At 47.4% G+C, this 71,734-nt stretch overlaps 1 protein-coding gene across 1 annotated transcript; it reads left to right on the top strand.

Moving 5' to 3' along the window:
• Positions 1-56,465: 56,465 nt before the first annotated feature.
• Positions 56,466-67,673, top strand: LOC106803072 (glutamate receptor ionotropic, NMDA 2A-like). Its single transcript, XM_014793391.2, has 2 exons — positions 56,466-56,954; positions 67,647-67,673. The coding sequence occupies exons 1-2, from the start codon at positions 56,541-56,543 to the stop codon at positions 67,671-67,673; spliced, it is 441 nt and encodes a 146-aa protein (XP_014648877.1). The 5' UTR covers positions 56,466-56,540.
• Positions 67,674-71,734: the final 4,061 nt, after the last annotated feature.

Below are 71,734 nucleotides of genomic sequence, written 5' to 3'. Positions count from 1 at the left end.
TCTTACAATGACTCTATGAAGTCAATGCTTTATTATCCTAACTCGATAGACGAGGAGACAGAGGCAGAGAGAAGTGAAGTGGTCTCCTCAAGGCACCCAGCTGGGAAGGGGCAGAGCCAAGATTGAGAACAACCCCACAGCCCATTGCTTTAACCCAGGGCTTCTCAACGAGGGCAGTTTTGTCCCCAGGGGACAGTTGGCAACACCTGGAAACATTTTTGCTCGTCACTAGTAGAGATGAGGTTGCTATTGGTATCCTAAACGTCCTGCAATGCACAGGAAAGCCCCCACAACAAAGGATTATCAGCCCAAAATGTCATTGGTGCCAAGGTTGAGAAACCCTGCTTTAGCCAACACACCGTGCAGGTTTTAGTTCCGCTTGAGTACCTCATCATTTAGTGGGGAGATGTGACAAATGCACACACTAATTCTAATACAAGCCAGGAGATGTGCTACAGATAGGGTGTAAATCGGCTTTATGGCCCTCATTCAGGCCTTTTTATTTCTTTATAAACTATTACCGCAGACACCTCACCACTAACCCCACTCACTCGGGGCCATTTCCCAGCCGGGAAACTACTCCAGCCATGGCCAGCTTGACCTCTGGGGCCTCCTGGTGGCCTCAGGAGAAACCCCAGCCTCCTCAGAAACCCTGCAAAGTCCTGCCCCATCCGGCCCTCACCTGTCCCAGCCTCAGCTACTTTCCCCTGCACGCCCTGCTCCCCTCCCTTGCGCCTAATACAGTCACTGCTCCCTGTCTGCGATCCTGTGCTTGCTGCAGACCCGGGCCTCTGATGCAGGCTGCCTTGTCTGTCCGAAGCCCTCTCCCTCTTTTGCTTTGCAAACTTGACTCACCCTTTAGGATGTTGCTCAAAGAGCCTCTCCTCGACGCCTTCCTGATTTCTGCAGAAAGAGTGAACTGCAGGGCCATTTGTGCTTTCAGCTCCTTGGACTTAGCTGTGGGATTCATGGTTATAGCTTATTTATTTATATGTCTCCCTGTCCATCTGTCTGTCCAGCTGTCTATCCCGTGACCTGTGGCTTCTAAGCCTGACTACAAAATATCCTGGAGGGTTTGTTAAAAAAATACAGCCTTCACCACTGGATCTTGACACAGTAGATCTAGGATGAAGCTCAGAGCCTTACCGTTCTTTACTGGGGCTTCAATGCCAGGTTAAGGCACAGCTTTGGGAGATGGCTCGGGGGCTTCACAGGGCTTTTGTGAGAGGCAGGGATGATTCATGGTGAGTGTGGGGAATACTAGTGGCAGGTTGGTGTAGAATGGATGCGGGAGAGCTGAAGACTAGCTGTGGGGCCTTTCTGTGAAGAGGCTCCTGCAGCAAGCCGGAAAGGAGGAGACGTGGCTCGAGCTGTCCTGAAGGCTGTGAGCACGGAGCACGGGGGAAGAGGACCATGTGGACATGTGGGCTTATGCAGGTCTGGGCCACTGCCTGGCTGCAGGGAGGGCTGAGGTGAGTGAGTCAGAAACAACCCCCAGTTCCCAGCCGTGGCACTGGAAAGCCGGTGCTACTGCCGGTGTTGGAGAAGGCTGAGGAGGAGCTCCTCTCCCAAGGTAGATGGGGAACCCACAGTGGGACCCACTGAATTTGGGATCCTGGCAGGTCACCTAAGACGAAACACCGTGGACCAAGAGGAAGGTCAAGAGAGGAGAAACCGGAGAATAATCCTCGGACACACATTTATTAAAGGCCTATCATGTGCCATTTCATTAATTCCAGAAATAGTCATCCAGTACCTCCTGTGTGCAAGCTCTATGCCAAGTGTTGGGTATGAAGTGGTGGACCAAACAGATGTGATTCTTGCCCTCATGGAGCATCCCCTGTAGTGGAGAAGACAGAGTGAAGAAATGTACCAAACATTTTATACAGTTAATAACTCAGATAAATGCTCTGAAAGAAACCAAGGTAGAGAATAAGACCCAACTTGTCTTCAGTGGGTTCCCCAGAAGCAGAGTCTGAGATGGGGATTCCTGTGTAAGTGATGTACTAAGGGGATGCTCTCAGGAAAAAGGGCAGAGTGGGAAGCCAGGTGGGCAGCGGAAGGACCTGGGTGCAGATGTTGTTTCAGGAGAAGTCCACCTTCGACCCGAACCCATGGGAGCTCTGGGGTGTGAACTGCATCACAGACACTGTCCTGTCAGGAGGCAAGGGGACTGGGGCTCCCCGCCCCCCATCAGTCAGTCATTGGCCGTGGAAGGACACAAACTGCCAGGCACTTCCAGGTGAGGCAGCTGCCTCAGCCCAGGATAATCCTCTGGAGAAGGGTGGGCGTGTGAGCCACAAGCAGCGACACCCGCAGCAGCTGGGAGGTGAGTCCAGTGGCCTGGTAGCAGGGATCTGGGTGGGACATCAACAGAATTTCCTAGTGGTCAGGGAGGGCCTCTGAGAAGGTGGCATTTAAACTGAGACCTGCAGGGTGCGGGGGTCTGCTGAGAGAAAGCCTGGGGGCATGTGGTGGGAGGGGAGAAGGCAGGCCTCAGCATTCCGAGCTGAGGGAGGAGCACCACGTTAGTGCTGATGTAGGAATGAACTTGTGTGGCTGGAATTTTCTGCACCAAGGAAAGAGTGGCCCAACATAAGGTCAGAGGATCACCAGGGCTGTATAAGCCGTAGTGAGGAGTCTGGATTTTATACTTAGAGCAGCAGGAAGCCTTTGGAGGGATTGCAGGTGAGCCATTGCCAGGACCTAATTTACATTTCAAGATAATTCCGGCTGCTGTGGAGAACATGGATTAGGGTGGGCAACAAGAGAAACCCACTGTGCTAAACACTTCACAGACCTTCATGCAAATCCCACAATTGATCCCAGTATTATGGAGGTGGTAACTGCGGCCCAGAGAGGGTAAGCAAGCTGCCCAAAGACACACAGCTAGCAAGTTGGCAGAGCTGGGATTTGATTCCAGGTGGTGTTGATGCAAAGTCTGAGCTCCTACCAAGTGCGCATACTGTTTCCTAGAGGTCTGCCTCGTTCTTCCTCATGTCCCAGCCGTGTTCCGCATAGGGTAGGAGCTCAATAACGTGCCTTGAGTGGAAGAGTGTAGGACTGAGCGAATCTGAACAGGAAGGAGAAGAGTTGGGAACAGGCTGGGTCAGAGAAGTTGAGGGAGAAGGGAGTTAGAAGATGGTGGTCATCAAAATTCTATGCTCCCAGGAGAGACAGAAGACCCTAGAGAAGCTGCTGGACTTGGCGAGGGGGAGTCACGAGTGACCTGGCTTGGGCAGGTTTGGGCAGCAGAGGGAGGAAGCCAGATTGCAATGGATTAAGGAGCGAGGGGGCGGTGGACTTGCTCTCCTGATTCAGCCGCGGCAACCGGGGCTCTCCACCCACAGGTGCGGGCTTGACGTGCAGCAGGAATGTGTGTGCATGCGCCCACAGGTGCCAAGCACATGCAGGTGGGCAGAGGAGGTGGTGGGGGAGGACAGAGGCCCAGGACGGGCATCGAGCGTGCACCCACTGAAACGGAGAACAGAGCAGTGTGGGCTGCTGCAGGACCCCGTGTGCCAGCATCCACGCCAGCTTGTGTGGTGGGAGTGAACCTTGTGGAGGGGCTCCCCTGGGAGCTGGGATGCTTCTCTTTGGAGACGGCAGTGAGAAAGAGGGAGTGAAGAAGAGCAAAAATGGTTAGCGGGGCAAGAGGGTCAACCGGGTGGGGTTTTCCCCAAAGCTGTAGTAGAAGTAGTAATGGGTAATAGCTAACATTTATTGAGGACCTACTGTGTGCCAAGCACTGTGCAGAGTGTGTTCAATTTTCCTGATAGTCTCAGCCTTAAAAGGAACACATTAATAGTATTACCCTCAGGTTGTAGATGGGGAAACTGAGGCCCAGCTTAAGTCACATGACCAGGTCGGTCCATCGCAGTGCTGAGATGGAACCTGGGATTGGCAGGCTCCATGCTCACGCCCCTAGCCCCTAACCTCTTCTTGGTGCTGCTGCCTTCACCAAAACTTTCTCCTTCCTGGGAGTGGGTCACCTGTGGGATTTGGAGTCAGGCAGACGTGGGTGGCAGACCTGGGTAGCAGTCACTGCCCAGTGACTGTGGGTCCTTCCTACCCGATGAGGCTTCGTTTCCTCTTCTGCAAAGTGGGGATATGGAGAAACTTACTTTGGGAAGGTTGATGTGAGAAACAACCAGATTATGACAATTCGTTCATTCTTTCATTCATTCAATGACAGGTGTTTGTTGAGCATCTTCTATGTGCCAGGTGCTGGTTGCTGGAATATGGTCATGAACTAGACTAAGTCTGTGATCTCATGGAGCTTAAATCCAGTGCAGGGAGATGGATAATGAGAGAGTAAATAAACTAACTAGATAATTTTGGATGGTAACAGGTGTTACAAAGGAAATAACCCGGGATAATGAGAGAGAGAAAGCATGTTGGCTGGAGGCCTTTGCGAGCTGTTATCTGTGGAGCTAAGGGCGGTGGTTATCATGATACTCTGGCTTCTGCCTCAAATGGAAGAACCCCAAAGATGCTGGACCCTAGGGAATCCAATCAAAAGGTGGATATCTGGGGCTAGGGATTTGGGAAAAGATTCCCTGCCTTTCCGTTGGTTAGATTATCCTTAGCATGAAGAAATAGAGGCTTAGAGAGGTTAAGTAGCCAGCCTGAAGTCACAGAGCTAATCAATTATGAGGCCAGGATTTGAACCGGGACACTTGGATTCTGGAATCTTCACTAGTAGGCTTCTGGAGACAGCAGACACTTCTGGTTAAAATGCAAATACTCATCCTGGGAAGACTAATGCATGGGGCTATTCACTGCTGTTGTGTGAATTTCGGATTACGAAGGGCCCTTAGTGATCATTTAGGGTTGTGGAACCCGAGGATGAGCTAAGAGATGTCCCTCCCAAGGTCACACAGCTAGGCGGCCAGGGAGCTGGGTTAGGAGCCTGAGGACAGATGTCTCTAAAGGGTATGACGCTGTCTGTCTCCAGCATGAGGCTCATTTCAGGTGGCGCTTGTCAGCTGATCACCCTGGCTCTGTCAGCCACGCTGGCTATACACAGCAGCCGGGCTTTATGGGCATGGACATTTTTATGCCCTTTATTCAGGCAAAACTCATTCCAGATTTTGAGTAACTTTGCATCTGGGGACACGCTTCACGGAGCCCTGGGCGGCTGAGTTGGCTCTCACTGGGTGTCGATGACTCACTTTTATTGCCCCATCGCTTTTGAGCCTGTGCCCGCTGCAGATAACCTTGCAGGAGGCTGCAGCTGCCCTGGAAGGTAGCTGGTCCCCGATGCTATCCCTCGCCCTGTCTGCAGCAAAGGTGGCATCCAGTATCCCCATGCCATGCGTCCCTCAACCTCCCTCTACCCACCTCTCCCCTCTGGTGTCTGCAATCTGTCCCCTTGGGGAAGGAAACTTGCCACGATTGGGGCCTGGGATGAGTAATTAGTACTTAGAAGGAAAATAAAGATGCCAAACATGTCTACGCATTTGTCTGAGTTATGCCCATGTTCTTTCAGATCCCGATTTCATGTGGCCCAGAGCGTTCCGACTTCAAGCACGATTTTCCACACTCCTTCCTCGGTTGGATATGGCCGGGAGCAGGAGAGACCCAAAGCGGGCCCCTTGGCTTTGAGGCAGCAGCAGCTGATGAAGCTAAGCAGACAGAAGAAAAGGTGACCCCCACGGATGGTGAAGGCACGGCCCAGATGTTGGTAGGCAGCCTTGACTGAGTTACACTGTGACAAGTGCTATGCAGAAGAATAGGAGTACATAAGAACGGGGACCAGACCAGGTTGGGGGGTCTTCAGGGAGTGTATCTCCATCCCAACTCACCACCCAGTTGTGGACTGTTCCGAGCGGCTCCCTGACCCTGCCTCCTTTCCACATGCAGTGGAGGCCGATGGAGATGAGCCCACAGAGAGAAGGCAGCCGTGATGACTCAACCAGTCAGGCCTGCTCCCAGCAGCACTTTGCTGTGGGTTAGCCTGATAAGTGAGCATGTTTTCCCATGCAAAGTCTTGGAACTCTATTCAGGATGTGCTTGGTCCGCAAAGTAGAATGTGAGTTATAAACCGGTGACGGATAGCAGTGCAGTTGTCTGTGTTTTTCTATCTATTTTTCTATCATCTATCTCTTTCTGTCTATCCACCCATCGACCCACCTATTTTATCTACCTCTTCCCTCCACCTACTTAAAAAAAAAATCAAACCTGAATGCTGGTAGACTCTAGGAAGGGTTAGTCACACTTGACACTATCCACATCTTGGGCCAGATGATTCTTTGTTATCCTGGGGGAGCTGTCCTGTGCACTGTAGGGTGTTGAGCAGCATTCCCGGCCTCCACCCACCAGATGCAGCCTCCACCCTCCTCCCCCAGCTGTGACAACCAAAAAATGTCTCCAGACATTGCCAGCTGTCACCTGGCAGGCACAATTGCCCCAGGCTGAGAACCCCTGCTATAGGCCGTTCACACTGCTACTGCCACGCCAGACCACCAGGCTCACACTTGACCTTCTTTCCCGGTGAAGTGAGGAGCATGGCCCCAGCTGCCGTTCCCTTACCTAGTCTCAAATGCGTCTCATTCACCCGAAGACCCTGAGGCTCCAATTGGGTGTTATCTTCCATGGGCTAGGGGCAGAGCCAAGTCTGGTGTCTGGGGACCACTGGTTTGGCCTGACTTATCTACACACACTGCCTCCCGTTCTGGGCCACATCCCTGGGGATGTCCGCCAGGATTCGTGCACCTCTGAGACGTTCTCAGCTGCTGTTCTTCTCAACCCGGTGCCCGTCTTCCAATTGCCCATCTTCTTTGTCATTTCCCCCACCTTCCAGGTAATGTTCTTCAGACACTGACATGGCTCTGGAGGATTTCTCCAACTTTAAAGGGAGTTTATGTGACCACATGGAGTTCTCAGTAGAAAACTAATGGTTCTACTAGAATTACAGAGTCGTAGAGCTTAATGGGACTTAGGGAAGAAACCCGTATGCAGGCGGGGATACCTCTGCTTGGGGCCTCATCCAGCATTTAGCTCAATTCCTTCCAAATCCTTTGGATCATGTCCAAACTTTTCCCCTCCCCACCACACACACAATTATTTACTAAACAAGGTTACCACCTGCTAGGCTCTGCTCTAAGTACTAGGATTCACAGGTATCCTTGCGTTCATGACGCTTAAAGTCTACTGACTATCCACATATTTCATTTCCTTAATTTGAAAATGCTCTTGATTAGAAGATGCATCACTAATTCAAGAGTTGCTTTTTGGTGTAAGGAACTGAAGGAGTGAAGGAAGGGAAAAAGAAAAGAAGATCGTCTGTATTAAATATGTGGACTTGAGGAAAGAAGTTTCAGAAACACGAAGATATGATAAACTTTGATTTGAGGGGGTCTTGAAAAAAATATGCCTATAGCTGCAAAAATGCAACATATTTAGTAACAATATCCCAAAATCCAGTAGACTTTTGGGGCTCCACGACAGTAGGTGTATTCATTTCCTACGGCTGCCATAACAAAGTCTCACAGACTGGGTGGCTTACAACAACAGAAATGTATTGTCTCACAGTCCTGGAGGGTGTAAGTCAGAGATCAAGGTGTCAGCAGAGCCAGGCTCCCTCTGAAATCTGTAGGGAACCTTCTTTGCCTCTTCCTAGCTTCCTGTGGTTTGCTGATGATGTTTGGTGATCCTTCGCAGCTGTCACTCCAGTCTCCGTCCTTGTCATCATATGGACTTCTCCCTGTGTGTGAGTCTGTGTCCAAATTTCCCTCCTCTTATAAGGACACCAGTCGTATTGGAATAGGGGCCCACCCTACTCCAGTGAGACTTCATATTAGCTAATTATGTCTGTGATGACCCTATTTCCAAATAAGGCCACATTCAGAGGTACTGGGGATTAGGACTTCAAAATATCTTTCTCTGGGGGGAGCACAATTCAACTGCCGTAACAGTAGGTATCTATTGTACTCTGTTCTAATTTCTGTTTGTGATGGTATCTCTGTTTCCGTCTCTCCTCTCGCACTGCTTCTTCATTTACATTGCCTCTTGAGTGAATATAATACAGACCTGAAATGTCTTTTTGTTTGTTATTTTGTGAAATACAGTTTTATCTTAAACTAAGAAGCCCATTGTACTTTTTTCCTATGGCTGCTATAACAAATGAGCACAGACTTAGTGGCTTAAAACAACACAAATTTATTACTCTCCAGTTCTGGAGGCCAGAAGTCCAAAATGAGTCTTATGGGGGTTCAAATCAAGGTGTCAGAGGACTGCGTTCTTTCTGGAAGTTCCAGGGAAGAATCTGTCTCCTTGTCTTTTCCAGCTTCTAGAGGCTTCCATCATTCTTTTGCTCAGGACCTCTTCCTCCATCTTCAAAGTGCATCACTCCAACCTCTGCTTCCTTCATCACATCTCCTTTTTCTGACTTTCCCACCTCCCTCCTATAAGGACCCTTTTGATTATATTGAGCCCACCTGGATAATCCAGGAAAATCTCCCCATCTCAAGATCCTTAACTTAATCATATTTGCTAAATCGCTTTTCCATGTAAGGTAGCATATTTACAGGTTCTGTAGAATAGGATGTAAGCATCTTGGGGGGGCATTATTCTGTCATCATGGGGAGCCACACTCATGAATGCAATTTTTTTTTTACACATACTCAAAAGAGCTCTTTCTGGAGAGGTGGTCCTCTCCTACAAAAGATGGGAGCAGGCTGGGAATAAATACCGAACTAGGAGTTGAGATACCTGCCTGTAATTGTTAAAGGGACTGATTCTTCAACCAAGAATCAGGGCATAAGGTCTAACAAGAAAAGAGTGCATTCAAAATGAGAAGGTCCTCAAATGTCTAGGACATCTGGCCACCATTAGCCCCAAATCCAACCAAATCTTGTCAATTCTCCCTCTAGACCTTCCCTAACTTGCCCACTTTTTTCTATCCCCATGGCTGCCAACCTGTCCAAGCCACCATTGTGCCTTACCTGGATGACTCCAGTGGCTTCCTAACTGGTCTCTGCAGCCACCCAGCAGCACAAGGGATCCTTCTTAAACACAAACTGGTCATGTCAACCCCCTGCTGACAGTCTCCAATAAGATTCCATTGCTGTTGGGATAATGTTGAAACACACAAACATGGCCCCCAGAGTCCCACACGGTCTGGCTGTGAACCTAAGTCTTCTCTGCTGCCACTATGCCTCCCAGCAGATGCTCCAGCTGACCCCTATCTCCAGCTCCTCTGTCTTTCCCCAAACTTGCTTTTCCAGAGACTCACAGGCTAAACCCCTCATCAAGGACGCCTTCCTGGACCACTAGAGAGGATCCCCCTATCGCAGCACAGACCCAGCTTTGCTGTCATTGTTCCTTTAAATCTGTCCGCTCTGCCAGATTTTAAGCTCCTTGAGGGCAGGCCTTGTCTCTAGTGCCTAGTGCAGAGCCTGACACACGGTAAACCCTCAACACATAATCATTGAATCCAAGGCCAATGAGTTCTGATTGCATCTGACTGTGTGACTTAGAGCAAGTTTTATTCAACCTCTAGGAGCTTCAGCTGCCTCATCTAGAAAAGTACATGGTGGAAATATGTTTTTACATTCATCACAGGTATTTTCAATTTCCTATCTATCTATCTATCTATCTATCTATCTATCTATCTATCTATCTATCATCTACCTATTAATCATTGAGAGGCACAGGCTAGTGGATTGTGTGAAAGGCAGCTTCAGAAAGAAAGAGTTCAGAAGTCACAGATTCCAAGGCTTGGAATCACGATTTTGCTATTTTCTTCTGTGTGACCTTGGGGAATTTACTTAACCTGTCTGAGCCTCACTTGACTCATCTGTAAAAAAGAGGCACTACTAGTACCAGCAGAGTTAAATGGAACTGTATATGTAAACACAGAGGCAGGACAGAGTGGCTGCTTTAAAAATGATAGCAACTAGTATTGCTGTTACTAAAAACATCTGACATGATCAGGTCCATTACAAATACTTTTCCTTTTTCAGAGACCCATTGTTGGGCGAAGCAATGTGGTTTACTTCCTATTACCCTAAACTCCATCTCTCCATCAGTTCTCTATTCCTCAGCACTTGTTCTGTTCCGGAAACTTGGCAGGTAGCGTGTGCAGTTATTTTCAGAGGAACGAGTGGGTAAAATCGGCAGCATTTCCCCCGGAGTGTCTGTGCCCGGGGAGAATGAGTTTGTGGTGCATCTGCTTTGTGTATAAAAGCCATGTCCTCCCCCAGCACCACCCCCCTCCTCAGAGCAGAGCAACCCAGGCTGCTTCCTGCGCTCCCATTCGCTGCCAGGGGAGGGCTTGCTGGCCAGCCTAAATGTTTGTGGCTGTGCTTCCAGGCATCTGGGTGGGTAGAGGAAGGAGGTCACTGCTGGAGGGTTGGAGGCTCTGAGAGACTTGAGAACAGAATTCAGGGATTCTTCCCCAACCTGCAGCCCAACCTGAGATGATGATGAAAATGATAATGACAATAACAGTAGATACTGGGAGGGTGGCATCCCCTCCCCACTGTCTCAGCTCAGAAACCCAACTGGGGTCACTTTAACTCACCATATATAGGGGTGGGGGGTCTTCCTCACTGCCTGCTTGGTGTCCAGAGAGGTTGTGTTGGGTCTCATGGTTGTCGAGGGGTGGGGAGGTGTGTGCTCTTGGAACGTTGCCACATGGCAGGAATTGAAAACCTTGACCATGGGGCAGATGCCTCTCCTGCATAAGAGGATCAGTTGAGGAGGAGTAGTGAGCAGGAGAGCCTCTGGTCTAGCAGAGGACTGAGGCATCCGAGGGGTCCCTCTCAGTGCTGTCTCTGGGCCTCTCACCAGCATCTCCTGGGCGTTGGTCTCACTTAAAAACCACTCTTGGGTCAAGGCCTCTGGTATTGAATCTCCTTCTCTCTCCCCTCTGGCTTCTCCTTCCTGCCCTCCACACCCCAATCCTGCCTGCCATCTTGTTTCTCACAGTAGCCTTTATGGCAGATCAAGATGATCCTCTATTGCCCATTAACCCAGGAACCCACAGAATGTTAGCCACAGAAAGTTCCTTCCTCTTTCCTTAAGGGGAGGGAGGGTTCAGTCTTCACAAATCCTCTAATTCTAATTTCTGTACTCCAGAGCTAAGTTTTCATAATTAAACAGGTTGAATCATGACCTTAACCTTTATTCTAGTCTATTTCTTCATTTTGCAGGAAAGGAAACCAAGGCTCGGGGGAAATAACTTGCCCAAGTTGGCGTGTGGTTGCTACACAGCCAAGTCAGGATTTGAGCACTGGCAGTCTGCTGCCAAGCCTGTTGGTTTCACCACTGCTTTCCCACCTCCTTTGCGGCCTTGGGCAAATCAGCCTCTCTGAGCCACCGTTTGCCCTACTGTTCTGTGGAGACAACACCTATCTTGCAGGGAGATAATAACAGCAATAGTTGTAGAACTAATGATGATGATGATGGCGAACGCTTACATATTGCTTCTTATTTGCCTCCATCTAAGCATCTTTTGTGTGTTGACACACAGACCTCTGAATGGGTACACTGATTACAGGGTTAAAGATGATGGGCGTAAAGCAATTGTAACAGTGCCTGACACACAGTGGGCTATCGATGGTGGGTCTTATTATTACTACTGTTATTAATAGAGACATGAAATGAAGCTGGTCTTGGGTCTGAGAGGCCTTATGAAAGCACTGCCTTAATCAACCCTAGCTCCCATGTTTTGGAAGCTTTTCTAGCATATTTTCTCCAGTTTGGCTGTTGGATTCTCTTGGCACCTGCCAAAAGATAGGCATTCTCAGACAGTTAGCAGAGAGAAATTATTTTTCTCTTTAAAGCATTCCACTCTCCCCCTTGGCCATCATTTCCCTCCCTGTGTTGGGGAACAGAACCTCTGAGGGCAGCATGAATCTGGGGCAGGCCCAGTGGATCACTGCTTCCCGCATTGAAGGATGCTGGTGCTTCCCAATGGAGGAACCAGAAGAACTTACCCCGAGAGAGAGAGAGCAGCCCGAGCTGTCCAGCTGCCTGCTCTGGGTCCCACAGCCATGAGCACATGAGTGACACGCCTCTTTCCCTCGGAGCTGCTGTCGCCTCCCGAAGTGCAGACCCCCTTCTGCAGGGAGAAATCTGGTGATGGGGAGGCAGCATCCCACTGGTCTCTGAGTGCCAGCTGGCGCACTGGGACCAGCTACAAAACTGAGTTCTGGTTTCCTTAGGATCGGGTGGGAGGGAATGCAGACCTCCAAGGTGATGGGAATAATAATAGTGATGTTGACGAGGACAGCAGAAACAGCAGCAGCTACTGTTTAATGAGTGTCAGACTACTTGTCAGGCACTCTACATTTATTGTCAGATTTAATCCTTAAAAGCACCCCGTGAGATGGGCATCCTTCCCCCATTTTACAGATGGAAAAATAGATGCTTAGATGGCTTAACAGATGGTGTGCTCAAGATCACATGGCCGCCAAGGTGCCAAATGAGGATTCCAACCCAGGTCCAACTGATGACACACCGGGGTTCTCACTGTTAAACTACATGGGTTTAAAGGGTGTGGTGCCTCCCAATATGTGGCAGCTGCTGAGAGCAGGGGCTCTGCATCAGGATGCCTGGGTTTGAATCAGAACTCTCCCACTTTCTGGCTGTGTGCCTGTGGGCAGTTTGCATAACTGAACCTCAGTTTCCCCATTTGGAAAATGGGAGCAATGATGGTAATAACAGTGCTTCACTCATAAATCATCATCATGAGGATTAAATGAGACAATTCTTATCATGCTCATTGTCTGGGAACATAACAGGGTTTCTCAACATCAACACTATTGACTTGGTCTGGGGCTGGATCATTCTTCATTGTAGGGGCTGTCCTGAGCACTGTAGGGTGTTTCGCAGCATCCCTGGACTCTACCCACTGGATGTTAGTAGCACCCCCTCCCGTTGTGACAACCACAAACGTCTCCACACAATGACAAATGTCCACTGTGGGGGGAGAAACTGCCCCCATTTGAGTATCACTGGCATATAGCAAGTGCCTGATACATGTTAGGTGTTTTATGATTATTATTTTGATTGGACCGTAAGCTACCTCAAAGCTGGGCTGGTGGGGAGGTCCTTTTGGGAAGTCCTTAACTACTTTCACAGCCAGGAGAGCAGCCTCTCAAGAAAATTTGGAGCTGCTCCCTGGCAGAGACTGTCTGAAGGGAAAACCATCCCAAAAAGCTGTGCTTTCTCCTTGGTGATAATAAGCAGTTTTTATTCCCAATTCCTTTTGGGAGGGGCATTTAAAAGTGCCTGGTTCTTCTGTAGCACCATGATAACCCTTGGGGACACACTTGGAGTAGTTCAGGCCTCCTATCGTTTTACTAATTCAAGCAGCAATAACAGAGCACCTCTTGTATGCCGAACTCTTGCAACATGAAGAGGAATTACCAACACTTAGTAGGCCATTCAAGTGTGCCAGACACTGTTCTAAGTTTCCTCCAGGTGTCATCTCCACTCATCCTCAAAACATGCCTAGTATTATCCCCATTTTACAGATGAGGAAAATGAGACCCAGACAAGGTAAAGCATCTTGTCTATGCTTTACCTGTTCCACCTGTTCCACTGTTCCACCACAGCCAGCAAGTGGTGGAACAGTGGTTCATCCCCAGGTGGGTCTGGCTCTGAGGCCACGTCAGTCATCTGAATTGGATGAGATGTCCTGTCCTGGGAGAGCTCACAGCCTGGAAAGGAAACCAGACAATGGAGAAAGGGGTGAGGATAGGGACAAACCCAGGATACGGTGGGGCCCTGAGGGTGGAGAGAAGTATCTGAATCAGTAGTTAGGAAAAGCATCCCCAAAAAGGCAGGTTGGAACTCAGTCTTAAAAGACCAGGTGATGAGTGGGACAAAGGCATTCTAGCTGCAGGAACAGAATGTCCAAAAGTCCCCAAGTCCAGAGACACGGAAAAACATGACATACGTGTGGTGAACTACAAATGTATTGAAACCACAAGTGTGAGGCAAGGAGTGTTGGGGATGAGAATCAAGAGATGATCCAGGGCCGGAGGGTGCCGAGCGGAGGGACTAGAAGAATCAAAGAAACCCATTACTCTCTGAAAAATATCCAGGATGAACTGGGTTGGCGGAAACTGGTTGAAGTAGAAGGACAGCAGGTACGTGTCCATTAAATTGAAAGAACGGAAAAAGCCAATGCCTTTAGAAATGTTGACCAGAAAACTTAGCACAGACAGAATTATACTGAGTGCCAGGAGACCCGGGCATGAGTCATCTAGGGCACTGGGTCAGGATTGCTGGATCGCACAACTCTAGGGGGTGCCATCCACATCATAGTCTGTGTCAGTGGTGCCATCTGGAGCAGCACTGTCCACAATCACTTTCTGCAAAGATGGAACTGTGCCATGTCTGCACTGTCCATTATAGTGGCCACTTGTGACTTTGAGCACTTGAAATGTGGCTTGTGTGGCTGAGGAACTGCATTTTTAATTGTATTTAATTTTAATGAAATTTTGTTTAATTTTAATTAATTAAAATTAAAATATCAATAGTAGCCACCATTTGGACAGCACAGCCCTGGAGTCTTGCAGTGTCCAGTCTGTGTGGCTATAAGTTGTGGCTTTGTCTTGCATGTTCCTTGGACAAACCTTTCAGAACACTGTTCTTTTTCTTTGTGTCATCAGCAATGCTACAGTGAAACATGCAGTAGAACAAATGAATGAGCATTTCAAAGATAACTAATGGTTTGAATGATACAAAAAAGCCAAAACCAACCAACCAACAAAACCAAACAACAAACAAACTCAAATGACCAGTTGTCAAGAAACACGGCATGCTTGATATCCACGGAACAAAAAGTATTGGCTGGGTGGTGTTGGTGGAGGTGGGGGAACCTGTCTCTAGCCACATAGGATGACCTGCTAAGACATGGCCTCCCACTCATCTATCAACCAGAGTTGACTACTTGTAAATGGAATTAATGGCCCCAATTCTTCACACATTTTGACATGTGGCTTTACAGCCCTTCCCATTAAAGAGGCAGGATTGCCCCTTTATTTGGGGCTTGGTCACATGATTTACTTTACCCAATGAAATGGCAACATGTGTGATGCCACCAAAGGCTTGAAAAGTGCTTACATGCTGGGGCTTGCCATCTTGCACCCGTCTCATCACCATGAGAAGAGCTTGTATGGGCCCTTGCCCACTGGTCCCAGGGAGTGGATGAGATGCAAGTGGAACAGAGCCACTGCAGCTACCCTGGGCCAGCTCAGTGAGGTCATCTAAACCCAGCCAGCCCAGAGGGAGACCAGCGAGCTCAGCCTGGATCAGCCAACCCCAGCCAACCCCAGCCAACTCACTGACACGTAAGTTAAATGAATGCCTTTTGTCATATGTCACTGAGGTCTTGTTGTTGTTATGTAGCGGAGGTTAACAGATACAAGGCTGTTAATTATTTGATTTGAAATACGCTTATTCTCCTTGAGTACTTGGAATTCCAGTATTTAGGGTTCTATATGACCATCTTTTCCACCCTTTGACACTCTGGTTTCTCTTGATGGAATTTATAAATTAAACATTCTTTCTGGATTTTAAGAGCAATACATACTCATTTCAGGAAATGGTATGAGAAAGAAAGAAAATTTTAAAATTGTGTGTAATACCAATCCCCAGAGGTAACCACTGTTAACATTTTGTGGTATATCCTTGCAGATATGTACAGAGATAGATAGATACATACCTGTACACACACATGCAGACACTCACACAAACACACACACACCTATACATGGATCATATAGAGATCTGTGTTCTGCATTAGTTTATTTAGTTCAACATTTATATCCGTCAGCATTTCCCCACATCCTTAAATATTCTCTGGGAACCTGATTCTTAACAGCTGCATATTAATATTCTGATATGGCTGTACCATATTTTATTTAACCATTCCCTACTTTTGGACTTTTCAATTCTTTGCAATTTTTCACTATTACAAATGATGCAGCAATGTACATCTTTGTACATAAATCTCAGTGTGCTTCTATGATTGTGCCCTTAGGCTGTGTTCCTAGAAGTGAAATTCCTTGGTGAAAGGGTCTGAACAATTTTAATAAGGTATTGCCAAAGTGTCCCCTAAAAGAGCAATTTATAGCCCAACCAGCAGAACAGGAAAGGGGTTGGTGTTTGTAATTTATAAGGGCACGTTGGGGAAATTTCAAAGCAGACAGACTGGGACTGGGATCTCTTGGAATTTGTGGCTTACACAGGACCATCAACCTGGAATCATGCGGAACTCCGTTAAATGTGACATTGAGGGAATCCCAACATTCTTGACCTGCCTGATCACCTCTACCTGTGTGATTTCTGGCCAAGCTTGGGTAGTGTTGTTTAGAAAAGATAGACACGTCTGAATTTTTAAAGTGCGGGGGTGTGCCCAGCCAATGTCTTCTTTGCTGACAGCACCTGCCCCTATGGACCATCCCTGTCCCCTGAAGGCAAACTCCAGCTTCATCACGTTGTAACTTTGAGGCTTTGCCAATCTATTTATTCTGTCAAAGCCCAGGTTTCCTCATCAGTAAAATGAGGGTAAAACTGTGATTTAAATTGGCAAATCGTCGAGCACAGGGCTTGACACTTAGAAGGTACTCTACAAATATTAATTTTGTCCTTTTGTTTCCAAAGAGGACCTGAGCCTGCAGGTGATGTGGGAAGTAGTTACAAATTCAGTCATTTCAAAACGACTTCTTTCACTCTTGTATATCCCAGATGAAGTTTTCACAGGTTTGTGACAAAATGAAAAATAATGTGTAGGCAGTTATTAATAGAGATACATATATCTCTAAAGGCTTTTCCTTTATTATGAGATAATGTACTTTTGATTTATTATTGTTTTTTTAGATCTTAAAATAATTTCTTAAGCGAAATATGGAATTTTGCTCTGATAATGGCCAAGTAAGTGCCAATTGAACTGATTTTCCCATGGATAACAAATATAAACTCTGGAAAAATATAAAAACCTATCTCCCTGGTGGTGGCTAAAACTCCAGTAGAAAACCTGTGCTCTTTCTGGCCTGAAGAGCCAGAGGATGGAGTTGTGGATAACCGCTCTCATAAGAAAGGAGCCAGAGATGGGGAGCCTCAAATCTGTGGATAAATTCCACCCGAATCTCTGCTGACTCCTGAAGCACCCTTGTACGCACAAACCCTATGCAGTCCAGATGAGGCTAAAAGAGGTGAACTGAGAATTGAGCTGCTGCCCAACTCATAGAGTTTGCAGTTTGAGTCCGACTGAGTTCATTGTCTCCTAAAACAAATTAAAAAATCAATGCTCTTTGGGGGAAATAGAACAGAATCCAGAGTCTCCGCAACATAACATTTGAAATATCTAGGATACAATCCAAAATTACTCAAAATGCAAAGAAATAGGAAAAGGTGACTCATTCTCAAAAGAGAAGACAATCCATGGAGGCTGAGTCCAAGATGACCCAGATGTTGGAATTAGCACACAAGGATTTTTAAAGTAACTATTGTAACCATGCTCAGTGATATCAAGGAAAATCTGCTCATGATAAATGAAAAGATAAGAAATTGCGACCAAAAATAGAAGCAACAGGAAAGAAACAAATGGAGATTCCAGATCTAAAATGTACAATATCTGAAATAAAACATTCGCAGCAAAGTGTTAACAGCAGAATAAAGATGACAGAGGAAAGAATCAGTGAATTTGAAAACAAATCAATAGTATTTTGAACTGTTAATTGATGCACTTTCTCTCCATTTTCTTTTCTCTCTCCATGGCCCTTCCACCCAATCTAAACAGATGGCTGGGCTATTTCCTAGAGGGAGGGATAGCATGGTATAAAAAATGTATGGGAGAGTATAAAAAAGAAAGTCGGCAAGTGCCTGACTTCAGTGTTCAAACATCTCAGCCTTTAGGAGAATGAAAAGGATTCAGAAGAATTCCCAAATGGTTGGATTGATTAGAGTTTAAGAAGAGTGAGGCTTCTCCCTAGATTGAGGGGAGGGGAGTGAAGAGGGGAGTTGAGCAGAAATAATGGTGCCTCCTGGAGAAAGACCAAGGTGAAGAGAACTATGGAAGGTCTTGTGCTGTCAGGTAAATACCCCAGTCCAGAAGTGACACACATCACTCTGCTCACAACCCATTGTGTAGAACTAGTCACTTGGCCCTACTCACCGGCAAAGAGCCCAGGAAGCATCATCCCACCGTGAGCCTGGAAGGCGGAAAGCTGGAAACATCTGGTGACAGTGATGATGATCACCACAGCAGACATCTTGGAGACCCAAATCTTCTCCCACTGGGGTTACTACAAATGCTTCTCACAGGATCTCTCTGCCCCAGAATCTCCTGATCTTCAAGCATTCTCCATCCAGATACCTTTCCCCAAAACAGACTGACTACTTTTCAGAAAGCCATTATCACTGGAGAAAACTAGGTGATCAGGTTGACACAGGTTGACCTAAACTTGTTTGGGTGTTGTTTGGATCTCTTCTTCTTAGGTGCACATTTTGCCTGGTCTCACTGGTCCAGACCCATGGTGGCCTGAAATTCATTAGAGTAGGCAGTTCACTCCTTCTATATCTTTTGCCTTCTTGGCATGTGGGAGTTTTCTTCCCTTTGGCAGCCACAAAGATTCTTCTCTTATCTCAGGAGACCTGGAAAAGCAAACCCACTCTTTCCTTCATCACCCAAAGATGCAGGTGCCGACAATAATTGTAGGGACCTGTCTAGTTGGAAGGGAAAACAGGAGTGATGGAAAATTCCATCCAGGCCTCACATCTCCCTGCTTCTCTTACCCTATATCATGTCTTTTCTCCATGTGCACATTATTCTCTTGGCACACTAAATGGGGTGTGACTTCCCAAATGAACCAAGGCTGTCTAAGTTTGCATATGCTCCTAACTCTGCGGAGAATGTCCTTCTCTTCCTTCTTCCATGTGGGCTCCCACTGATTTATTCACTAACAAAGATTTATTGAACATCTACTGTGTGCTAGGCGGCACCCTTGGTGCTGAGGATACAGCAGTGAAGAAGACAGAGTACCTGCCCTCATGGAGTTTATAGTCTAGTGGGAGAGCCAGACATTAAATAGAATTCCCAGAGTAAGTGCTAAGAATGATGAGGAGAAGAAGCCTGGAGAGAGAACAGTAGGGGTGACCTAATTCAGATGGAAGTGGGTCAAGGAAGGAATGCTTGGCGGAGCAAGTGGCGTTTAAGCTGAAACCTGGAGTGTGGGCAGAAATTAGCCAGGTGAAGAGGAGAGGAGCTTCCCAGAGAGAGGGGCCAGCATCTACAAAAGCCCTGAATCAGAACGAGCTCTGTGCTTTTGAGGAAAGATCAGAGCGTCCTGAACAGGACCAAGGCCAGCATGTGAAGGCTCAGCTCAAATATCCTCCCTTCTGGGGAAACTTCTCTGAGCACTGTGGGCTCTCACAGCACTTGGTACATCCTTCCTTTGTGCACTCTTATGTCAACATCACTTGTCTTTGCCATCCAAATGCCAGCTGGGGCTCCCCTGCCCCTCAGAAGCTCATTTTGCCACTCAACAAGTGTTTATTGAGCATCTAATATGTACCAAACTCTGTAGACACATGGGTCAATAAGATGAGATTCTTGCCTTCATAAAGCTTATGTTCTGGGGACAGAGAGATAATAAACAAGTGAATACATGAATCAATATTGCAAGGTCAGATGACAGTAAGTGTTCTGAAGAAACTGGTATAGAAATATGTGGTATAGATTCGTGGTGGTGGGGTGTGCTCAAATACACAGAGTGGTGAGGAAAACCTTGAGTGAGGAGGGGATTGTTGAGCTGAGAACTGAATAATGAGAAAGACTCAGCCTTGGGAAGATCAGGGGCTGGGGGAGTGGTCTAAGCAGTGCAAACAACCAGTGCAAAGGCCCTGGGGTGGTAGCAAGATGGATTTGTTCAAGGCACAGAAAGAGGGATCTTACAGGGTTTTGAAGGCCTGGATAAGAACTCTGGATTTTGCTCTAAATGCAATGAGAAGCCATTGGAGGGTTTTAAACAGAAGGGTGACATGACCTTGATTCAGGGAATTTATAAATTTAGATGTCAAGACCTAGCTGCAGTTGAAAAGCTCACTCTAGCTGCTGGTGGGGAATCCATAGTGTGGGAGGGGGCAGGCACAGAAGCAGGAGACCACTTGGGAAGCTACTGCAGCCTCCTCGTGGGCAGCTTGCGAACTTGCTCAAATGTCCCTGACTCCATGGTCTGAGATGGTCCAAAGCCCTCCCCATGATTTCTCAAAGGCTTAGTTCCTCATGGTCTCCTCCATCTCCAGCCTCCATGTCTGCATGCTGGTGCGTTAACTTGTTGAAGATGAGAGGCCTCACCCCACATCACACTGATATAGGCTCAAGACAAGGTTGACATAAGGGAAGCCGTATTGTATAAAGAAACCACATGGTAACTTTGAATGACCTCTGACTAACTGACCCAGTTGGATATGCACCCTCCAGGAGATCTAACTGCTCTGTAGATTTTATGACCCCTGCTTGGGCATGTACCTCTCAGCGGCGATAAGATGATAACTTTGTTCTTTTGAGTTCCTTAGGAATGTGATGACCCTGGAACAGAGAGTCTATCTGGTGTGGCCACTCCCAGTCTGTAACACCAGAGGGTCGACATTCCTAACCCTCTCCCCTATTTGACTGCTTCAAGATCCTGTGCTCCCCTTAAGATGGTTCTTTAGGACACTAGTCCCCCATCTTCTTATTTGCTAGCTCATTGCTTAATAAAATGCCCTTTCTCTCTGCGACCATCTTGCCTCTTGATGATTGATTTTTGTCTCGTGGTAAGAAGATTGTGCTCTTTGTGCAGTAACAGCACTGCTTCTGGCCTCCCCTCCATGTCCTGGCACTCTTTCATTTTATGCTCTGGGAAACAAACAAATCCCTCTCATAGTCTCCTGCAGACCAATTTCATCCTCTTCTCTTGAAGTCTTGGCACCAGTAGCATTCACACCCATAAAGAATCAGTTTTTCCCCCAGTGAATTGATTAAGATGTCCTTCCAAACAAATGTAACACTTTCCTCAAAAGGTATCCTGGTGAGTCAAGCATTTTCCAGTTTGTGGAATGTCAGCCTCTCCAGTTAGCTGGAGAGCTCCTTGAGGGCCAGGGCTGCATGTGAATAACGTTTGTGTCTCAGGTCAAGTTCTCCCAGAATCAGACCCTGGGACGAGGATTTATGCACACAAGAATTATTAGGAAAGTGCTCCCAGCAGAAACTGACAGCAAGGGAGTGGGAAAGCAGGACAGGGAAGGAGACGTAGTCAAACGAGAATGCGATTTCAGACCAAGTTCACCCATAGCCTGATCCCGCCTGATTCAACATAAATGACATCTTAGAGTCTGTTCCACCTCAAGTCAAGGAGCAGCTGGGCTTGTACGTTCCTGCCCCCATGAGTCATGGGGGACGTCAATTCACAGGCACTTCTACAGTTCTGAGATATGAGTTGCAAGGATCCTGTGGGTCAAAGGCAGGCCCCCTAAGACAGCAGCAGGAGTGAGCTGGGCATGTAGAAGCTGGGAGATGAGCACCGACGGTGTCCACTACAGTACCTTATCTCAGTTCCAGGATAAGTGATGCAAGATGGGTGCTCAGTGACGATGGCTGTTGAATGAATAATTAGTGTCCAGGATTTCAGGCTGGTATGGATCATAGTGGGTACAAGGTGACTAGAAAGGTAGAAAATTCTTAGTGAAGAAAACTCTTCCGAGCTTCAGTAACAGGGTGCAGTGAGACAGGGCTTGGGTTCCCAGTGACAACAGCAGGTGAGGTCACGGATGCCATCGTGATGGTTAGCCATGCCCTATTCTGAGAATGTTCCAGTAGCAATCACAATGTTTGTGCAGTGTTTTGACACTTACAAGTTGCTTTGTCCATTTAATTTTCTCATTTGGCTCTTAACACATGCCTATAAAAAAGATTATTCCCATTTTGGAGATGAGAAAACTGAGGCTCAGAGAAGTTAACTCACTGAGTTTCATGTAGTGGAGGAGTGACAGAGCTGGGATTTGAACTTGTTGCTAAAGGTGGTAGATAATGATTAATTAGATTCCTAATGGTGCTTAAGATGATTATTTAATGAAGTTGCTCTTTGCTTCTGAGGTAGCACGGTGTAAGATAGAGGTTGCAAAACAGTGGCCCACGTGCTAATTCTCAGATGTGTTCTGGCTAGCACAATGCTGTGGTTTGAATGTGTGTATCCCCACTCCCCTCCAATTCATATGTTGAAATCCTAACCTCCAAAGGTGATGGAATTAGGAGGTGGGGACTTCGAGGGGCTTTAAAGTCATGAATGTGATTAGTGCCTTATGAAAGATGCTCTGGAGAGATCCCTCACGCCTCCCACCACGTGAGGACACAGCAAGAAGCCAGCAGTCTGCAACCCAGAAGAGGTCACTCACCAGAACCCAACCATGCTGACACCTTGATTTTGGACTTCCAGCCCCCAGAACTGTGAGAAATAAATTTCTGTGGATTATAAACTACCCAGTCTCTAGTATTTTGTTATAGCAGCCTGAGCACGCAAAGACACACATTTTTTTTTTTTTTGGTGAGGAAGATTGGCCCTGAGCTAACATCTGTTGCCAATCCTCTTTTTGCTGAGGAAGATTGGCCTTGGGCCAAAATCTGTGCTCATCTTCCTCTACTTTATATGTGGGACGCTGCCACAGCATGGCTCTATAAGCAGTGCGTAGGTCCATGCCCGGGATCTGAAACTACAAACCCTGGGCCGCTGAAGTGGAGCGTGGGAACTTAACCGCTACGCCATTGGGCCGGCCCTGACACACAATATTTTTTAAGTTCATGGATGCACTGTTTTAACATTAAAAGATTTCATGTGAAAATCTGGATTTCTGGCTTTTCTTGAAAACCAGAACATGTGGTCCCACGTTCCCTCTTGGTTGGGATTGTGGCAGCTGTCCCTATAGATGGGTTACTGCCCCCTCCAGTTTTTAAACATTCCTCACCACTCCTTACAGCTGCACTATCCAACAAGGTAGCCACTAGCCACATGTGGCTATTGAGCACTTGAAATGTGGCTGGTCCAAGCTGAGATGTCCGCTTGAAAATTTCAAATGACAAATGTGGCTCACATTGGGTGTCTATGGGATGGTGCTGGCCTGTGGTCTCCCATGTCAGGCCAGCTTCTTGCATTTCTGCTGCCTGCCTGACTCTGCAGGCTCACGAATTTGCAATCCCCGCTGAATGAGAAGGAAGTATAACTCAGCGAGGAGATGCGAGTTCACGTCCTGGCTCCGACGCTTGCTGTGTGACCTTGGGAAACTACCTTCCTTCTCTACGCCTGGTTTCCTCATTTCATGGTGAGGACTTTGGACTCAATTTCCAACTTGCGACAACTGAAACTTCCTCTCCCACGCATCTCTGAATTTACCCTTGTGTGGTGGGACGCTGCCTGCCAGCTTTGATCTGAGCTTTCTTGGCTGCAGCCCCTCCTCTTGCTCTGATTCCCAGCCCTCTGGCTGCCTCCGCCTCTTTGGGGAGCCCTGTCTCCATCAGGGGCCTCCCTCCTCACTCCACAGGGGGTTGCATCCTGGATCATTCCGCTTGGCTTGTTGTTTACAAAATGAGAGGTTGACCATGTTTCTCTTTCTTTTTTGGTTAATATCTGCAATTTGCCCTTATTTGATTCACATATATCAGCTACTAGTTTGCTCACCTTCCACAATCATTTTCATGCACCCTTGGGCTCATAAACCATTGTTCCAAGTGGTGTGTTGCCTATTTTAAGAACATAATTTGTTTGTAATGTGCACATCAGCCGCATGATTTGTTTCTTGCTTGTAATTAACTTTTAAGCTGATGCCATTCCCCCGCCAAAAGTGAGACTCGATGTAAAGTTGGTAAGATTAATCATGCTGGCTGCATCCAAATCTTCTGACATCTTCCTCGGACTCAGCAAGTTTGGGGGGAAATGGTATTTTTTTCCCTTCCTCTTCCATCTGTTCCCTGCCGATCTTGGAGCCAGTCCATCCATTAGTGGGCCTGAGTGTCGGAGCTGGAATCGGACACTTTTCAGTGTCTGTACCAAGATAAGCAAACTTTCCCTCCAAACCCTCTTACCCTGCGACTTGAACCCATCTCTTCCTTCCTGAGAGGGTCCCTGGACTCATGGGCACCGATGAGTCATGGAATGGTTGTATAATACCTCCCGGCTTCCCTTTTCACTGTTGCTGATTTCCACGGTCTTTTGCAATGATATAAATCAGCAACGTCTCGGATTCATAATCTGCATTGGTTGGGGGAGTGATTGGGTTGGTCATAGCTAACTTTATTGATCTTCCCATTCAACTCCTATCTGTGGGTCATGGCGGAAATCTAAATTCCAGGCAGCTTTCCTCTGTGGCTAAGCGGATTTAGAAATTAGATTGTTCTAGATCAGTGCTTCTCAAACCTTAATGTTCGTAAGAGTCCCTGGGAGATGTTGCTCCCAAAAGAGCCCAGTGCTGCTGGTCTACGACCACACTTTGAGAGGTGGGCACTAGACTGCATGCTTCACGAAGACTGGAATTATAGCAGTCTGGTTCATCGTTGGCACATGGAAGCTCTCAACTATTTGCAGGTTGAATGAACGAATGAATGAATAAGCTACATCAGGAATATAGATTACTCTCCACCAGATCGATCTTATTGGAGTGAGATGTCTTCCTTCTTATTCCCACACTAGCAAAAAAAAGTAGTAATTTTATATATTTCCTGTTTAGGAAGGGCTAAATGTCATACGCTGATTTATCCCCTCCATATATATGGTATTTATGTGTGTGCACACACATATGTTTGGCTTTTGGAAATGAATTTATAGTAACAGAACTGCTCTTCACCATGCGTCGCTTTCTAACTATAGCCTGCCTGCCTTCATCTGAAAGGGCCCGCTTCCAGAGAGCCCTGCAAACTGAGAAATCCTTGTTCCTGTTTTTAAAATTCTTCTCAGAGCTGCCTGGTTCTCCCTCTAAAGCACTGGCTTTTGCAACGTTCTTCCAGGTCTCCGATGACATCAATGGAGGACCTTCAATTAAGTGCTGACTTTCTGTAATCCTTCTCCTGAACATCCTGAAGCTTCGGTTATCTTTCAGCTACTACGGATGGGTTGTTAATTTTTCACGAGGCCAAGATTGTAAATCCATTAATACACACAAAGACTATATTTTTGAAACAGAGTCAGGACATCGGATCTGAGGAGGGTGCTTCTTTAAAGAGACAGGATGGCAGAATACTTTAAATTGGAGCCATTTCCTAATGCACCTGATTTTATGTTTGGCATTTCATATTTGCTTTCTTCAGGAGGCGCTCTAAATTATTTTGGCTTCAGGGTCCACTTGAACCTCTTCCTCCAAGACAGGCTGTGGGTTCTTCTAGATTCTCCACCAGGCTCCCTGGACTATTGTGGAGTCCTGGAGTTTCCTGGCTCAATCCCTCCTGTGGGATGTGGGAGAAAGCCCAGAGGAGCTCTGAGGTTGTCATTTGCCGAAGGCCTCGTGGCTAAGAGGGGGTGGAGATACTCCACAGACTCAGGCAGTCTGACCCAGAGCCAGCAGTCCTGACTATCATGCTCCACCGTCATGCTTCTCAAACTTACGTGCCAAGGACTCTCATGGGGACCTTGCTAAAATGCAGAGTCTAATTCCACAGGTCTAGGGTGGAGCCTGAGAGTCTATAGTTCTAACAACCTCCCAGGTGATGCTGATGCTGTTGATCTGGGATCCACACTCTGAGAACCACTGATCAAGTTGGTTTCTGCCCTGACTGCATGTTGAGATCACCTGGGAGCTTAAAAAAAAGAGAAAGAAAACTTGCCATCTTGGCACCCCCCCCCCGAAATTCTGCTTTAATTTTTTAGGGTGCAGCAGGCTGAGCATCAAGAGTTTGAAAGCTGCCCGGATGACTCTAGTGTGTAGCAAGGCCTAGAACCACTGTTCTGGTGCCTCTTGTTGAGACTTTATTGTTCCAAGATCCCCACCCATCTGCTCCCCTAGAGAACAGTCCAACCCCCACCTCTAGGCTATGGGGGACCAGACTGGGGTAGACTCAGGCTATCCTCCTCACCCCCTGTTCTGCCTTGGGCTGGTTGGCTGGACCGGAGGTGCTCTGGGTACCACGGTAGTGGGGAGTAGACAGATGTTAGGCTAAATATGGCCATGTACACCACAGGGAGAGGAACAGAGGTCTCCCCTGGGGGCCAGGAGACACTTCCACGCTGCTCTTTGCTGAAATGCTCAGCTGCCGAGCTGAAAATAGCTTCTGCATTGCTGAGGAGGCTACCAGGGATTCCCCTCCTGCCAGAAAGGAGGGCAGTAGGGGCCCTGGAATCCTGGGGAGGTTGGTACCACCAGCCCAGGATGTGTCAACAAGCCCTGGAACCACTGCCTCAGAGGTAGCCGTGTAGGGCAGGCCTAGTGCATCTCAGCCCCGTCATGGATCCACAGTGATGGAGGGCATCTGGTCCAGCTGTTCTTCAGTGATCTAGGACCTTACAGGAGATGCTTCAGGGGATGTATGAGCATCCCATCGCTGCTGTAACAAATGAACACAAACTGAGTGGCTGACAAAAAACCAAGTTTATCTTACAGTTCTGGAGGTCAGAAGTCTGGTGCACGTCTCACTCGGCTAAAATCACGGGGTTCTTTTTGGAGGCTCCAGAGCAGAAGCTGTTTCCTCATCCTTTTCAGCTCCTAGAGGCTGCCTGCATTCCTTGGTTCCTCTACCTCATGGCCCCTGCCTCTGTCTTCAAAGCCAGCAACAGCAGGTTGAGTTCTTCACGTATCTCATCTCTCTGACCTCTCCTAATTAACTGGCTCCACCCGGATAATCCAGACTAATCTCCCTATTTTAAGGCTAGCTGATTAACCACCTTTAATCTGAAACCTCAATTCCCTGTTGCCATGCAACAGAACATAGTCACTGGTTCTGGGGATTAGGATTTGACATCTTTGGGGGGCCATGATTCTGCCTAACAGGAGAATAGGGGTGAGTGTGAGTAGGGGACCCCTGTTTCTGATTCCTTACTTCAACCAGACCAGTTCTGTTAAGTATGTTTCCATGTCAAATTTCCTTTGAAGAGAGTATTCCAGGGCTAAGCAAGTTTCTCAGCCTGTGGTCTAGTCCCTCGTTGCTCCAAACAGGATATCTGGAGCAGCAGCAGGAGCATCACCTGGCAGCTTGTTAGAAATTCAGAATCTCAGGCCCCACCCCAGACCTCCTGAACCAGAATCTACATTATAGCACAGACCTAGGACAATTTGTATGCACACTGAAGTTTGAGAAGGGCTAGGATAGTCCCCTGAGACTGTGGCTGCTCATTGAAACCACCGAGGAAGTTTTAAAAACATACTAATACTGGGGTCCCCTTGATTCATTGGCCTGGGGTGTGGCCTGGGTGTTGGGATTCTTCAAATCTCCCAGGTGATTTTAATGTGCAGCAAAATATGGGCATGGCTGGTTTAGTCTAGTTTCTTCCTTGTGCAGAAGAATACATGTCCCAGAGAGGGAAAGTGACTTGCCCAGGGTCACGCAGAGGGTCACTGGCCGTCCCAGGAGAGGATTCACACTCTTGACTCTCTGGATGAAGGATTTCTGCCGTGAACAAGAAAACAAAATCAGTAGCAACAATATCAATGACAATTTGGGTGAAATGAGGGGAAGAGGAGCCCCCCCCCTTTTTTTTTTGCCTGCCTATAGCCTTCTTTAAAGTTTGAATTGTTTTTAATGTCAAGCATGTTGTAGTTTTCATATATAAAAAATGCTAAAGACTGGATAAGAAACAAACAATAACAAAAACTCAGGCTCTAATAATGCTGACTATTTTTGGAAAACCCACCAGGTACCAGGAACTTTGCACACAGTCTTTCATTCAGTCATCACCGTGTCTTGGAGAGGTGGGAGATCATTGTCCCATTTTGCACATTTTTGGGAAGACCTCCAAAGTTCTGTGGTTTAGGCCCTGGAACCTAGCTGATGGCTGAAAACTTGGGCGACTCACGGTGAGCTCTTGCTTGGCCCCTGTTACAAGGCAGGAGGTGTGGGGGTGCGGCAGCCCCAAAGACCTTGTCCCAATTACCTGTTTCTACCAGCTCACCTGTCGCACGCTGTGCGGGTCACCATTCTTTGACCATCAGCGCAGACCCAGATACAAGTCACTGTGTGTCCCCTGCCCTCTCCTTTTTTCCTTTTCTTCTAGTCTGGGTGGAGGCATCAGAAACTGCCTGCCTTTGCCTTCATTAATATGGTCCCTAAATAGCCTCGTGGCACAACCATGCATTACAGAGGAAACAATTGGAAACCTTAATTATTGTTATTAAGTTTTTGAAGTTCAAACCCAATGCGTAATACTTACCTGCTTTATTGGTTTGGTTGTAAGGATGATAATAACGATAATGAGAAATAGCTAACATTTATTGAGGTTTGCTTCTTGCCAAGTTCTGATCTTTACCTGTTTGAACTCACTTAAATCTCACCAGCCGAGGAGGCAGCACTGTCATAGCCCCATTGTACAGATGAGAAAATCAAGCCTCAGAGATTAAATGGGCTGATGCCTGGAAATGGCCAGTCGGCGGCTGCGGACAAGCGCGCAGTCATGGAGTTCCTCTCGCTCTCTCTCTCCCTGACAGCTCTCTGGTCAAATCCCAGAGCTTCCTCAGAGACACCCTGCAAGGACCCCTCACTGAGGGTCCTTACTCTGGGGGGGCGTCACCCCCTCTGCTTCACCTCAGTTTCCCCTCCTAGGCTCTGCCTTTCTCTCCGAGGAGCTGGGAGGATTCTGTAAATAGTTCCCTCGAGGTGCTGGCAGCACTGGGTGGAGAAACTCACTATAAATACCCGGCATTTATAATTAGTCTTCGTGGCGGCACAGTTCTGCGCGTGGGGGAGGCAAACACCTGCAGGGGTGGAAAGTCAAAACGCGAGGCCCTGGGGGCTCTCCAGAGCTGGCTTCTTGGTGCCACTTGAGCCAGAGAGAACCCACGGGGAGGGAAGCCCCCCAGACAAGAACACAGTGGCGGGGCCCCCTGGTCTTGCTGCAGCCTCAGGCAAGAGCAGTGGGGGCCGCTAGGGGCTCCCAGCTTGGTCTCTCCCAGTCTGCAAGACCTCCTGCAAATTAGTTCACTCCTCTGAGCCTCAGTTTCCACATCTGTAGGATGGGGATAATCATTCTTATTGTGAAGAATTAAAGATAATGTGTATAAAGCTCCCAGTACTGGTGCACGGAGTAGGTGCTTAATACATGTGAGAGTCTTCTTGTTTCCTTTGTGGGCACAGCTCGGCAGAAGCCACCTAACTTTCATATCAGATGGGCCTCTCCTGCTTAAAGACTTTCCGAGACTCCCTACTGGCAGCAGAGGTCCCCCGTGCCTGCATCTTATCCCTGTGCTTGTCCTCTGGGCTGAGACTCGCTCTTGCTCACAGCTGTCCACCTCAAGAGGGTGTCCGGCACCTTCTGCTTTCCGCCCTGGGGCTTTCTGGGACGCTGCAAGAACCTGCTCAACCTGTGCAAAAGTGCCGAGTACAGAGCCCAGGGGCAACCGTCAACCAGTGGGGAAGGGAGCTGGTGGATAATGTGCTACCTTCCCTCCTTCAAGAGGAAATTTCTGGGAGGCTCCCTGCCCGCCTCTCGGAGATCATGGTGGTGTTGAGCCTCTGTTACCCTGGCAGTCATCTTGATGGTGAACATGTATATGGCTTTCCCTTCCAAATCTTTCCACAGCCTCGTTCCTACTTCTTGAAATCATATCCCAAATAAACCACTTGCGCCAAACTCTCGCCTCTGGCTCCGCCTTTGTGGAACCCAATTCATGACATCATCATGCCCGGAATAAGATCAAACTCCTCGCTGTGGCTGCAAGTTCCAGCACAATGCACTTTTGTCATTCCAACCTCATCTCCTACCACTCTGGCCCCTGCCTGCTGCCTTCCAGCCACACTGGCCTCCCGTCATCTTCTTTTAACTTACCAAACATTCCCTCCTCAGGGCCTTTGCACATGCTGTTCCCTTTGACTGGAATGCCCTTCTCTTTGCTCTTCACCTGTGTCAGTCCTTTAGATCTCAGCTTAAATGTCAGTCCTTTAACTGACTTCCTCTTTGCCTCTGATCTCCTGCAGGTTCCAAGCCCCTTTATTCTCTCTCATGACAACCTGTTTCCCTTCCCTTGCATGGATTTGAAGTTGTATATTTATTTGAATGTTTGTTTGTTAATTCTCTCTCTCCTGCTAGACTGTAGACCCCATGTAAAGAGGGATGGCCTCTGCCTAGTCCCATGGACTCTATAGTATCTGGCACAGCTCTTGACACACGGGGCATAGTTAATAAATATTCATTGAACGAAGATGGAATTCAGGTTGGTCAGTTCCCCCTCCATCCCAAGCTTTCTCTCTTCTGCCAGGCTAAGGGATGTTGGCAAAGGTGGGCGGTGGGAGAGGATGCAGGAGTGAGGAGGCAGGAAAATGAGGTCTCTGTCCTCACCTCCCTCACCCCCACTTTGCCAGGATCGGAGGATCAGTGGAGACTGAAAGAGACACTCCAGTCTGGGCTCAGGCTCCAGGAGGATATATCTGAATGCTTCCTCCAAGACCAGGAGATTTCTTGCACACCTGGCACTTTTCTCGTCTGGAGCACGGCTGCATGTGACTTCAGGGTGCCCAGGAAGGCTGATCTTCATTGTTGGCCTCTGTAAAGAGAGGGCCAACTTACAGCTGGTTTGTGTAACTCCGTGCTTATCTCCAGAGATGCTGGATCCATGGACTTGTCCAAGAGGGCATTGGCTGTATTAATCGGTGATTTGTAGTGTGCTCTCTGAAGTCCAAAACTGCCTGGAGGAGCTGTGTACCAACCTGCTACATAGTTTATTGGAAAAACGTAGATGGATGGTCTGCACCCGGTTTCAGTTATTATGCCGGGTTACTCAGCCCAGTTTTGGCCACATGACAAGAGGGAGACAAAATGAACAACTGTCTCATTGAAACTTAGGCCTTGGCATCCCTGAGGCTGAGATCTCCCCCACGCATCTAGGTGGTTCATGGCCCAGAGATCAAGCTGGTCCTGTGCAACCGGGACAGGCCCTGTGTGACTGCTCATGGATGCTGTGGATCTGCCTGAGGTTGCTCCGAGTTTCCTTCCTCATGTTGTTCTGCATCCTCTGCCTGTAACAAAACCTTTCACGACTCTTACTTTGTTGAAGTCTTGTGAGTCCTTTCAATGATCTGACCTAGCATAATTGCTGCAGCCTCTCTTGTATGCTGGGCTTTGGTTCCTGACAGTTTCCTCTTTTGACACTGAAGTTGTAGAATCCTGAGATGTCTTATCTGGGAGGGCTCTCTGGGCTCCTGGGCTCTGGCACCTGTTTCTTATAGATGAGAAGATGGAGCCGTGGACCCAACCTGCATCTCATGGAGAAGAAGATGGAGCTGTGGACCCTACCTGCTTCTCATGGAGGAGAAGATGGAGCCCTGGACCCAACCTGCTTCTCATGGAGGAGAAGATGGAGCCCTGGACCCAACCTGCTTCTCATGGAGGAGAAGATGGAGCAGCAGAGACCCAGTCTGAAAGTATGAATTGCTCATAATCATCAGGCAAGTTAGAGAAAATAAATGTTACCTATAATCCCATTATCAGAGACAACAATGGCTAACATTTTAATACATTACCTTTTGGTCTTTTTATTCCCCTCCACATGTATATTTAGACATAATTGACATATATATGGAATAAATCATTTTATATCCTATGCTTTACCTCAACATTACGTCATGAACATTAGTTGATGATCTTATAAAAGACTCAATTTCTTCATTTGTAAAATGGGAATAACAATAATAAAGATGATGATAATAATACCAGTGCCTATATTACAGGGTTGTTGTGGGGATTAAATGAGATAATGCATGTAAAAGCTTTTAGCCCAGTGTGGTATATACTAAGTGCTCAGCAGAAATTGTTATAATAAAATACTTTAGAATCATGAATGGCTGCAGAGTGGTCTACTGAGTGAATATGTCGTTATTATGTAATTATTCCTTTATTGAACCCACAGGTAATAGTTATGAGTCAGGTAATCAAGTTAACTTTCAACTCGATTTTTTCTGTACAGCTCCATATTACCCTCTAGAAATGCAAAATGTCACTGCAGGGCGGGCATCCCTACGGTTGTTGATAACAGTGATCACAACTGCAACAAAATAAGGGGTTCCCCGAGCCCCCAGACCCTCGGTGACTATCTTGGAGCCAGTGGGGAATGAGGTCCCAAGTGTACCGTGACAGTGGGATGGATGGGGTCCATCACGCACATGTCCATGCAGATGTTGGACAGCAGGAGACGCAGGCTCAAGGCGGCCTGGGGGAGAGGTCAGTGAGGGCATCCTGGAGCCGGTACAGAGGTGATGTCACTATAGGTTTGTGTCCTAGTTCAAGCTCCTCTGAAAGTGGAGCCTGAGACAAGGATGTGGGTGCAGGTGTTTTATTCAGTAGGGGACTCTGGGGGGAGAGTCTCACCTGGAGGCAGGCAAGAGGGAGCAGGGAGATTGGGTCTTGGAAGGGAGGAAGCCAATAAAAGGTGTGTTATTGAACTGTGTGCAACTGGGCCTTGGTGCCTCTGGGACCCTCTGAGGAGCCACTAGAATACAATTCAGAATTGTCCCTCCAGGGCACAGAAGCCTGGGCATCGATCCACCCATGGTTGATGGTTGCTCTGGGGTGTAGAGGCTTCCCTGTGTGTGGAGCCCCAACTGAATGAGCTTCTGTGGTTCTGGAAAAAGCCCTTGAACAGAAACATGGAGGTATGTGGAAGCCTGAGGAGGGACAGTGTCAGGTGCATGGAAACCAAACACATAGCTGTTGGGTTGAGGGACGCTAGAGTGGACGAGGTGTTCTCATCAGAAACGAGGCTGATACGGTGCCATGGCACTCCTGTCCTGCAGTCCTGCGTCTTCCACTGCAGTCAGGAAGTTTTCTCTTATGTCTGTGGTGAATCTCTCTTGCTCCATTTTCTTCCCGTTTCCCTTCCTGGTAGCCTAAAAGGAGATGCAGAGCAGCTGGCCATGGTCAGAAGGAAATGCTGGAAAAGCTACAGATTCTTGGCAGCCTGACCAGTCCACGTTCATTTGGGGCCAGACCAGCGCTCTCTCAGGACCACTCTCTCCTTCCTAATTCTATTTCTTGCCTCCAACCCTCAACCTTTCTTGGTCTACTTACACACGCTATGAGCACTGAATGTGGCCAGATTATTTGCCCTATTGGAGGGCTCAGATGCTAACGTCTCCCATCTCATGATAGCGACAGCTGACACTAATTGAGTGTTTACTGTAAACCAGGCCCTGTGCTAGGTGCTTACCTCGTCTCCATTCTAACTACTGCCCCTGTGCTAGGTTCTGTTGACACCCTCATTCTACAGAGGGGGAGACTGAGACTCAGAGAGGTAGTCATCTTGAAGCATGAGGTGGAACTGGGCTTCAAGCCGTAACCACGTCACCTGCTCCCCTCCCTTCGAGCAGGTGTGCATTCGTCTATTTGTAACATGCTGTGTGCTCAGAAGCTCAAGGGGGCACCTGGAGTTTTCACTAAAAGTTGTTCCCTGGGGGCCCTTTGCTTACCTGCCTGGTCTTGAGTAGGAAACAACTCTTAGCACTTGGGAAAATGATAATCGAAGTAACAGTAATAGTTACCTCTGCACCTGTCCAATCCCCACTGGACAGATGAGGAAACGGAGGCTCTGGGAAGTGGAAATTTACCCAAAGCCACACAGGTGGTAGGTGTGTGGGAACTAGGTTTGGAACTCAGCCTGTTCGACGGCAAAGCCCACAACATTCTCATTAGCATTTACAGGGTGCCTTCTGTAGGGTGGCAATAAAGTCCAGAAACAAAGGTAAGAACGCATAACACAGGATTTATTGATATTAAAATACATGCCCAGGGGCCAGCTCAGTGGTGTAGTGGTTAAGTTTGTGCACTTTGCTTCTGGGCCTGGGGTTCGCAAGTATGGATCCCAGGCGCAGACCTATGCACCGCTTGTCAAGCCATGCTGTGGCAGCGTCCTATATACAAAACAGAGGAGGATGGGCACAGATGTTAGCTTAGGGCCACTCTTCCTCAGCAAAAAGAGGAAGATTGGTAACAGATGTTAGCTCAGGGCCAATCTTCCTCACCAAAAATAAAAAAAATAAAAATACATGCCCAATTAATGGATGGTGTCAGACTTTAGGGCCTCTCGTAGGTGCCTGGTGGGAGGAGGGATTGAGAAATGACTAATGGTTGTAGGTAACATAGCACTGGGTGGTGAAAATGATGAAGAGGGGCAGAGGGAAGTCTGCACCAAAGTGCCAGGCTGGGTCCACGCAGAGAGCCAGGGTGAGGTGGGTGGAGGGTGATGCAAACTTGTTTCCTTTACGAGAAATGTGCCAGTTCGAGAACAATTGGCTCAGAGAACCTCTGAGATGATCTCTCTCCTCTATCACTTTCAGGATGGGGCAATGGAGGCCCCGGTAGAGGAAATGAATCACGTAAGACCCCAGGCTTTTCAGGGGCATGGCACGGCCACACCCACTGAATCCCGGCTCTCTGCGTTGCATGCTCACCACACTGCCTGTGCCCCACCTCCTGGATCAACTGAAGATGCGAGGGGCTTCGTGGTGACCTGTGGTTCATTCCGTTCGTGGCTTCCCTTCCCCATCCTAGAGCTGCAGCCGCTCATTCCTCCTCCTGCTCTCTAACAGAACCTCTGAGGCCCCCCTTCTGCCAACCTCCCACCACCCCCTCTCCTCTGGAGCCCCCGGGCCGTGAGCGGTGGCTCCATGGAGAGGCAGGGCCGTGGGCGGGGTGAGCGGGATAATTATAGTCTTGAAAGGCTTAAATCTCAGGCTGAGAAGCAGGGAGGCAGCTTCCTGCCCGGTTTGGGAGCTGGGTCTGAGTCAGAAACCATCTCCCACAGCCCAGCCTCTTAGAGAGGCTGAGCCCACCTTGCCCTTCCACCCTCGAGCCAATTCGTTCATTCATGCATGCATTCATTTGTGAAATGCTGATTATGTGCTCACTGCTGGCCACGCACTGCATGGAGCCTGGGGACACAGACTGGGAGGGGGGCAGGGGCGATGTGGCACGGTGGTTGATTATGACTGTCAGCCAACTGTGTACTTTGCAATCTTCCTCGCCATTTACTAGCAGTACAATTTTTCATGCATCGGTTAAGCGCCCGGTGCCTTACTTTCCTCATCGAGAAATGGATGTTGTAAATATCTCCCACGTAAGGATTAAAGGAGAGAATACATATAAACCACTAAGCACAGGGCCTGAAGCATGTTAAAAGCATGCAAAATGTCAGTTGTTTCTATTGATATTATTTTTAAAATTTTTATTTAAGGGTTGAATAGTGTACAGTTCCTGCTCTGGAAAAACTCATAGTCTAGAGTAGAGATGGCAAAGAGGCTTTATCTCACATGTCAGCTCTGAAAGATTGATAGAGGCTGCTTGGAGTACTGTACAGTCATGCGCCACATAACAACGTTTTGGTCAATGGTGGACCACATATACAATGGTGATCCCATAAGGTTAGTACCCTATAGCCTAGGTGTGTAGTAGGCTGTACCATCTAGGTTTGTGTAAGTGCATTCTATGTTGTTTGCATAATGATGAAATCGCCTAACGAGGCATTTCTCAGAACACGTCCCCATCATTAAGTGATGCATGACTGTATTAAGAAAGATTCTGAGGATCAGTTCAGACCCATCAGGAAAAACCACATGATTGATTAGCAATGTCTGCAGTGGGTTTTAGATAAGGGAGAGGTGGCCCATATGCCTGGTATCAGCTATCTCTGCTACTGAGTTAGTCCTGGAGGGGAGAAGGGGAAGGAATGGTAGGAGGAGTAAGGAGTTTAGAGGAGTATATGGTTAGACCTTACCAGGTATTCAAAGCAAATGTTGGAGGGGGGGTGTTAGAGCTGCCTAGAAGCTGTTCCTATGCAGATAGTTCTGCTCACGTACAAGAGAGGTGGATTCTCCCTGCTGCAGTGTGCCAAGAGCTTTTTGCCAGAATATACAGATTTGAATCCTGGGTCTGGTACTCGCAGGCTATGGGGCCTTGGGCAATCATCAGACCCAGTCTAGGTCTCAACTTTCCCATCTAGAAAATGAGGAGAATGACCCACCTCTCACCACCATCCCCTGGATTTTGGTGAGGATCAAGTGAGATAATACATGTTAAGAACTTAGAACAGTGCCTGATACATAGTAAACACTCCAAACCTGTTAATTTTAATTATTTATAATTTTAGCCATGAGTATCTTGTCTGCCTTAAAGAACTGGGGCATGGGGAGGAGCTTTCTTTCCTTTGTAATCCATTATCTGTCAAATAGTTCTACTCTGTGTGAGCACTAGAAACAATCAAGGATTAGTTGGAACAATCAACTTTTCAGAAATAGAGGATTAGTAGGAAAAGCTTAACACTTCAAACAACTGGTGAATTGCTCAAATAAATTGTGGTAGGTTATACAACATTATATAAAATGTGATTTGATTTTTATGAAAAAGTATTAATTCTTCTATGACCAGAAAAAGATTTGGAAATCTGAATACCACGGAGTTAACAATGATCATCCCTGAGTAGGTGGATGGTGGGCAGACCCATTAGAGTTCTTAACAGAAGCCAACTTGGGCTAATTAAGCAGAAAAGGAGCTTGTGAAAAGCTTGTTGGGGAGCCCTAGTCCTCAGGTGAACATCTCAGCTTTCAGGAGCATGACCTGAACTCGTCCGGTGGCTTGCCCAGAGCCCTATGTGTACCAGGCACTTGACCCTAAACCATCATGATTCCTGAATATAATTAACTCTGCACCTGAGGGAGGGCCAACCATAACAGTCTTGACCACTGAACAGTCAGTAGCCCAGGAGAATGTACAAAGAAATCTTGCCTTTCAATTCAGTCTCATCTTCCAACCATGGAGTCCACAGATGGGAAGCTCCTCAGTCCAGCTCACTTGGTCCCTGCTCCCTGGTGGGCAGGTTCTTCATGTCACATTCCTGGGGATTTTGCCAAGTCTCTTCATAGTCATTAGGGAAGCAATGTCCCCCTTTTCCTCTTCTTGTTCTTATAGGCTGTCTGTATTTCAGGCCCAACCAGCATCAAGACCATCAGACCCTTCTCCCATCATGCAGCACCTTTCAGTATAAAAGGGTTCTGGGGGAAAGGTTTTGTGGAGGAGTGGTCCATTAGGGGTCAGGATGGATCTAGAAATCCTTGTGGAGGAGGAGACTTCTGAGATTAATGTCAAAGGATAGGATTTTCCTATCCCACCACAGGCGATGGTGGGGTGGAGAAGAGAGAGGGAAGTGCAGGCTAGAAGAGTGAAGCATGTGATTTGGGGAAAAGAGGTTTTGTTGAAAACAACTTGGTTGACACAATCATTGGTCTTGTTCTCTGTTCTATCAATAGTGCCCAAGCAAAGTGCCTGACACTCAGGAGGCACTTAATAAATATTAGGTAAAGGAATGAATGAATGAATAAATGAATGCCCAGTTTGTGTGTGGGGGGTAGGAGAAGATCTAAAGGCCAGCTGGGTGGTCAGTATTTAAATTCCCAAGGTGGGTTGCCATTGACTTGGGGCAACAACATGGTTGTAATTCCACAGTTGAGTTGTAAGTGATGCCAGCTCTTAGCAGTGGGGAGAAGGGAAGGAAGGAGGATACCTTCTCTTGCTCCCCAAGATGGGAGTGAGAGGCCTCCAACCAGCTAGCCCTTGTCTCTTTCACAGCCTCCAGGAGGCTGGGTCCTGATGCACAATGCCCCTGGCAACTGGCTCTTGCCTCCCTCTCCAGGTTTACCTTGCTCTGCTCTTTGCTTTGAACCTTTCTGAAAAAAGAAAAGCAGCCCCTGATGGCTGGGAGATGGCTTTGTGCTCGCAGCTGGGCCTTGGTGTTCCGTTGAGCAGAAACAATGTCACAGATCACCAACATCAGACAAGGCCACTCTGTGACCATGATGGGTCAAGACAAAGCAAGACCACTCTGCAATTATGTCTGAACACAGACAAAACAGGAACCTTGTCCAAGCCACAAACGTGACCAAACAGCCCCTATCCTGGCTCATATGAGTGACTGCTGCCTCTTCATCAATTACAGCTTTAGCTTTACTTCCCTACTTTCTAGATAACATTAAGATGCCCAATTATAGATACCATAGTCTATTGGTTGGAAGCAAGTCACAAACCCTGGTCACACTCAGGAGAGGAGGTTACACAGGGCTCCACACCAGGGGGTGCAGATCATGGGGGACATTTGAGAATTCTGCCTATCGTGGAGGATGATTAAATCTTCATTTTAATGAGCCCCACCCCCTGTCGTGCTCCCGGGGATTTGGATGCCGGTGGAAGGTGAGCACCAACACAGGAGACAGTGTAATGTGGTGGAAAGTATGTACGCTCTGCCTATATGGGTCCAAACCCTCTCATATGGGACTGGGGGCAAGTTAGTTAAACTTTAAAAATTTCAATACCCCCGTTTGAAAAATAGGAGTCATTGCAATAACAGTAATAGCTACCTCTTAGGGCTGTCTTGAAGATTGCATGGGAAAACACGTAAGGACTACCGGGAGCAGAAGAAGCAACCAGTACACGTTAGGTCTCACCCTGTTGTGTAGTCCTTCTCCCGGCTCACACTGGAAGGAAGGTTTTCAAGACCCTTCCCGCCCAGTCCTTCCCGGCTAGATCTGGCTCCTCTTGGGAGTTCTACAGCCCCTTTGCCTTCCACTCTCACACCTCATATCTGTTTATTACATCTTCCCTGTTGGACCCAGAGCATCTTAAGGCAAGAAACTGTGTCAGTTACCATACGCTAGGTTTTGCTGCAGTAACAAATGACCCCAAATCTCAGTGGCATCCAACTGCAAAGGTTTATTTCTTCTTCATGTTGCACGGCCATCATGGGTTAGCAGTGGCTCTGCTCCATGTCACCTTCACTCTGGGACCTGGCAGATGGAAGAAATGTGGAGCATTGCCAGTCTCACGGCAGAGGGAAAAAAAAGAAATAGTGAATAACGTGTTGGCTGTTAAATCTGCTGGGATGTGACGTGTGTCAGTTCCGCCTGCATATGGGTGGCCAAACCAAGTCACATGGCCATTACTGAGTTCAATAGGGTGTGGATATAAAAATCTTCTTATGGGAGGTAATCCAGAATCTTTGGCAAACAGCATTAAAATCCACCATGGAAATATAAAATTAATTCTATGAACAATAACAATACTAATAGTAGCAAAGTACCGGGTGTGTTTCCGAGTGTTTCCAAGTTCTTTACATAAATTAACCCGTTTAATCCTCATAACAACCCTGTGGGAGGGTCTATTACTTTTCCCATTTTACAGATGGGGAAACTGAGGCACTGAGCAGTTAAAGTCCCATTCCCATGGTTGTAGAGCTAAGAGGAAACTCCAGGGCTGGGTGGGGAGGGGCAGTGTAGCTGTGATGGGAATGGAGTGGACCAGGAAGAAACCTTAGGACAGAATTCCCGGATCCAGCTGAGGAGCCATAAGTCTCCTTCCCCCTCTGGCTGCTCCTCAGTGACCTCCCTTTGCACTGGGCTCCATGGGGTCCGACCCCTTCCTGTAGCTCTCACCCAGCTCCCCAGCTGAAAATCCTGTGTTTAGGGCCTGCTGAACACCATAAAAATGTCAATTAAGTTGATTTAAAAATGCTCCCAATATCATTAACAACAAACTGTTAGTGCTCGTGCAGGCAGGCAGGGCTAAGAATGAATAATATGAATATTAAAATGTTTCTGGTACCATTAATTATCAATAATACATTATCCCCCACCCACACCCTTTCTCTGGCTGCCAAGGATCCCTTCTTCCCTGGGCAGGAAGAGTCATTTCTAGAAATCTGAGATTTGCCTTATTCATCTGCTGTGGAGAAGGAATGCGGGTACTGTAGACTCAGGCCCCAGGAATCACCACTCTTGTGACCTCTAGTCTGACGAATTTAGGTTGTCAGCAATCCTGCAGCAGTCTTTACTCACCCAGCTCAGCACTGACGCAGGGCAGGTGTCCTATCAATGTTTGGTGAATGAATACGTGAATGCAATTAAAGGTGGATCTCTGAGTAGGGGCCTGGGCTCTGCCACTTCCTAGCTGTGTGACCCTGAATAAGTCACTGAACTTCTCTGGGTGTCAATTTCTTCTTCCATGGAATGGAGTTAATAATAGTAGCTCCTCCACAGCTTGCAAAGATTAAAAGAGACGATGCATATTAAAGCTCCAGGCACAGAGTAAGTGCTCAGTGAGTATCAGCCATCAGCAGCATCTTCGTCAGCATCGTTTTAATTATAATTGCAACTCCGTGGTGGAGGGACTTAAAGGTTTTCTAGTTCAGCCTCTCAAAGAAATATTCTGCAGCCATTAAAAATGATGTTTGCAAAGACATTTTAATAACAAGGAAAAATGCTTATGTTATGATAAGTTTAAAAAAGCAGACTGGAGAATTTCTTGTGCTTTGTGATTACAATGATGTTGAAACACAGGCAAACACAGGGTGGCGATGCATCCAGACATTATTTGTGATTTTTCTTGATTTTTTATATTTTATTTTCTTCAGTATATTTTCTGTAGCTTTTCGTTTTTTACAATAAGCATGTTTTGTTTGTTATGAAAATTTCCCAACATACGCAAAAATAGAGAGACTGGTTTTATGAACACATGTTATAAACATAAACCCATCACTTGGATGTAATGATTGTTAACATTTTGCCATATTCGCTTCATCTTTTTTGTTTTTTTCTTTTGGGTGAAATATTTTAGAGTTGCTGACATCACGATATTTTATCCCTACATGTTTCAGAATGTCTCTTAAAAAATAAGGATATTTTCATACCTAACCACAATACCACGATCACATCTGACAAAATTAGGAATAACTCCTTAATGTTCTCTAGTACATAGTCTGTATTCAAATTTCCTCAATTGTCCTTGAAAAAAATTTTGTTTTACAACAGGTTTGTTTGAACCAGGGTCCAATTAAGGACCACACAGCACGTTTGATTGTCGTGTCTCAGCTCTCTTTAAATCGAGCACAACATACCTCCGCCTTTTTATCCATCACCTTGACTTGTTGAACAGACCAGCCCAGTTGTTCCGCTGAATGTCCCAACTTCTGCATTTGCTTTTCCTTTGTGGTTGCATTGCTTTTATAAGTTACCCCCTCCGTAGTTCCCAGCCGCTCTCCCAACTGTGAAGCTATAATAACAGCGATGCTTTCCGTGTGCAGACACTGTTCTCAGCCCTTCATTTGTAATATCTTATTTAATTCTCTTATAAGCCCATGGCATAAATGTTCTTATTATCAATCCCATTATATAAATGATAAACATGAGGCATACAAATAAAATAACTTGCCGAGGCTGGATCATTGGGCAGACCAGCTCTCAAGCCAGCACGCTTCCCCGCCATGCCGTATTAAAAGAACTGAAAGAGATGCTGCAAACTAAGAAGGAAGGGAGGGAAACCAACCCTGCCTTCCATTGGGGATGCTAAATGACAACTGGGAAGCAGGTTCCCATGATGCCTGGGGAGAGTTCTGGAGGGAGGCGATGGAACGGCGTCTGCAATGATTTAATCTGTTCTTCTGCCAGAGCCTGGAGCTGCTCTGGGCGTCTCCAGGGTTTCCTTCTGCTTCCTTTTCTTCCATTTTTAGCAGGTTGGAAGGGCCCTAAGAAGCTTGTGCTTTTCCTTCTCTGGGCCTGAGAGTCCCTAGGTCTGCTATTTATAAACAAGGAGACATCAGGCCCAGAAAGCAGACTTCAAGGGAGCCTCCGTAGCTGCCAGGGTAAGGGACACATGGGACTCACCGACTATTCCATTCTTGGGTCTTTATTTAGGAAGGTTCTGGAAAAACCAGGCAAAGTACCCAATGCGTTTTGGGAAATAACACTGGAGGAGGAGTTCAGGCACTTGGATTCTTAGCTAGGTTTGCCTCTGCCGTGGACAGGCTGTGTGTCTTTGGCCACAGCACTCAGCTTCTCTGGGCCCGAGTGTCCTTCTGTATTATATCCAACTTAAAGCTGTCAATTCTGTTTCCATTGTGAGGTGGTTATAAGGATTATATGAGAATAAAAGTGGGAGCATTTTGAAAAGTAACGATGGGTGTACTGCAGTGAGTACAAATTTAGCTGTGGACACTGGCTGGGTAGGTAGCAGCATCTGGTTCCCAGGAGGGCTGCCATCTTCTAACCCCACTCCAAAGCCGTGGTTTGTCGATCAAGGCGTTGGCAACTGACACAGGCTGGGCCAATGAATCATTGCTCTGGGATGTTTGGACTTGAGGGGGAAGGGCATTCTTTCCTGTGTGTTCCAGTCCAAACTGGAAGCAGGGAGCACTGATATGAATGCTCCCTGACTGTAGAGGAAGACAGTCTATCGAGAGAGGGTGAATGCAGTGAGCCAGAGAGGGAGAGACACGTGAGAGCCAGGTCCCAGCTGTTCTTGGGATCTGACTGCATCCCTGAGGTTTGACTGTTCAACCCATTTTTGGCTTCTCTGAGCCAACCATTTCTCCATTTTTTTGGTTTAAGTGGTTTTCAGATTATTTCTGCCATCTATGGCTAAAAGAGTGTCTGATATATTGGGCAACAGGACACTCTCAGCAGTCCAGAGAAGGAGGAAGCTAGAGTCCACCAGGAGCTATGAGATCACCCCCTGGTCTCTCTTCCTCATTTTGCAACCACAGTCCAGCATTGTTAACCTCCTTGCCTCAGGTGGTGAGAATCCAGGTCTCCTGGCTTCCATCTCAGGGCCTCCTTCACCCCTCCAATCTGCCTCTTTTCCATCTGGACAGCATATAACAATGACACACATTAAAAAAAAGTAACTCTATTATACCCTATCTATTGACTATGTACTAAGTTCCTCCCTGTGCTAGGTGATTCTCATGCATTATCTTAACAGCGACCTAAGGAGGAAGCTATTCTTTTTCTCATTTTGCATAGTAGAAAACTGAAGTTCAGAAAGCTAGTAGCCACACAGCTATTAAGTCACAGAACTAGGATTCAAACTCAAGTCTTTGTGTTTCATCGTGTGTTTAATCTGCCTCATTGTTGGCTCCCTGCTCTACTGAGAGTGGCGGTGGCCACATGCACCTTAGAGCCAGTGCCTTGCTGGGTCTGTGAGTGACATTGAGCAGACCCAAGAGATCTCTCATTTCCTGCATTTGTGGCTACTGGCTTGGGAGTACTGTTCTTGGGCTTGTGTTATTTACCCAAGAATTTGCAAGACTGCTTCTTGCTTAGGTAACAAATACCTCTGCAAATATGGACGGAAAGTTGACTTGGCTTATCCGGAAGTGGGGAGAGCTCCAGGCCTTCTTGGGAAAGGTGTTGGTGCAAACATGTGTGTGCAAAAGAGGCCCAGGTTTTGCTCATTAACACCATGGTCGAGGAAGGGATTCTTGAAGTTTCTCTGCTAAGGAGGCTTTGATGTTTATGAACAGAGAGTTTGCGCTGTGGTGGACAGGGATGGTTCACTAGGTGCCTTCCAAGTTCAAAGAGGTGGCAAAGGGCCATCTATCCCAAAGTGTCAACTTCTGATGACCTGTGACAGAACCATCTGGGGGGCTTGTTAAAAAATGCAGTGTATTGGGGCGGGCCTGGTGGCACGGTGGCTAAGTGTGCATGCTCTGCTGCGGCGGCCCAGGGTTCGCAGGTTCGGATCCCAGGTGTGTGCTGACGCACCACTTGTCAAGCCATGCTGTGGTGGCATCCCATATAAAGTAGGGGAAGATGGGCATGGATGTTAGCACAGGGCCAATCTTCCTCAGCAAAAAAGAGGAAGATTGGCATTAAATGTTAGCTCAGGGCTGGTCTTCCTCACAAAAAAGGAAAAAAAATGCAGTGTATCAGTTATCTATTGCTGTGTAACACACTGCCCCAAATCTTAGTGGCTTAAAACAACCAAAATCAGTTTGCTGGTGAACCTGCAACTCAGGCAGGTTGCCATATTTGGCAGTAACAAATTGTTCAGCAGTAACAGCTTGTGTTTGCTGGGGCCACTCACTGGAGGATCCACTTTCCAGACGACTCACTCACATGGCTGGCAGGTTGGTGTGCTTGTTGGTGGAGAATCCTGCCAGGGCTGTGGGCTGTGGACTATGGGCCTTGGCTCCTCTCTATGTGAGGCTCTCTGATGGATTCTTGGGCTTCCTCATAGCATGGTGACTGGGTTCCAAGAGTGAATGTCTCGAGAGAAAAAGGTGGAATTACATTGCGTTTTAGGATCTAGCTTCAAAAGTCACATAACAACACCTCTGCTGTACTTTATCGGCCAAAGAAGTAGAAAAGGCCCACCTCATTTCTAGGGCTCGTACACTGAACCTCTGGATGGGGAAGGGGCCAGAGTGGCTGCCTCCAGGGAGGGCAGCCAGGTGGCTGGGGGCAGGAAAGAAAGGGAGGGGAGAAAGGGGCGGTGGAGAGAGACAGCTGAGAAGAGGATTGTGTCTCACTGTAGGGCTTGGTTTGTTTTTGACACGCACATATGTTGCCTTTTGCTTACAAAATGAATAAAAGCCTGAGATGTCAGAGAGCACTGCGTGGGTGTGTTCACATGTGAGCGTGTGTGTCTGTGTGTTCTCACAGTCTGGGGTAGGCATGGGCAATGCAGTTAAAGCAACAACTCCAGTGGGAAGCAAAAGAGAGGGCGCTCCATGGCCGAGGCAGGGCCTCGGGCTCCAGCATGCCCGTGAGTTTCCAGAAGTACATGCTGCCTGACTGGGTCCATCTCTTCAAATGGGAAGAGATCCAGCTGTCTGCCAGGGCGTGAGGACCCCTGGGGACCGCAGAAACACACCCATAGGCAGAAACCAAAAAAATCCTTCACCCTTCACTAAGAGCAAAACAAACACAACTCCAAACAGACAAAAAAACCTCCCAAACCCCACAAATACCTCACTCAAGAAAGGAGACTGTGAAACAGAATAATATCCCCGTTTGTTAAAGACCCAATATATACCAGAGGCTTTACTTAAGCTAATTGTCACGTGATTTTGCAGACGAGGGAACTGAGGCTCAGGAAGGCAGAATGCCTTGCCCGCACTCGCGCAGCTAGAGGGAAGGCACAGAAGCGTGGTTCCAGCCGGGTCTGCTGGCGCCTGGGTCTGGTTTTCAGATGTCAGTCTTTCCTCCTCTCCTGTAGCCCGGATCCTCGGGCTGCTTTGCCTAATGAAGAGAAATGTTCTGTGTGCAATTTGGAGCTGACCGCTGGACTTGGCGACAATTTATTTTGTGACTTCCCAGTAAAAATGGAGTTCTTTTTTAGGAACAATGACTCTCCTAGGGCAGAGCCAGGAATTTTAATTGGGTGAGAGGCTGCAGCGAGGGGTGGGTGGAGCGAGCACCAAGTGGAGAGTCAGGAAGCACTTCCTCCAGTCCTCACTGGCTGTGTGACCTTAGGCAACAATACTAATGCTCCTAACAATAATAATAGCCTCTACCTATTGATCTCTTCTTATGTACCAGGTGCTGTGCATGCCTGATTTAATTTTCTTAGCAATCCTGCCAGGGAGGGAGGTACAAACATCCCCATTTTGTAGATGGGGAAACTGAGGCTCCAGGCATTGAGCAACCTGCCCAAGGCCACATGAACAGGAAGTGTTACATCCAAGATTTGGGCCTGGGCAGAGGGGCTGCAGGGTCTGTGCTTTTACCATTGTGCTGTAGTATTGATGCAAATATAATACAGCCAAACACTTATGGAACATTTTCCACATGGCATATGCTATTCCAATCACTGTGTCAATATCACTGTATCAATATGTCATTTAATCCCCACAGTGACTCTGTGAAGTCGATGTTATCATCTCCATTTTTCAGAGGAAGAAACTACCTTCTCGTGTGTTTAATGCAAGTTATCTCCTTCCGCTGCATGGTTGTTTTCTAAGAGCTGTCACTCCCAGAGAAAGGGTTAAGGTAGGCATGGACCCAGGTCCTCTGGGGTGGGAGCCGGCTTTAGAGCCTCCCTCTCTCTGTCGGAGAGAAGCTGGTGTGGGGGCGGAGGAGCTCGGGGAAGAGCTGGACAAGTACCTCACCTATACCTTCTCCGGGGGGTGGAGGCACAGGCTGCTCTCCTGGGCTCGCCAAGCCCATCTTCCATCAGTCCTGGCTGGGCAGCCGGCCTCCTTGGCAGAGCGGACGACAGCCCGAGGCTCCTGGGCCCTGTGTGGCTCGGTGAACTGTGCAAGGAAGGGAGGCTCTGCCAATGTGTCACCGGCCAGCTCCCCCCTGGGCGCCATCTGGAACGCACTGAGCTGAGAGCCAGGACTGGCCAATGGCTGCCTCCTCCCCTGTGCGGGCCTCACCTCCCTGAGCACACACCCGGAGCACTCAGCCTTGACGCTCAGGGAACGTGTCAGAGCATCAGGGAGAGAGCCTCCCAGGGGAACCTCTTCTTTAGGCCCCAAAGGGCCCTATCAGATGATAATAAGAATACTAGTAACTGACATTTGTTAAACCCTTATTTTGGCTGGGCGCTCTGCTAAGTGCTTTATATATATTGACTCAATTAATTTACTCCTTGCACACCCCCATATTTAAGTATTATGATTATCCCCCATTTTATAGATGAGGAAACTGAGGCACAGAGAGGCTAAGGGACCTACCCAGGGTCAGGTAAGTTTCAGAGCCAGGGTTCAGATTCTAGTTTTTAAAGTCTAGCTGGCAGTTGTGAGTCCTGGATTCTAATCTTCGCTCAGTCTCTTACTGATGGGTAATTCTATTCAGTCCCCTGCTCTGTGTTCAGTCCCCTCAATCTCTTCTTCTGCAGGGCTTGGCCCACATTTTCAAAATGTGTTCATCAGAGTTGCAGAGTTCTGTCAGGAGCTATGGGGGGGGTGGTGCTGGGGAAGGGACGAGGAGAAGCTGGGGATGAGCGTCAGACCCCCGACCTCTAAACTCTTTTTAACCTGAGATCAAAGCTCCACTTTTCCCTGCTTTCTGTATTAGGGTTATGTGTGAGAGTTGGTTTTACAGGAAGGGTTCTGCTGCTTCCTATAGGTTTGAACACTAGCAATTGCTGATCTGACATTCTTGTACCCTTAAAGAGGGGGAAAATGAGCCTCAGAGAGGGTGAGAGACCCATCTAAAGAGGCCCAGCAAATTAGTGACTTGGGCAGAGGGTGTGTTGGTTCAGAGTGCAGGTTCTGGAGTCAGACATAAATGGGTTCAAGTCTTAGCTCCGCCTAAGAGTAGTGGTGCCCTTGGGCAGGGTCAGTTCTTGGCTGCTACACCATCTTTGTCTTAACTACCACCAAGTGCTCCAAGTGGGAGAGTGGAGGCCCTGAGTTATTTCTCTCGTGGAAGAACTCAGTAATGGGGTCATCTTTCCTTCTCCTCTTCACCCTCAACACCAACTCCCAATGCAGAGGGCACAGGGCACCCAAGTGCCTTTGGACCTACTCGTTCTGATGCAGAAACCAGCGGTACCCAAGGACTGTCCCCCATAAGGAATAATTTACAGGGACTTTCTATCTGTCAACTTCCACTGGCATTCTAATGGAACAGAGTCTTATGGATAAGGAAAGGGCTGTGCTTGTGACAAGAAGACGTGAATAAGAGACTATGTGTGACCCTAAGCAGCTGTGTGGCCTTCAGCACCTTACTTCATGTCCCCAGGCTTGTGTCCTTATCTTTAAAGAGTGGTGTTGGAGGTTTGATGATCCCCACGGGCCTCTGCAGCTTCAAGAGGGCAGGCTTCAGTGATCCTGGGCACCAGGAATTATGACCTCTCTCCTTGGCATCCAGACGTTTTCCCGAGAAGTCTTCTCCCTAAGCACATGCAGACGCATGAATCAGACAGGGTCGGAATTGACCGAGTCTCCCTCTTTATCAGCGGGGTGAATGACGAGACTTTTGAGTACTCCTGGCCTTGGGAAACTGGCCTCAAACGGTCCGGCTACAGGGCTTTCAAAGCGCTGTCCTGAGGCACCGCTCTGACGAGAGCTTTTGGTCAGGCCAGCATTTCTATGCAATGAAGTCTGAGCCTGTAAGGGAAGAGATTTCCTGAAGGAGAAGCCTGGCCTCCTCTGGGCAAGGAAGCTGCCCTGCAGCGGTGAGCGTGAGAAGGAACACCCAAGACGCTTCCTCGGGGTATAGCAGTGTGGCCTGCATGGGTTCCGCAGGAGCTCCTCCTTGTCCTGTCTTGTCGAGGGTGAGCTGCTGATTAGGTTGGTCAGATTCCAGAGCCCCGATGGAGCCGTGTCTCCTAGAGGGCAGGGTGACCGGCTGTCAGGTAGCACATGTGTGTGGCTTCATCCTTTCTGAAGCCCAAGCAGTAGGAGGTTCAGACTCATTTCTCAGCAGAGACCTGGCCTTCTTTCTCCCTCTGTCCCTTCCCTTCAGCCCCACACACTTTGATGCCTTCACTTGATCCGTGCCTTTCTGGTTTGCCAGACACCGTGGTCAGTGCCCCACTCACATCTCCCTACAAGGTCACTTGTAGAAAATTCATGTGCACCCTGATGGCTTCCTACATTTCTCTGTGCACAGGGGAGGCTGGAAGGCTGGGGAGTTAATGCCCCAGGAGGGACTCTCAATCAATGAAGGATGAGAAGATGGATTAAATCCCCCTAATTCCTTGCCACCTAGTGGGATAATTCTGAGATGTGTTCTACACAGTCTCTCAGCTTGTCTTCAGCTGGATTGGGACTTAGTTGCCGCCAGTGGCCACCCTCCCATTGACACATCCTTTATTGGCTTCCTCCCTTCTCACTTCCTCCTGTGCCTCCTGGATGACGTCCAAATAAACCAAGGTTCTCAGATGCTGATCTCAGGGTCTGCTTGTGATATTATGATTTATAATAAGAACTATATATTTGGTCTTCATCCTGTTTCTGGCACAGAGCTCCTAAAACCCCTGGAATTTCCTGATGAGAGCATAAAGGTGTCTTTTGTTATGTTAATGAGGTGACTGTTAGAAAGTACCTAAGGATGGGGGCTGGTTTCCTGCCAGTGGAGCCAACCATGTGATTAGAGGTTTGGAACTTCAGCCCCTCTTTCCCCACCTCTGCGGAGGGGAGAAGGGCTGGGGATTGAGTTCAATCACCAGTGGCCTATGATTTAATCAATCTGCCTATGTAATGAAGTCTCCGTAAAAACCCCAAAGGACAGAGTTTGGAGAGCTTCCAGGATGGTGAACACATGGAGATGCAGGGAGAGTGGTGTGCCTGGAGAGAGCATGGAAACTCCGTGCCCTTTCCCCATACCTTGCCCTGTGCATCTCTCGTCTGGCTGTTGATTTGTATCCTTTAATATCTGTTATAATAAACTGATAATCTAGTCAGTAAACTGGTTTTCTGTGTTCTGTAAGCTACTCTAGAAAATTAATTGAATCCAAGAGGGGGTCGTGGGAACCTCCGATTTATAGCCAGTTGTTCAGAAGCACAGGTAACAAACTGGACTTGCGATTGGCATATGCAGTGGAGCGCAGTCTTGTGGGACTGTGCCCTTAACCTGTGGAGTCAGATGCTGTCTCTGGGTAGATAGTGTCAGAGTTGAGTTGAATTGCAGGACACCCAGCTGGTGTCTGAGAATTGCATTTGGTGTGGGGAACCCTCCCTACCATTGGAATTGGGTGCAGAACCCTAACTGCTCTTGGAGGGACCCACACTAAGACATATCCTCACACACTCTTCACTACAGTGCTGGGGGAGGCAGGGTGATTTTACCCCCATTTTAGTGATGAAGAAACTGAGGCCTGGAGAGGTTAATGAATTTTCCCAAAGTGGTAGAATGTAGGACTCCTGACTCCCAATTCACTACTATTCTTTTCTCAACAGTATGCTTTGGTGCCTCCTAAGCTCCTGTCTGATATAAGGGAAGACATTGGTTTGCATTGGTAAAGACCAATGAGAAAAGAAATCTTTTGCTGCTGTCTTCATTTTAGTTCCCAAGACTAGCAGTGGATTTGTCTAGAAAAAGCCTTGCCCTTTGATTAGAACTATTGATACCTGGATGGGTCACTGGAGCAGGAAGGGATTTTTAAGTCTTTTGGATAAGATATTATGGAAGGGTTAACTAGTACCTTGGTTGATCCCAGGGTCAAGACCTTCAAGAAAAGCCACAGAATCAGAACATTAAACATGGAAGGCAGCTTTGAGGTCATCCTGGCTAGTCTAAACCTTTCTTTTACAAATGGGGAAACTGAGGTCTAAAGAAGAGAAATCCTTAAGGTCATCTGGTAACACGGAAATTATGATCTGAGAGAAAGTAAAGGAAATATAGGCAATCAGAGTCAGGTTTTGCTAAATCAGGAGTCTATGAGAACTTGCTAAGTTGGGAATGGAAAACTGGAGTTAACTCTAACCAATGGATGGGGCTACCTAGAACTGAGCAGGCTTGTGAGGCCCCCTAAACTTTGAGAGAAATGGTTCGAGAATTGATTAGTGATGTCTGCCTCGGTACAGGACAGGTGAGTACTGTTTATCTGCTAACACGTAAAGACAGGCTCAAGAAGGCTGGGACCACGGTTAAGACAGAATAGGAACCCACAGGCTGGAATTTGGAGGGATGGTGAGGGTAGGTCACCAGTGACAAAACAGTGCCTAAAGGGGGTGGCTAGTCTGGTGTACAGGTTACTCAGTGACCCTAAATTACTTTTCTGCTCTATCCTTCTCTCTCAGGATTCTATCATACCGCTTTGGAATCCCAATAACCTTGTAGAATGCAAACACACTTTATTTTACACGGCAGATGCTTAAAGTAAAAATTCTGGACCCTGCTCCAAATTTTGCCTTTAGCCTCTTGTCTCATAGTCCTAAAGTTGATTAGTTCCATTTGGGTCTCACTTTCCCCATATGAAAAATAAAGGTGTTGGACTAGGTAAAGAATTCTTGAAAAGCATTCAAAGAAACAATAGTTCTGCAGGATGGTTGCAGCTATTATGTGGAATAAAATAGGTTTCCATGATCAATTTCATCTGGAATATTTCTGGATTAATAAAAACTTTTTTTTTAACTGCAGGACTTCTCAGATCCTTTAATATAAGAATTTACCTTAAAGTGACTCAGGTAGACAGAGTTCACCAAACTTACTTGAAAACAGAAAATTTATCATACAGGATAGTGTCTAAAGGCCTTTCAGCTTCAAAGAGCTAGAATTCTTTACCGATCTCCTTTGCGGATAGAGATTTAAAGAGAAGCATAATCAACGATTGGCTCATTTTAGTTCTCTCCTAAAGACATGATAAGGTGGTTGGTTTTTAACCACAGCGTTTGCATGGCTCAAAGCAAGTGGCAACCATGGGGGTCATTTCTTCAGCAGAACACTTGAAGATAAATCAATCAAATTGAAAACAACTGAAACAAATTGTTCCTTAAGACCAGACTAGATTATTTCAGTTACTTCCATGATGTGACTGGAGATAAAACCAACTGGCAAAATTGACAGCAGAATAGTGTTGACTAGGGGGCTTTTTTTTTGGGGGGGGCACAGTTTTTGTCAGAATAGCTGCTAGGAGGTTTTCCATCTGAAAGTTTTGCTCAGCAAAATCCTGCTCAGCATTCTACTGTGGGTAGTAGGTTTAGCTTTGCAGCACAGCATGGCTGTCATGATCACATATGCACTGTTACAATCTCCACATGTGCAGGAGAGTTCTAGGTGCCTGACCCTAAATGGTTCTCCACACTGGGGAGGTGTCCAGCCTGGGGCAACTCCAGCTGCCTGTGTCTGTCTTCAGAGACAGACTCTTCCTTTGAATGAAAGGCTATCTTCTTTCTCTATTCATAAGAGGCCACACCTGTTTGATCTACCTTTGTACAAGTCTAGTCATAAATAACTTCAAACTCTCCATACCAATAATTTGCATCAAAGACTATTGCAGGGTCAACATTGATATACAAGAATGGAAAGTACAATGGTTTTTAACCTGAGCATCATCAGGATCATCTATGGAATTTAAACATACTTGGCGCCACCCCTGGAGATTTGGATGGGAAAGATCTAAAGTGGGTGCAGGCATCTGTATTTTAAAAAGCTCCACAGATACAACCCACACGTCCATCAATAGAAGATTGGACACACAAAGTGTGGTTTATTCCTACAATGGAAAGCTATCCAGCAATAAAAAAGAAAAACCTGTTGTTACATGCAGCAACATGGATGAATCTCCCAGACATTAGGTTAAGTGAAAAAAGCCAGTTACCAAAATATATGCAATGTAGAATTCCATTTATATAAAGATCGAGAATAAGCATAGCTAGTATATGGTGATAGAGATCAAAATTGTGGTTTCTACTGGAGGGAAGTGAGATAACAACAGAAGGGCACAGGGGCACTTTCTAGCGGGGGATGAAAATATTCTATATCTGGTTTTAGGTGTTGGTCTACACAGATGCATACAATTTCAAAACTTGAACTGAATCCTTAAGAGATGTGCATTTTATTGTGTATAATTTATACCTCATTTGAATATAACAGTATAACTTCCATATTAGTCCCCAAATTAGGGTCCTGTACCTGTGCCAAAGTTAGAGAAATGACTGTCTCCAAGCTAGGGAAGGGTCTAACCCAGCTCAGCCCAGTTACAGCCTCAAGAAATGGAACACTTCCCTAGTCTCTGCCTTATATCACAAACTCCCATTTTCATTTACCTTCCAGAATGTCTCCCATCCTTTCTCTGACTTTTGGATAATAAAACTTTAGAGAACTCAACATAACAACAAGCTTAATAATAAACCCATAGGTCTTGGGAACTGTGCCCCTGTCCTGTCTCCAGTTCAGTAGCCACCTCTGCATTCCTGGGAATCCCATCCCTCCTAGGCCACCTCGTATGGACTTATGTTTATTGAGCATCTACTGTGTGCTCAATAAAGGAGCCTGTTGGCTCCTTTACCAAGACGATCTCATTTTCTTTTCAAAATAACCCTGAGAAGTAGATATTTTTTACTATCTTCCCCATTTTCCAGATTAGCAATTGATAAGGGAAGATAAATAACAGGCCCAAAGCTAACATCAAGCTGTTAAGTGGAGGATACAGGGTTAGAACAGTGATTGCAAAACCTCTTACAATTTAAGGCCTCTTTCCTTCCAGGGCCTGAGGCGAGAAAAGCAGAGACGGGCGTTGAAAGGAGAGATACAGTGGAATGTAAAGGTCCTCACTTGACTCTGTTTTTATGCCCAGTTGCCAGAATTCAAGCCAGCCAGGCCCCGCACACCCAGGCAGTCCTATGCTCTCTGGCTCACCCCTGCTGGTAGCTTAGAAGTGGCAGCCTCAAGGCGACTTTTGTTTGGTAGAACTTAGAAAACAAAAAGGAAGCAAGTGGGAGATGTAGAGATGTTTTTCCTTTTAGGACTCCTGCTCCCTGAGATCAGAGGAGTGGGTTCCCGTAAGGGGGTGGCTAGGCACAGGGAGACGCACTGGAGCAGATTCTGTGGGGGGTGTGTGTGTGTGTGTGTGTGTCGGCGCGCCGGTGCGTGGAGGGGGGATTGCTGTACCCAGCGCAAGGCACTGGGGGAGGAGGAAGCGGCAGCGGAGATCTGAATAACTGATTCTTCAGCGGTACCAGACGCTCGGGAGCGGGCGGAGAGCGTGGTTCCAGAACCACGGACAGCGGCGCGCCGCCGCCGCAGGCGCCCCCGCTGCCAGCCAGCCACCTATCCTGGCCTTGTCGCCGCCGTGCGCTCCGGGAGCGGGTGGCGGCGCGGAGGGACTACGGGGTTTGCCTCGGCCTGCCTCCGGGGAGGGCGGCTGCGGAAGGGAGCCGCTTTCGCCCGCTGGAGATCCAAGCCTCTAAGGCTTTCGCGGGGGCTGCTGCGTCTCGCCGACTGAGAATAAGTCCCTAACTTGGCGTGGGGGCGCCCCTGCCTTCCTCCTCCTCTTCCTTCGAGGCGACTGCAGCAGAAGCACGTCCCGGGAGCCCGGCTTTGCCAGTGCACCAGGGTGGCCAGGCGCTCTCTGGACTCCCGCCGGGAAGTGGGGAGCTGAACGCCCGGCGCCGAGCTGGCCCCGCAGCGAAGGGCCGGAGGGAGCTGCGTTCCCCCGCCCGCGCCTCTCTCGGCCAGGGACCTCGGGGATCCCCGGCCACACGCGCGCGCACGCTCCCACACTCACTCACACACACACTCGCCCTCACGCACACCGCCCCGGAGCCTGGGCTGCGGAGAGGGCTCTCGGGCGCGCTCAGAGGACCGGGCAGTGGCTGTCCAGAGTGGGGCGGCAAGCCGAGCTCTGGCTCTTGGAGGGAGGCGCCAAGGGTTTAGCCAGAGTATGGGGCCGAGTGAGCGCTGAGAGTCGCGGCCGCAGCCATCAGCCCTGGAGATGACCAGGAGCGGCCACTGCTGAGAACTATGTGGAGAGAGGCTGCGGTGAGTGCTGGCGCGGGACGCGGGGCCCGGGCGGCCTCTTTGGGAAGAAGACGGTAGGAGGCCTGGATAGGAGGGGGCAGCAGGACCGCAAGAGGGTCGTTGCGTGGGAATGATCGCACCTCCCTCGGGGATCCGGGACCGCGGGAGCCCGAGTCCTTCCCTCCCCCTCTCCTCCTGCCGGTTTATCGCAAACTCAGCCAGCCCACCCCCCACACCCCCATTCCCTCCTCTTTTTCTCCCTACCCTCCTCGCTTAGCAGCTTCTGGCCGCACAACTCACAGCAGCCGGCGCCAGGGAGGTGATAGGGGGTAAGGGTTGTGGTGCCCAGTAAGCTTCTCTTGGGTGGCTAACCTAGGGCTCCGGTTCTCCTGGGCGCCCCGGAGCGGAGCTCTCCATATCGGCCACGGAGTCTGAGGATCCGCACTGGGGGCGTCTTGGGCACGGGGCTTCAGCTCTCCCTCTCTGGTCGAGCCCCCTGTGCGCACAGAGGGCCCGTGAGCACTGCAGACTGCAGCCTGCCCCTAGTCCCCCTCCCCCCCCAACGGTGGGCTGACCCTGCCTCTCCATCTCTTCTCCGCCCCGGTAGATCCCTGCTGCAGAGCCTCCGGCTGGGATAGCCGCCCCCCGTGGGGGCGATGCGGACAGCGCGGGACAGCCAGGGGAGCGCGCGGGGGCCGCAGCATGCGGGAACCAGCTAAACCCGGTGGCTGCTGAGGCGGCCGAGATGCTCGTGCGCGCAGCGCGCCCCACTGCATCCTCGACCTTCTCTGGCTACAGGTACGTCCCAGCGGGAGACCTGGGCTTGGCGGGCCGGGGAGGAGGAAGATTCCACCGAGGGGAGAGCGGGAGAAGGATCAGGGAAGAGAGAGGAGAAAGCGGGAGAGGGAGCACCAGTAGCGAGGCGCGGGAGGAACACCAGGGGGCGCTGCGGCTCCGCACTCCGCGAAGCTCCTCGGAAGAGCGCAGAGGCCGGTGCGAGTTAGCCCCAACTTCGCCTGGCTCCGGCAGCGCCCGGCCCGAGGGGCGCGCTCCTGTGCACGCGTGCACGACTGTGCTGGTATTTGCAGGCACGTGCGGCTGTGCACCTGGCGCGGTACGTGTGTGTACACCGCGTGAGGACGTGTGCGGACTCCGGATGGCCGTGGGCACCGTTGTCGCGGCCTGCGGCTGTGCGCAGAAATGCGAGCGCACATGTGAGGGTGTGCAGCCCACTGCTCACGCGCACCTAAGACTTGGTGACAGGACCTGAAGTGGAAAGCCTGGGATGGGGCTGTACAGTTCATGTCCGTCGGAGAGCTTCTTGGGAGCCTACCTTTCCCACTACGCACGTTTTTTGCCAGCTCCCACGCGTCGGCCCTCGGGGGGACGCGCATCCTCTCCGGAATTCTGCATTGCTGACGACGCGCGTGAGAGAGGGTGTGTGTGTATGGGCTAGTGTGTGCACATGTGCGAGTAGGGGGCAGGTCCCGGGGCCGCTTGCAGTTGAATGGAAATCGCTTCACGGCCCCTTCGCGCGAGGTGGGGCGGGCCCTAAGTTCCCCCAGGTACCCCGGAGCCTAGAGTGCACAAGTGAGCAGCCTCACTCCCAAGCTCTTGGGGTATACTCTGCAGAAGAGGATCGGGGTCTGCAACGGATGCAGCGTGCAGCCTGGTCTGTGCTGCACCCCGCGGCTTTCCGGGGGGCGGGGTCAGTCAACTCGCTTAGCGCGGGAGCAGGGATGCGGAGTCTTGGTGCCGCCTCCGCACGCCAGGGCTTGTCGCTAGTTCGCTCCTTGTGAGCAGGGGGCGGGGTTGGTAACTTGGTTCTCACTAGACCGGGTGGGAGGGGGTGGGTGGAGGGTTTGCTCTGCGCGCCTACGTTCCTGGGCCGCGGTCTGCAGCTAACTTGGGGGATGCGGTGGGAGACGCGGGCAGAGTCGGGCATGGAGAAGGGGCTGGAGATAGGGCATGAGAAGGAGGCTGGATGCGAAGATGCATTTGGGGACGGGGATGGAGAATTAGCTCAAATTGGAGTTGTGGATAGAGTTGGAGATGGGTCAAGGGATGTGGATGGCGTCGGAGTCGGGGAATGGAGTCAGTGACGCCTGCAGCTCGCTCTGGGGTTGGGCTCCATACTTGGCTCCTAAATCAAGAGGCGGGGTCGGTAATCTCTTTCGTCTAGAACGCTCGCTCACCGCGGCCCTGACTCTCCCTCTCCACCTTGCAGGGACCGTAAGTGGCGACTATGGGCAGACTGGGCTATTGGACCCTGCTGGTGCTGCCGGCCCTTCTGGTCTGGCGCGGTCCGGCGCAGGGCGCGGCGGCGGAAAAGGGTCCCCCGGCGCTGAACATCGCAGTGCTGCTGGGCCACAGCCACGACGTGACGGAGCGCGAGCTGCGAAACCTGTGGGGCCCCGAGCAGGCGGCGGGGCGGCCCCTGGATGTGAACGTGGTAGCGCTGCTGATGAACCGCACCGACCCCAAGAGCCTCATCACGCACGTGTGCGACCTCATGTCCGGGGCGCGCATCCACGGCCTCGTGTTTGGGGACGACACCGACCAGGAGGCTGTGGCCCAGATGCTGGATTTTATCTCCTCACAGACTTTCATCCCCATCCTGGGCATCCACGGGGGCGCGTCTATGATCATGGCTGACAAGGTAAGGCCGGGAGGTGATGGGCTGCCAGGACCCGGGAGAGCGCCAATCTTATGGTGGACACCCTTGGTCTTCGGGAGCCCCTGGCATCCGTCTTGATCTGAAAGGGGGTCGTGGCCACTGGCCCTGGTGAGAACCAGGTCCTGCTTCTCCAACCTGGAAATGAATGGAAATGATTTTCGTCTTGGTTCTAAAAGTGGGGTACACAAAGTCACCTTGGGTGTGCCAGGAAGAACTGGGAAAACGCAGAAATATGATGGGGTAGTGGAATGCTTGGAGATTTCCAAGTAGTGCACAGAGGCGAGCCTGGGGGCGCTTGAAACAATATGGCTCGTATTTCTGTAATATCAATTTTGCCTGATCGTTTTGTGGAAAATGTTCATTTTTTCCCCTCTTGTGGTAAGCGGCTAAAACTATTTCAAAAAAGATTAAATGTGGGTATGTTATGGAATAAAATAAAATTCCACAAAATGCAAAATTTTTTAGCTAAAGTGCAAAAGGGCAGAGAAATGTCATGCTTAAGCAGACTCTGCAATTCGGGGAAGTGGGGTAGAACATTTGAGATGTCCTGGGCTAGAGGCACACAGGAGTGTTCCTGAGGGGAGTGGGTGTGCATGGAGAGGAGAACACTGCAGACCCAGAGCATGGAGGGCCTAGCATGTTTCTACATGCTCCTTGGGTGGGGCTGACAGGGGCTCCAAGACCCTCAGATGGTGGGGTTGGCTCCCAAGGATGGGTTTTGGTACTGAAGTCGGAGAGCGTCAGAATAAAGAAAGGCGTTTTCAAATCTCTTGGCTTAGAATGATGAAGGGTCTTTCTGTGGACCAGCTGAGAGTGTCGATTTGGAGGAGAGGGGAGACAGACTTGAAGATTTGAGTGAGATGCTATGAGGGCCTGGTTTGAGAATTGTGCAGAAGTGGAAAGATGGAAGAGGGTCGCAAGGGAGAAGCAAAGGGCGGAATGAGAAAAAAGGGGAGGATTGGAGTTGTGGGTGCACTGTACCTCTGTCTAAGCCCCAGGAAAGGACTGGGGGGTCAAAAAGGGGAGGAAAGGGTGAGTGTACTTGTGTGCCGTGGTCCCCAGCCCTGAGACCTTCCTGGAGCATGTTCCTTAGATAGCAGGAGACATCCTAATGGAGCGGGCAGACATTTGTCACAGCACTTTCCTTCTGACGCTCTCAAAGCACTTTTATATTTATCAAATCAGATTCTGCTTCTGCCTCAGCAATTCCCACCAGCTCCTTTGGGAACTGTATTAATTCTTTCAGGTCTCCAGGGCTGCAGCACATTCAGCCGAAGTACACAACTGATGCAGTATCTTATTAAACATTCATTTAAAATGCTTTGCAGCCTAGCAGAATTCCTATGTGTGGCTGAGCATTTTCCCAGCCATCCCTCAGTTTCTGGGGGCTCCTTTCTGGGAGGAAAAAAGTAGGGAACAGCTGTGTCCTGCCACCAATGTACAGGCCATTTTGGAACTGGAAAGGGCCTTAGAGTTTATTAGAGCATCCTATAACTTTCAGATGAAGTGACTGAGGCATATGGCAGTTAAAGACTTAGCCAAGACCACATGGTGGGCGGTGGAACTAGATCTCTGGTTTTTCGGTCCCAATCTGTGATCTCACATTCCACCACATGAAGACTACCCTTTAATTTTGTCATCCCTTCTTCAGGAGGGTCAAGGATTTAATCTCATTTTTTGGGAGGTACTGAGCCATGGAGAGGTGCAGAGATTCAGAGCCTGGAGGGCTTGTGCATATGGAGTGACCAGCCTTCTGATGAAGGCATGAAGAAGAAGAACAGTGGTTTCCAGCAGGAGTTGGAAGTGCGATTTTGGGATCTAAATATTACCACCGATCCCTCCTCCCTTCTGAAGTTTTGACCGAAGAAGCAACACACAAAAAGCAGTGGCCATATTGAGAGTGAGATTTCTGAATTGACTAGGGCCCAGCATAATCAAGGGAGAAATCTGGTAAAAGCTGACTTGGAGAAGGTGTTTGAGGCTTAGGCTGGGAGGTCTGAGCTGGCAGGTGTGTGGCTCAGCCTCTTACCTGACTTACCCATCCAACTGTAGGCAAAGAAGCAGGAACAGAGAGGGGGCTCATAGTTGAGCACCCCCGTGATCTGCGGTGGCCCTGCCCACTCTGAATGTCAGGCTCTGACCTACTAGACCAGCAGCTGCTCCTCCCTTGAAGGGGTATTAGAAAGAGAGTTTTGAGAAGTCCAGGGGGTATGGGTGGAAGTCTATATGTGGAAGGGTATATATTGGGCCCCATGTGTGGGATGTGCAGGTGATGTTGAGAAGAGTTGGGTTAAAGGGTGGTATTTTGAGAAACCTGGATGTGTTAAAAAAGGAAAGAGACTGTCTGAGATGTGAACAGCCCTTCTTTCCATTAGTAGCACATCCAGTTGGCTTGTGTCTTTGCCACCTGTTTTCTTTTGGAGCTGAACGCTGAGTATAGTTGGTTTGGCTCTGAAGAAGCTGTCATGGGATGTTGCCTAAAACTCCACCTTGGTTGGATGAACCAATGGTGTGTGGCCACAGAGTCTGAATCTCCCCAGACTGACAAGGCCTCTCTGTCTCCCTCTAAGGTGGTGTTCATTTGGTAAAGGCCAGAACATACCTGTGTTGTTTTCACTTCACAGTGATCGTGCCCCTGTGGATGAGAATGGTAGTTAATTTGATTATCAGTTAAATTGAACACTCTTCCCCCAATTTTTACCTTTCTCTCAATCTACTTGACCCTTGACAGAAAAGAGTAAAGCTTGGTAATAATTGAAATGTGTTAAGTGGCAGAGTTTTGTGGTGTTAATTTAATTTACAATGGAGATGTAAATTTTTGCTTCTATCAGTGGGTGGTCTTGCAATATAATTAATTTAAAGTGAAAATAGTGCTTGATGTAGATGAAGTTCTAGTTTTGTCTTGTTTGGCCATTTTGATCCCATCCAAATGAAATACACCCTGGTTGCAGTAACAGCCCCTAGTAAATCCAGCATGTGCACCAGACATTTACGTTCCTGCTCAGTGTCCTCACCTCCTCCTCCCTTTTCCCCCTTATTCCTAACTGGTCCATGGGGGAAAAGGCCAGGCTGAACTTTTACTTAGATCTCTCCAGGTGGGTTACTGCTTTATATGTTATTTCTATACATACCTCATCTTCTCTACTGAATGTAAGTTCCTGGAGGATGGATTTTTTAAAAAAAGTGTGTTTATGTGTATATGTGTATTTGAAATAATGAATAGTCCTTCTCCACAAACAGTTTATAAAATAATGTTTTTTTCATTGTAGAGCACTTAGAAAGTACATTAAAGTTTAAAGAAGAAAATAAAAATCTCCCTCTCAATCCTATTGCCGAGAGTAACCACTGTTGACACGTGGGTCTATTTCCTTCTAAGCTCTATTTATTTAGTTATAAGTTCAGGATTATACTGTGTATATAGTTTTATTTATTGTACTTTGCACTCTGTGGGCTTTCCTAGTCAGAAGATCGAGGTTTTTCTTTAATTCTAGAAAAATATCAGCAATTATCTGTTGGATGTTTCCTCTCCAACATTATCTCTTTTCTCTCCATATGTTCTTTCTCAATCAGTTCTCCATGTATCTTAACTTAAACATTTTTTTTCAGTTCTCTGTCTCGCTGTGCTATATTTGAGAAGGTTTCCTCAAATCTGTACTCCAGTTAACCAGCTCTTTTCATTTGTGTCTGGTCTATTATTTCGCCTATCTGTTGAGTTTTTAATTTCAACCATGGTTCACTTTATTTCCAGGATAAATAATTGGTCCATTTTCATACCTGCCTGCTTTTTTTCTGTTTTATGAAAAAACTCTTCTCACTTTGTGGATGTAAATTCCTCCTCTGTCCCTTTGAGAATTTTAAAAAATACTTATTATAAACTCCTTCTCTGATTGCTCAAGCATCTTTGTTTCTTCAGGTATGAATTCTTCTATTCTGTAGAGTCTGATCATTGGATGTCCTCATATGTTCTCTAATTTTTGTTTGTGAACTTATTTTCAAGGCAATTTTATGATTTATTCTGCCCTCCATCTGTAAGGGTGTGTGCTTTCAAACCAGAGCTCATGTCAACAGCTCAGCTCAGGGCTCTCTTTCTGTTCTTTATACCCTATGGTGCAGGCTTGGGTCCTACTCTCATATAGGTGACTTCATTTTGGCTCCTTGACACAGACAGGGGCATCCATTTTTGGCCATGACTCGTGGTGATGGTGCAGATGTTCCAGACCCATTCTCAGCTAGCAGCATCGTTCTGGGTCCAGTTCTGCCCCTTATCTGCTGGGTGGATGTTGGGATCTCTGCTCCCCTGGCTCCTATTGGACCCTTCCCCCCATGGACCGTGTGGCTTTGATTCCTACTGGGAATTATGGAGTCTCATCTTCTGACTCCTTTATTTTTAGGGAGTCCTCTCTATTTTTGATCCGTGATTCCCTTTTCTTATTTCCAAGCAGTACTTTGTAAATTTTAAAATATCTAAAAGTTTATCTATAAATTCTATGTCTTAGGAGCAGAAGAGGGAGGTTACTGAGTGTGTTCACTCTGAGTTTGACCCAGTTATATTTCACAACCTGCTTTTATTTTTTTCAAACTTGATTTTGTATCTTGGAATTTTCCCTTAGCATTAAATAGACTTCTCAAACAGGGTTTTAAATGGCTGCAGAGTATCCTGTTTACACCACAATGATTTTAACTCTTTTTCTATTTTTCCACCTTTAGTGAGGTTGATTTCTGGTCCACATGGGTGTTCTTTTCAGCATCTGGCGCGGATCTCGCCCTCTGCATTTGTTTCTCAGTAAATGTTTGTTGATTGAATGAATCAAGTCATTGGCTCTGATGCCAGCTTGCTGCAGTTTCCGGATGAACTCACCACACTGTGGATCAGGGCTTTCCAGGCAGCGTTTGTTCCCTAAATGCTGACTGATTTCATAGGTGTGTGCCAAGTCTCCTCTTCTTTCTAGTGGGCAGATAATTACTAGCCATCCCGGAGACTAACAGAAATTGGGGGTTCTGTACAAAAGGCTGTGTAGCGCTGCTGAGTAACAGCTCATCAGCAGGAGGTGGAAGTTGGTGCTCCTGTAACCCAGCAGCGCAGGGGTAGGATGTGAGTGACGGGCCTTTCCATTAAACACTGAAAGCTCACGGAAAGGGCAGACACACGCATCAGAATGTCGGTGGGGCCCACTCAGCTCCTGCTACAGAGGCATCAGGTAGTTCCTGAGAGAGTGGGGAGGCCTATCTTTAGCCTTTTGGATGAGGCATGTCAGATGCAGTCTTCCACTCCTCCTCGCATAAGTCATCGGAGAGCAACAGGCATCACTCGAGAGGCACGATTAACTTTCCAAACCGCCCTTGCGGGTCGTCGGCAATCTCTTGGACCCTGGCTAGCTGTGATCTGGTGGGTTTGGAATGAGGAGTGTTCATCTTCTCTTTGGTAGCCTCAGGTGGAATATGCCTCTCTAGGTAGAGTTGGGGTCGGGGGAAAGACAGAGAGAAGAGGGGAGGAGAAATATGAATAGAATCTTGGGTTTGTTACAGGGAGTTGGTGGTCTCTGATCAGGCCATCGTGAAAACAAGAGGTTTCGTTATGAACTGGCGTGTCTTGTTTGTCCTGCACTTTATTTTCTTATTCTATTTTATTATTCAAATTTGAATTAGTTGCCAACACTTTAAAGTTAAGCAACATCACATTTTTAAAAAATCCAGATTTCGTGCTTCTTTGAAAGAATCAGAAGGCCTGGTACTGCTGGGCCTACTTCTCCGCGTGGGGACCGTTGGCTGGAGATGAAGAGCCCCCTCCTCCCTCAGCCAGGACAGGTGCTCTTCCTCTCTTCAGTCTCCAGCTCGTCCACTTCACTCATCTGTGTTTCGTGCTTCGTCCTAAAGGCAGCAGGGTTTGAGGCCACCTGATGCAGGTGAAGAAAATAGCTGGTCTTTTGTTAAGAGAGCCTTTCCCGGGCATTCTCCTTCTCTCCCAGGGGCTGCTCCTTGGTAGGTGGCAAGTTCACGGTGTGCGTGTGGCCGTGCTGCTCTTCTCACTGCCACCATCATTCATCCACTATAGCACACCCTCCTTTTGAGCCCACAGGCCTTAAATCCCTTTCAACACGGTACTCCAGGAAGCCACTACCAATCAAATTGAGTCAGAAGACCCCAGAAAACCTTGGACAGAGAGTCTGAGGGTGTAAATTCCTTTTCTGCAAAGCAGTGTGACCTTGAGAAAGGCCCTTTGCCTTTCTGAACCTTAGACTCTCCCTCTGTGAAATGAGAGTTTGGGATGATATTATCTCTAAGGCCCTTTCAGCTCTGAAAATTTTATCACCTTCGAGAAAAGACTGGAAAGAAACATACCAAAATGTGAGCAGTGGTTATCTTTGGGTAGTCGATTCATGGCCGTTTTAATCTTTTAAAAAATGTCATTACAGGATGGCTAATAAGTTGGACCTTGAGTTAGAATGTCTGGGTTTAAATTCAGGTGCCATCACTTACCAGCTGGGTGATTGTAGGAAAGTTCCTTAATGTCTGTGAGCCTCAGTGTCTTCATCTTTAAAATGGGGACAATAATAGTACTTACTTCACAGAGTTGTGAGAGTTACATGACATAGTGGATATAAAGTACGTAGCTCAGTGCTTGGCTCGTGATAAATACTTATTACAGGAAGGCTATTGTTATTGTGTCTATCCTTTGTAGTTTTTATTTTTCTCCAAGGTACATGCAATTTTTAATAACCATACAAAATGCTGAAGGGTGATGTGGTGTTATGAGTATATCTCCTGTGAGAAACTGGGGATGAGTCCACAGAATTCTTGGAAGTGGAGACTCCAACATGAAATGCTTCATATTTGCTTAACTGGGACAACCAGAAGCTTCCTTTGAGTTCTTAGGACCTGCCATGAGCTTTATCCTGGCAAACTGAAGATTAAGTGTGACCAGTGTGAAAGTGACTCTAAGAGGGGATCGTCTCAGTGACCTTTCAGTAAATAACTCCACAAGTTGGATGCTATGTTTGCACAGGGCTTAGGGCTTTGGGGTGTGGACATATACAGTTTCTCATTTCATCTCTGCCAAGGAATAGGTAACTCAACGATAGCCTGGGGAACCTGGCAGGCTCAAAGATATTTGATTAAAGGATCCTTATGTTCTTATTCTTTTGCTCTTATTTTATTGCCCTTTTAAATTAACAATTATGAATCCAGTTGGTTTAGGGAAGGGGCTTAGCTTCAAGAGGGACAGTAGATTTTGGTTAACTAAAATGATTAAGATGTGGGATGATGGAATTCAAATTCAAAACTGTCTTTCCAGATTGAAATGAGGGACCCATACTACAGACTGCACTGGAGAGTTTAAGAAGAATTTACACTCTTGCAAGAAGGGGGAGATGTGGCTTTCCAACTCACTTTAGGATGCTTTTTGCAAAGGTCGTGAACCCATGGACTGCCTGCTGAATCTGGCCCATGGATGCAGTAGTATTTTATTTCGCCAGCACAGTATCTAAAATGCTTGAATTTTAATGTCTTTGGATGAGGCATGCATTTTCAAGTTCACTACAGCCCTCCCGGCTCCCTGTTATTTCACATTTGGCCAGATTCACGCATTTAAGTTAACTACTGGTCTCTGCAAGCATTTGAGATTGTGAGCCCCAATCACAGGGTTTTTATTTATTTGCATGTTTGTTTTGCATGGACCAGATGCTCAGCAGATTCTGTGTAGTGATATTGCTCTTAAAAAAGCAAAGGCCACATTTCTAGAAATACGATGTCCAAATTAAGAGAGATGATAGCTCCATTATACCTTTTCTGTTCTTAGGAGTGCTTTCAGCTGCAAGTAACAGAATATTTGACCAGTGGTGACTTAACCCATTAAGACATATTGGTTTTTTTCTTTAACAAGGAGCCCCTGGTCTGGTTTAGTGACTCAATAACTGGTCAGGGACTCAGGTCCTTTCGATTCTTCTGTTTTGCCTTCCTCAGCTGCTGGTTCATCTTGGTCACAAGATGGCTGCTTCTGTTCCAGCCATTGCATTTTCACATACCAACGTTCAAAACAGGAATAAAAGGGAGAGAAAAGTAGCTTTCTTCCTGGTCCTTCATCCTTTCATTAGAGTAGACTTCCCCTTACATTTCTTTGGCCAGAACTGGGTCATATGCCACGCCTTGAACGTCACTGGTAGAGATTAACAATCCAGATTCTTCTTCAAGAATGGATAAGTGCCACTAGAGCAAACTTTGATTTTGTTAGCAGGGGTAGAGGAGCAATGGCTAAGTGGTACAACTGATGATTTCTCTAGCAATACTGACACCATTATCTGTAGACTTGACTTAGTTCTGGGGGGTAAACATTTAACGATCGATGTTGACAAACTGCAGTGTGTCCAGAGGAAGGGCCTCCAGGATTGTGCAAGATTTAAATGACATATGATAAGACTCTCAGGAGACATATTTAGGGAAGTGCCGCCTGGAGAAGAGAAATCTCAGAGATGATATGAAAGGATGTGAAAGTTCAAGAACCCCATGGGCTGTTAGGGGGTAGAAGGTTGAGTCTTAATTTTGTTTGTTCAGGGAACAGAATTGAGGCCAGAGGATGAAATTATAAGGAGTAAATCTTCAACTTGATATGAGGAATAGGCTTTGGCACTTAGGTTTCTAATGGACAACTGTGATGTTTCATAGAATAATAAGTGTCTGTCGGCCGTAACTGAGCTGAGAGTGAGTGTGATCAGTCAGGAATGAGGTGGAGAGTTGACCTCACATTGTCGAGATGGAATCCAGTCACCTCTGAGGTCCTTTCTAACTCAGAGACTCTGTACCTCTCAAATCCTTGATTTTTTTTTTTAAATCCCCAAATCCTGGTACTTTAGGCCCTTGGATTTGGTTGAAAACCAACATCCTCACTTTCTGTGCATGTGAGTAATTCAGTATAAATGTGCCTGGCACGGGGGAGGAATTTATGACCCCTGCACCATGGCCTCAAATCCCCACAGGACTTTGCATCATCTGAAGGGGAGACAATATTTGAAAAGCAGAAAACCTATGTATATATCAAGTCACACACACACATATAAATATAAACATAAGTAGGTCAGCCGGCGTCATATTTACTGGTGGAAATGTTTTTGGCTAAGAAGCACATCTACAGAAGACGATGTTTAGAATAATTGCCAACGATGTGCAAATGGGAAGTTTTTTCAACGCATCCAGTTAATCATGATGACTTATTAAAGTATATTCACAGTTTTGCACATCTTACTGTTGTAATACTTTCATATTCCAAAGGGATAGCCAGAACCCTCCTGATTTTTTGGTTGTCAAATTATTCTTATTTGTCCATTGTACTCCCCTGCGTTTTGAACATTTGCTTATGGCAGAAACTGCTCTGGGTTCTGTTCCATTGTTTATCTACTTCCTCTGTTTTCCCCTCACATCTCCCAAAGAAAAACGAAACCCAAAATTGCTTTCCAAATGCTTTGTCTTTCCATTCAAATTTTATTTTGTCTCATATGATGGAAATGGATATGTTCTTTCTAATTATTTATTTATAATAATAAATATGTATAGGTAATCGTGTACAGAGTACGTGTACAGAGTAAAAAAATCCAAATACAGGGGCCGGCCCCGTGGTGTAGTGGTTAAGTGTGCGCGCTCCACTGCTGGCGGCCCCGGTTTGGATCCCTGGCGCGCACCAACGTGCCGCTTGTCAGGCCATGCTGTGGTGGCATCCCACATAAAGTGGAGGAAGGTGGGCACGGATGTTAGCTCAGGGCCAGTCTTCCTCAGCAAAAAGAGGAGGATTGGCAGATGTTAGCTCAGGGCTGATCTTCCTCAAAAAAAAAAATCCAAATACAATACAGCATTCAGAGAAAGAATATTTGCTCAATTAACACACGGCAGAGCCTGACACCCGTTCCTCTCCGGGGAGGTGACTGTGTTACCAGTTCAAAGAGGAAAAATGTTAATTGGATTGGTAGTTTGTTTCCACTTGTAATTTTTGCTGAGGTTGGTATGTTAAAAGGATCTTTAATTTTTAAAATCTCACTGACTTGAAAGAGGTTTTCATTTTCCATTAGTTTCTCACTGTGTCTGTTTTGCCAAAACAAAATGAAAACCCACTCTAGAATGTGAGGTGACTTCTGAAAATTGCTGGCACCTCAAAGCCAGACCCACACACTCACCCAAGGAATTTAGGATAATTTGGGGTGATCTGGTAGGGGGGTCATGATTACTTCATATGCTAATGAAAGCTATGGACCCTTTCCAGAGGAATCCATGTTAATAAGCTTGCGTTCAATATTATGTGCAATTTCAGGGGTTCACAGACCCTCTGGAACCCATTCATCGACCTCCTTGGAATTGATTTATTGATTGGTTTATTAATATGTTCATTATTCAAACATTTACTGTGCCTGTACCCTATGCCCAAATGTTCCGTCGACATATCTGTGATCAGATTATTTGCTTTGACATAACTCAGAGTCTAGCTGGAGGAGACTTGCAGTTAAAGCCCAGAGAGATGCAGCTCTGATTAAGGTAGAGCAGGGGCTGTGGGAATATAGAGGAGGGGTACCTCCTTCTGGGGTCTGGGGGTGGGGGCTTTGTCAGAGAAGATGCCCTGGAGGGCTGTGATCTAGAGTCGGATTCGAGAACTCCTGATCGTGAAGAGGCTGGCATCCTATGTGCCTGCCTCTGCAGGTGGTCATCGTGTGCAGCCGAGGATGAGCTGCCTGGTGAAGGAGGCTGGCTCATGGAGGACCAGGCACCAATTTACAACCTAGGCCTTTCCCCTCTCTTAACATGTTCCTCAAGGCTGCCAGGCTTGAGAGATGTTTTGAAAGCTCCTGAATTTTCCCCTGGACAGCAGCCCTCACAACAAAACGTTGAGCTTTTTTGCCAATTTCTGTTTTGTTGTCACAAATGGCTGAATGTCTCCTGCTCTATCTTGTCTCTTCCAAATTAGGAGACTAGCCAGAAAGAGTGAGTGGCATTTGAAATCCATATTGTCTTGCATGCTTGTAGTCCCAGGGCTGGAAAAAGCCCCATATTTTCCAGGTGACTTGTTTCAAAGCTGAGATATTTGTAGGGCTGAGGAAATGTAGTGTTGGTTGACTTAGGTGAATAAAGCCAGAACCCTGGGAAGAGGGTGTTGAGCTGCAGAAAATGACAGGCTTGCTGTGGTTCCGGCGCTACGTGATGGGCATGGCTTCCACCAATGGGATTTTGAAAATGGCAGGCCCCGGTGAAGACCTGAGCTTCCTGGTCAAACTGCCCTTTAGTTAATTGCTATTGGTTTGCCTTGGTTAATAGGTACTTGTTTTTTTCTTCTTTTCTTTCTTTCTTTTTTAAAAAACTACTTGGTAGCCTTAAAAGAAGTACTTTTATCACAGAAAATTTCAAACACATACAAAAGTAGAGAGAATAGTATGATAAGACCTCATGTACTCATCGCTTCAACAATTATTAACATATGACCATTCTTGTTTCATCTACAACTGCACCACTTTCTCTACCCTCCACCACTGGATCATTTTAAAGCAAATCCAAGACATTGTTATATTTCATCTATAAATATTTCAGTATATTTCACAAAAAGATAAGGATTTTAAGGACTGTTAAAAAACATAACTACAGCTAATATAAAAATAATCTGATGACCACACACTTTAGAGAATTTGTGAGATTCAGAGGCATATAAAGAAAATAAAAATCATCTTTGATCTTACCATCCACAGACAACTGCTGTTAACATTTTGGTATATTTCCTTCTAGTGTTTTTTTCTATACCTTATGTACAAGCACACACATATACATACAGATGCCATAATTTCACATATCAATTTTAATTTACTTAACATTTTATTGTGAGCATTACAGACTATTTCTAAACATTTTTATCTGCTACATTTACCATCCTATGGACATATTGTGATTCATTTGATAATTTAGATTTCTTCAAATCTGCTGCTTTTAAAAACCAACACCCTGGTGAATATCTTTGTAATGAAATGTCTGAATTGCAGATTTTTGGTTTTGAATTGAATCCTATGACTGAAATTACTGGGTCGCTGTGCATAAAGAATTTTAGGATTCTTGATACTGCTAATTAGTTTCCAGAAAGATTGGACCACTGGACACTTCCAATAGCTATGTCAGAGAACCTCTGTCGCCTAACTCTGGCCAGCACTTGGAACAAAAATTTTTCTAATTGGCTGGATGAAAATGTTATCTCATTGTTTTAATTTGCATCTCTTTTATGGCACCTGCTGTGGAATATATTTTAATTTAGTCGCATTTTTATATTCTCTACGTGTTGCGCATCTTAACCTCTTTGATATTCCTCATTGTGTAAATGGAAAACCTCAGAAAATGATGGATCTCAATATAAAGTACTGTGAAATAATTTGAATTTTTTAAAAATAATAAATATTTTGAAGCCTGGCAGGGAGTTCTATGCTTATTCATTCTTAGTCACCAGGCATTGCTCAACCGTTGTGTCTGTATCAATGTCGTTGCAAGAATTGCTTTAAAATGTAAAATTCCCCAGCAGAAAATCATTTTGTGGGACTTGACGATTATGATTTGCCAGGAGGTGAGATAGAGAACCATGTCCTAGTGGGCCGGAGATGTGCTCCTGTCACGGGTTTTGTGGGGAACAGTGGGGATTTGTTCCTTTCTCTGGAAAAGCGCAGGCAGAGTGAGGATGACAGTAACTGCCCTGCCATCTGAGAGGGATATGGCATGGGCGGCAGGGAGTAGCTGTTCTCCATTTCCATGGCAGGGGTGCAGGCAGTGAAATGATTTTAAACAAAAGTAGGAGAGATTTAAGGTTGATATTAACAGGTGTGGGGGGCTCTTCTAAATGTTTAACCACTAGTGGTATGATCACTGCTATGGACTGAATGTTTGTGTCCCCCCCAAATTTATATGTTGAAATCCTAACGCCCAATGTGTTGGTCTTAGGAGGTGGGGCCTTTGGGAGGTGATTAGGTCATGAACGTGGAGCCCTCATGAAGAGGATTAGTGCCCTTATAAAGGAGACCCCGGAGAGCTCCCTTGCCCCTCTGCCATGTAAGGAGACAACAGGAAGAGGTTCCTCTGTGAACTGGCAAACGGACCCTCACCAGACACTGAATCTGCCAGAGTCTGGATCTTGGACTTCCAGCCTCCAGAACCGTGAGAAATAAATTTCTGTTGTTTATAAGCCACCCACTCTCCGGTATTTTGTTATAGCAGCCTAAACAGACTAAGACAATCAGTGATCAATCAGAGCAGACACCCTCTTCATAAGAGCCTGGACCCCCTGTAGTGTCAGGCATTAGTCCTCTGGTGGCTGATTAGGAGAAGGTGGGGGCTCCAGAGGGATGAGCTGAGCGGCAGAGGGACTTGAAGGCCCTGGAGGCTGTGGCTATTCATAGTCAAAACCCAAGCATTTCAGTATTTGAATAACCAGTTCAGTTGTACGGTGTATATATCAGCTGGATATCAGACTAGAATATAAGTGAGATCTCTTATGTCTTTTACGCCAAAGTGTGTGCAGTGGATTTCTCAAGGAACTGTCTAGGACAGGACAGAGGATGGCTCTCTCTTCTGCCATATGTCAGCCATGCCCTGAAATGAGGAGTTGGGCTGAGAACATTTCGAAACTCCCTTTTCTAAAATATGGAATAGAAATGTGCTTCTTTCTCCTTCCACCTCTGAGCCCAGTGCTGTCCCTTCTCTACTGTGAATTAATTTTCCAGCCATACTGCACAGGCATGCCTCCCTCCCATGAACAGAGGCAGGCGTGGGAGCTGAAGCCAGCTTTTCTTTCACTGCCCGCTCCCCATCCCCTCACCTCCTGTCTTTCACGGCAAGGCCTTCCCAGGCAACTCTGGTTTTCATGGAGGTTGAACGAAAAGGACTGTTTCAGTCCCTGGTTTTGGGGTGTGATGTGGTCATTTGCAGAAGCATCAAAATAATCTTGTAGCTCACTGGAAATACTCCACAGCCCAAATGAGCTTTGTTAAAGATCAACTTTCAAAAGATGGCTGTGGATATCCCTTATTGGGATCATGTATTTGGTTTACTTCAAGAGTCTGTGGCTTCCCTTCCTTCTCCAGAATGGAAAATTCTCCATCCCCGTCCTGGGCATAGAGCTTTTCAAATTCCAATGGTTTCCAGGGAGAAGAGGCACATCTCTGGCTTCATCTGAGGGTAGGAGGAACCTGGGATATGTTGAAGTTTATTGTTTAAGAGTGTTATGGGCTCAATTGTGTCCCCCTAAAAGTCATATATTGAAGTCATAACCCCTAGTATTTCAGAATGTGATTGTATTTAGAGATATGATCTTTAAAGAGGTAATTAAGGTAAAGAGGTCATAATTTAGGTTAAAGTGGACCCTAATATAATAGGACAGGTGTCCTTATAAGGAGAGGAGATCAGGACACAGGCATGCACAGAGTGAAGACCACGTGAGGACACAGGGAGAAGATGGCTACCTGCAAGTTGAGGAAAGAGGCCTCAGGAGAAATCAATCCTGCTGACACATTGATCTCAGATTTGTAGCCTCCAGAACTGTGAGAATATATTTTTGTGGTTTTTTTTTTGGTGAGGAAGATCGTCCCTGAGCTAACATCCATGCCAATCTTCCTCTACTTTGTATGTGGGACACCGCCGCAGCATGGCTTGATGAGTGGTGCATTGGTCCGCACCTGGGATCTGAACGCATGAACTGGGCCGCTGAAGGGGAGCATGTGAACTTAACCACTACGCCACTGGGTCGGCCCCTAAATTTCTGTTGTTTA

This window comes from Ceratotherium simum, chromosome 26 (genome assembly GCF_057802395.1).
Source record: "Ceratotherium simum simum isolate JZ-2026a chromosome 26, ASM5780239v1, whole genome shotgun sequence".
In the NCBI taxonomy this organism is placed as follows: Eukaryota; Metazoa; Chordata; class Mammalia; order Perissodactyla; family Rhinocerotidae; genus Ceratotherium; species Ceratotherium simum.
Note: the sequence above shows the minus strand (reverse complement) of the source record. Positions and strands in the feature narration are given on the sequence as shown.

Bases quoted from the DNA above. Each gene is read 5' to 3' on its own strand.
- LOC106803072 (XM_014793391.2), top strand. From the start codon at position 56,541: ATGGGCAGACTGGGCTATTGGACCCTGCTGGTGCTGCCGGCCCTTCTG. The intron at 56,955-67,646 runs GTAAGGCCGGGA...CTGCCTCTGCAG, and splicing joins CTATGATCATGGCTGACAAG to GTGGTCATCGTGTGCAGCCG.